General features: G+C 55.0%; 2 protein-coding genes and 1 long non-coding RNA gene across 3 annotated transcripts; 1 reads left to right on the top strand and 2 right to left on the bottom strand.

The window, feature by feature from the left end:
• Positions 1-8,285: 8,285 nt before the first annotated feature.
• LOC132321172 (maestro heat-like repeat-containing protein family member 2B) lies at positions 8,286-28,031 on the bottom strand. The gene is made up of 35 exons (XM_059834753.1): positions 28,025-28,031; positions 26,081-26,154; positions 25,432-25,571; positions 24,611-24,733; positions 23,917-24,082; positions 23,416-23,514; positions 22,774-22,925; positions 22,241-22,384; positions 21,379-21,448; positions 21,154-21,267; positions 20,601-20,674; positions 20,140-20,259; positions 19,206-19,313; positions 18,851-19,010; positions 18,425-18,465; positions 18,017-18,158; positions 17,380-17,432; positions 16,833-16,940; positions 16,507-16,626; positions 16,199-16,321; positions 15,210-15,371; positions 14,861-14,983; positions 14,477-14,544; positions 13,979-14,114; positions 13,778-13,873; positions 13,205-13,309; positions 12,856-12,979; positions 11,803-11,903; positions 11,220-11,372; positions 10,519-10,664; positions 10,109-10,271; positions 9,616-9,812; positions 8,863-9,000; positions 8,560-8,671; positions 8,286-8,404 (listed from the first exon to the last, which is right to left on the bottom strand). Exons 2-35 carry the CDS (start codon positions 26,094-26,096, stop codon positions 8,366-8,368), a joined length of 3,936 nt encoding a protein of 1,311 aa, XP_059690736.1. The 5' UTR covers positions 26,097-26,154; positions 28,025-28,031; the 3' UTR covers positions 8,286-8,365.
• Positions 28,032-30,580: 2,549 nt separating this feature from the next.
• LOC132321173 (uncharacterized) lies at positions 30,581-43,528 on the bottom strand. Its single transcript, XR_009484695.1, has 4 exons — positions 43,443-43,528; positions 41,174-41,283; positions 38,109-38,279; positions 30,581-30,626 (listed from the first exon to the last, which is right to left on the bottom strand). It is a non-coding gene; the product is annotated as an uncharacterized LOC132321173 (long non-coding RNA).
• A 5,522-nt stretch (positions 43,529-49,050) lies between these two features.
• LOC132321174 (maestro heat-like repeat-containing protein family member 2B) lies at positions 49,051-67,100 on the top strand. Its single transcript, XM_059834755.1, has 34 exons — positions 49,051-49,142; positions 49,653-49,792; positions 50,491-50,613; positions 51,142-51,307; positions 51,710-51,808; positions 52,299-52,450; positions 52,840-52,983; positions 53,799-53,868; positions 53,980-54,093; positions 54,573-54,646; positions 54,988-55,107; positions 55,934-56,041; positions 56,237-56,396; positions 56,782-56,822; positions 57,089-57,230; positions 57,954-58,006; positions 58,446-58,553; positions 58,760-58,879; positions 59,065-59,187; positions 60,015-60,176; positions 60,403-60,525; positions 60,842-60,909; positions 61,272-61,407; positions 61,513-61,608; positions 62,077-62,181; positions 62,407-62,530; positions 63,483-63,583; positions 64,014-64,166; positions 64,722-64,867; positions 65,115-65,277; positions 65,574-65,770; positions 66,386-66,523; positions 66,715-66,826; positions 66,982-67,100. The coding sequence occupies exons 1-34, from the start codon at positions 49,127-49,129 to the stop codon at positions 67,018-67,020; spliced, it is 3,936 nt and encodes a 1,311-aa protein (XP_059690738.1). The 5' UTR covers positions 49,051-49,126; the 3' UTR covers positions 67,021-67,100.
• The last annotated feature ends 1,048 nt before the right edge of the window (positions 67,101-68,148 follow it).

Raw genomic sequence — 68,148 nt, 5'->3', positions numbered from 1 at the left:
TCTCTGCAAGCTTGTACCGCCTGATGTGCTGCCAGCCTGCCGGTTGTCACCTCACTGCTGGGTGACCGCTCCTGGGTGCTTCTCTGGGGTCCCCTGTGCACCCAGGCTTTTAAGGCAGCCTTGCTGCTGCCCCTTCCCGGTACCCAACCCCTGACCCAGCCCTCCTGCCCCAGTGACACACATCCCTGGGCATCCTCGGCGAGTCCCCGGTTCCTTCCTTGCAGCGGCTCCTCCGTGCTTCTCCTGCGCCGTCCTTCTGCCCAAGGGCAGCTCCTGGGGCTGCTCCTCGTCCTAAGGAGACAACGGGGACTGTCACAGGCTGCTCTGTGCTGTGCACTTCTCACAGCTGCATCTTCTTAAATGTTGAAAAAATGCCTGTGTGAAAATAAAATTAATAATCAGAGTAATTGATAAGGAATTACTAACCAAGAATTAATTGAGATTTAAACAAAATAGTTCTTCTTCAGAACACTTCTGTAGTTCAACTTGCTTATCTTTTCTTCACCTCGCCTTCAAGGTCCTGCTCAGTTCTGCTTTGTCCTGCATCTCTGTTTCTCGTACCGATCTCATGTAGCCAGGCAGACCGATTTCCTCCTCCTTTTCCCCCCTTTTCGCCCTCTGAATCTGTTCTGTCATCGCCTGGTCTTTGTGGAAAGACGTTTAAAAACTGTGGTTGCATGCTCCGGCCTTCCAGGAGGTGCCTGTAGCTGCAGGGATGCCATGTGAAGCAGGTGGGACAGGCCGGGTGTCTGCTCCGGGTCGGTGTTTCCTCCCCTCTGGTGCTGCTGAAGGCAGGGTGCTGTGGACACGCAGCTGCAGCTCGGGTTCAGAGCAGAACGGGTCTGCGGAGGGAAGAGCTGCCGGGTCCCGCTGGGTGAGCCGCCGTGCCGGGCTGGAGCAGCACCGCAGTGCCGGCAGAGCTCTGGTCCCTGGCTGCCTCCTGCCCCGCAGCCCGGTCCCCCAGCAGCGTCCTCTCCCCTCTGCCAGCCTGCTTGCCCTGGGGTTGAGCTTGGGCTCAACCTTTTGTTCCTCATTAGTGCGTCAGGGGTTTACCGGGGGTTTTGTTTGTTTGCTTGCTTTTTATCTGCCATGCTGTGTTAAAAAAAAAACCAAAACCCCAAACCCAAACCCTTACTGTAGCTCTTTGGATTTCTGGCATTAAATTAGGTGGTGTTTTATGGGCTGAACTAAAGGAAGTCTGTAGGATTTCTGCCCAGGAGTGAAGTGACCAGAAAGGACTGTCCTGGTACGCTGCTGCCAGCCTTCAGTCTAGTGAAATGGCTGGTCGTGGTGTATGTTTGTTGCAAATACTCTGATTTTTAAATAATCAAGATTTGATCATATAGAAAGGTTAAGTTTGATTAATAAATAAAAGAATAAAATACACAGGTATAAGTTAGGATTGTTAAGTTTGAAACAATAACCATAGGAACCTCACCAGGGAGTCGCTGTTCCGTATTAAGGACCTACTTGTAGCAAGATGTTACTAATCGTAATGAGAGGGAACGATGAAGAATCGAATAGAGCAGTTTTGTCTGGGTCCCGTAACAATGTGACCTGGCCAGTGATGCTGCTTGGAAAGTTCCTTACCTTTCCCACCTTGATTCGAATATCAAGAATGCCAATCAATAAATATTAATAGAAACAACCATTGATTATTTTAAGTATGGCTATTGATAGAACAGTATAATCCAGAGAGCGATTAATAAAAATTAAATTACATATATTCTGTATGAAGGTAACTAGGTATGATTTATCTGTGATTTAATCATAAACTAACTGCTGAACAATGTAGCATTGTGAATAGGTAGGATTTGCTTGTCAAGAGAATGACAAATTGTAGGCCTTGTTGGTAAACCGAGGAAAACTTAGGAAGATTCCAAGAATGGAATTTTGCAACCAACCTGAGCCTGCGCAAAGATGGGGTTCGACTAAAGGACAGGATGAGGAAGACTATGGCCGACCACCAGAGGACCTTAGACAACCACCTGTGTCCCTGGAGGAGCATGCGTCACGAGCATTTACATGTATTAATGAGTTCTTGGAAATGGTATGAGTATGTTAATTGTTGCTTGGAAATGTGATGAATATGTATACTTTGATCGTATATAACTTTTGTAGCAGAGAAACTAAGCACGCACACGAGGTGGAGCGATCCCCTGTGCGTCCAGCGCTGCAATAAAGAAGTGTCTGCTCACCCTCGTACAGTGTGTAGGTGAGGTTTTCTATTACAGATTTGTAACATGTTTAACAGTCACGTAACCCAAATGCATGTTAAATAGACAAGTTTTGCCCTTGTTGCTGATCTGTCTGGGAGATAATTCTCAGGAGGTCATAAATGGTATGTTCTGCTGTGCTTTAAAATAACCTGTCGCCAGAAATGTCTTCCTTAGTGCCTGCGCAGAGCAAGAACATCCAGTAGCGAGGGCATGCTGACCCTCGGGCAGCTTCAAAGCAACGAATACTTGTAAATAGGTTAAAAATCCAGTCCCCTGGTAGCAGCACGTCTAAGTCCACCTCACTCTCCACATTACTCAGCACTCAGTCAAAAGTTTTTGTGGGTAGGGGTGGATGAAGTCGGTATACTCTAGAGGGAGGTGCTAAAACTGGCCAGGCACTTTATCTAAATAAATCAAAATTTACCTTTGAATGGAGTGGCATGCCTTTAGATGTGGGGGTGGGGTGTGTATTGCTTTTTCCTTCCTTGGTCTGAGCACAGTGTTTCTGAGAGGTGTTTCCACCTGGGGGAGGGAAACTCATCCAACAGCCATCATCAGCCTCAGGGCTTGTGGTCCTTGATGGAGGCCTAAGTGCTTGGGATAGCTTTAGTTGTGTGGTGCTTCTCATTCTGCTCCCAGCTTTTCCCATTAATGTTTGCTCTTTGGTTAATTTGTCTGTACAGTGTTTAGTAAACATTCTCCATTCAGAGCTCTGAGTCCCTTTTTTTTTTTTTTTTTTTTTTAAAGGCAGGTAAACTACATGTGCCTTTCTTTGAAACCCCATGAATAGCTCTGGAGTTTACCTTGGGGGCAGGGAAAATAGGGACCCTTTAGAGTAGAGAAGAGAATTTAATAGGGGAAGCACTTCAGTGATATGCTGCTTGTGAGGAGGAAAGTACCTGCTTCAACTTCTTTTGGTAGCTTCTGCACTGTTTAGCAATGACTACTTAAAAGACTGATTACTTCTGCAAAAGAAGAAGAAATCACTTCTGATTTCTGTGTCTGACTGAAAGAACTAACCTGAACATACAGAAAACTGATGTGAAGAGCCATTTTTGGTCATTACTGGGTCATCAGTGGTGGCCTTTGTATAAATCGGATGATGAGGAGAAATGGCCCTTCAATGGAACCTTGAATTAGAATACCTTGGTGCAATTGATGTTGGTTTTGAGGGGGAGCCGGTACCGCGTTTCCCGGATGGGGGGAAGCAGGGAAACGTCCCCGCGGCCTCCCCCGGCTGGGGATGGAGCTGGAGCCCAAAAAAACCGCTGTGACGAGGCCCGAGCGCGGTGCTGCGTGGTGTGTGCCCCAACCAGCGCCCAAGGGGGCCCCTCCCGCCTCAGCGGTGCTTCTCAGAGGCAGCAGCCCCGCTGCTCAGAATGACAGAGAAAGGGCAGACCCCGTCCTTGATTTTATTTTCTCAAGATGAAACCTATCAACCAAGCTTTAACACCTACGGATGATGGTTTTGTAACGGTAAGAGGAGCTACTGGCCAAAGTGAAAAGGGGTATTTTTTAAAAACCTCCTTAATTTAGATTGAGAAAACAACTGGGAATACACAAATTCTTATCTGTGCCTAACTCACCAAAACCTCTGTTGGGGTGAGACTTATTGGAACAACTAAAAGTGGAGACAAAATTTGACAAAGGAAAAGTAGAACTTCGAGTGGGGATGACCAGCTAATTGAACTTCTGAGTCTGGCCCTCAGAGATACTCCTGTTAGCTCAGAAGTACCTGAGGAAATCCAGAACCAAGTATATCCAGGGGTATGGGCCTCAGAAATACCAGGAAAAGCGAAAAATGCCTCCCCAGTAATGGTCAGGCTCAAATCAGGGGCGCGGCCTGCAAGAATTAAGCAATATCCCCTCAGAACTGAAAGTAGGGAAGGAATCCGACCAGTAATCAACCGATTATCAAATAGAGTAAGAACAGAGGAGGGGATAGAGGGTCTTCAGTGGCTGCAGTTTTGATCAGTTTTCTTCCCAGGGGCGCTGGTGCTTTGTGGGCAGAAAACTCTCCCTGGAAGTCCTCCTCCTGAAAGGTCTGTTATGCACTGTACCTCCCACCTAATTTTTGATCTTTCTTTAATAAACCTTTTTTGTTGTTGTTGTTTGGGGTGTTTCCCCCCTCTCCAGGATGTGATATGCCTCTGTTTTGGAGAAAAGCAAGTAAAAGAGCAGAAGCTGGGACAGGACTAGGTAAGTCGGAGGAGTGGTAGAATATCATGGGCAAAAGCGCATTTGGATTTTGGTCTGCTCCGAAATTTTCGTACTGGCCTTCCAACTCGCTTGTTACTAATGTGGAGGTGATTGTGAATGAAGAGAGGAGGGGAGAGACAAAGGAGTGGAGGGAGCGAGGAAGGGCTCAGGGGATTTGCAACACCTCGTGCTGCATTAATCCATTCAGCAGGAGATCCTCCCCACTGCTCCCGGAGCTGTAATGTGCCGCTCCTCTAGTGTCAGAAGGGGTGACTTGCCAGTGACACTGGAGCTATCACTCCTCGCCCCTGACTTCGTAATTCCCTTGGAAGCCAGGGCTACAGCCTCTCTCTTAAGAACGTGTGTTAGAGGTGCGAGTGCACAGGGACAGCAATGTGAATGGCGGGCAGTGCGAACAGGCAACGTCTCAGTCCATGGACAGGGAACTTGTTATTCCTGTCTTCTGGTGACGGGATGTCGTGGGCTTTAGCATCTTGCAGAAGGTTGTTCTTGAGAGGATGAGAAACAGGGAAGTGCTCGTCCGTCTTCCTAAGGTGCGGCATTGGGGAGGCACAGTTGGGCTCCCAGCGTGTGGGAGAATCTGCTTTCATACTAATTAGTTAGTATGTATTAAAATGAATTTGTCCTATCCTGCCCATGTAAAACCAATGTGGGGCTGGTCCCCGTGTGGAGCTGCTCCAGGCAATGCTGAGGCAGCCTAGTGACTTCATCCCCAAGGCTTTTCCTTATTTACCTTTTTGGTTCAGACTTCCCACCTTGTTTCCTGAAGTTTAAGACCCATCCCGAAGACCGTGTTGCCGTAACTGTGGTTTGAAGAATACCCAGTGTTCTTGCAAGTGGTTGCAGAAATTGCTGAAGTGATGTCCAGCTTCCTCATTCAGGGCTGTTCTGGATGGAGTAGAAGGGGTGGAAAATTATGATTCCTGTCCTGGAGTTTTCCTGGGGAAGGTTTCCCAAACCCCACATGTTAAGGTTGAAAATTTTCACGGTGGAAATTCATTTACAAATAATCTGGTTCTCCTGAAATCAGAGCGCTCTGTGTTATGCCTCAGTTTTGATGTTTTTCAACGTTGGTGAGTCACTACAACGTTAAAGACATATTTTGGTTTGTGGCACACTTGCTTCCCTCTCAGGCTTTCCCCTCCTGACCCCAGGCTGTACTTTCCTCCCTGTTACCACCTGCGTGAGGGTCCCTGCGGCAGTGTCCGAGGGAAAGGCTGTGCAGGTTTGTGTGTTGCAAGTCCTGCGGCTGGCCTGGCCCACAGCGGTGGGTCTGAGCCAAAAGTCTATTTTTCATAAGGCGATGGAGGTGATTTGGGAAAAAAACTCCACTTTTTCATGAGACTTGATATGAAATTTTTCAAGGTGTTTCAGGAAAGGAAGTAATTTGAGTTGGAGCTACTGTGTCAAGTATTTCTGATTGGTGAAAGTCTAATGATTTTCTCGCAAATACAAAACTTTCCCACAAAAAGCTTAAGCTTTGCAGAATATAAAATCTCTGTCAGGAAGATCTTACCAGTTGGTAATCTGCTCCTGCGCTGTGCGTATACACCCTCGTAGCACAGATCAGTCTGCATCTGCTCGTTGAGCGTTACAATCTCTGTCCAAGAGTAATTGAGCGTGCATTTGCAAGATAAGCGTAAGTGACAGTATCACATTTGTGACAGCAAATAACCCTGTCTTGGCCCTATTGCTGGGAGATGGGCCTGTTTGCAGGGAGATGTAATTTGAGATGGCAGACACCCTGCTTCAGAACAGGAGTGGTGCATGGTGGAAATGGAGGCAAGCTTTGTTTACTTCTTCATTTCTAAGCCCTGCAGCTGAGTTCCTACCTTAGAGATGGCAATTCCGGTCGCAGCAACAATGCGGCACAAGGTTCTTGTTCTGGAGGTGCAGCGAGGTCAGTAAGGGACCCAGCCGAGGAGCCTGTCCGGCCGTCTGGGCCATCTTTCCCCAGCTGACGGCAGGGTCGTGGCCTTTGACAGATGTGGAGTTGTTGTCGTTGGCAATCAATACCTCCCCTGCTCAAAGTGTGAGCAGCAGCCAGCCTGCCTCTGTTACGATCTCAGGTGGAGCGGGTCTTTGCAGCTGAGCGGCCGTGCTGTAAATGCAGCTCTACCTCCTGCCCGGTCTGTCTGGCCATGTTCTGGTCTGGGGCAGGAGCCTCAGTTCACATCTGGGGGGTTTGGGCAGCTGGGTGCAGGCTTTCTGTCCTGGCTTTGGGTGAGACGTGCTGTGCCGTCGGTTTCAGCCACTCTGTTTTAGTGTCTTGGAGGCTGCACCCCCACGAGCCAGCCCCGTTCAAGAGCAAACGTGTGCAGGTCCATGCATCTGGACTCTGCTCTCCTCGCCTGTCCTCTTGCAGTGTGGAGGAAGGTTACTTTAATAAAGTGAGAAGCCTCTTCCATGGCTTAGTCTGCTCCTCTCTGGTTACACCCAGGGATGATCTCCAGGGACTCCACTCTGCAGGGACCTCTCTCCCCATGTCTCTGGCTTCTTGGTCCTTTGCTTTCTTTCAGGAGATGCAGCTGAACCAAGGCGTCTGGTCCGTGCAAGCGGCAAGTCAGGGGGAAATAGGAGTTACCGGCAGGGCTGAGAAGCTCTGTGGGGTTGGGAGGAGGCTCAGACCGTTTGAGGGCAGCGCAAAGCCCGATGTGCAGGGAGCCAGGGCTCACACGTGCCTCAGACTGACCTGCAGCAGTGGGGCAGGACATGGGTCCCTCTGAGCCCCCCTCATACAAATGCCTGCTGCTGGAGAAGGTCCAGCTCAGTCGCTTGCCCCGTGCCTGGCACACTCACCTCCCAGGACTACCAGAGCCCTCAGCACAGCTGGTGCCCAGGGAAACCCCCAGCACCTCGGCCCTTGCTGGTGCCCCCTCCACAGCAGGACCCTCCCCAGGCCTGGTGTTCCACCCAGTCAGGGGCTTGACTCCCTCTTCCAGCTCCAGCCCCACCTCTGTCAAGGAACGTGACTGTGCAAGGCAGGAGCACGTGTTTGAGCAATCTTTGCAGGGTCTTCAGTTAGGAACACAGGGATGGTGGGACCCCCGGGACAGGGGACCAGAGGCTTACATAGGCTCACAGCGGGGCCAGGGTGCCCAGCAGCCTGAGGGATGAAACTGCATCTCTGCTGGTGGGCTCCCTGTGTGGAGCTGCCCCTGCCCCACACAGATGTGCCCAGGCCCGCCGGGGCTGGGGACCAGCACCAGTGGGGCCTGTGTTGGTGGGCAGGGGTCCGATGGGCCAGCCAGAGCCCTCTGCTACACTCTGTCCCTCTGCTCAGCCCCTGAGCCATAGCTGACCCTTTAAGATCCCCCGACATTCCCTACTTGTCCCCCAGTGCCACCCTTCTGCCCCCTGACCACACCCCTCTAAACTGCTGTGCCTCCCTTGGTTCTCCCCACCCATCCTCCAGTGCCCCCTACTCCCCCCAGTGCCCCCCTTTTCCCCTGATACCCCCCCACTGTGTCCCTGGGCAAGTGCTGTGGGGGGGCCCAGCATGGCAGGACACCGGGGAGGGCAAAGCCTGCTGTGGTGGTATGGTCAGGGCTCTCCTGGGCTGTTCCCTGCGCCAGCCCTTGCTGGTGCCAGAGGTGGTCGTGCCGTGGTGGGAGGGGTGGCAAGGGGATCCCCATGGGCAGTGGGAGGGCACGGCAAGGCCCCAGGACCCCATGGGGAGACCCCTGCTCTGGGGTCTGTCCCGGCATGACTGCGTTGTGCCCAGCCCACGAAGATCCGGGAGGGGCCATGCAGCTGGCAGCCCCCAGCCTCGGTGTCACCCACATGTGGTCCCGCCAAGCACAAGGGTGCCATCGGGGGAAAAAAGATACACTGCCCTTTAGGCATCTTGTGCTGAGCTTTATTTAATTAACTCCTTGGTGCTGGCTGGGGACAGGTATCGTGCAGAGACTCCTCTAGTGCCTGCTTCACTCGCGGGTCCTTGTTGTGCTGCAGTCCCAAGAGAGCTGGAAGGACACAGGCAGTGCTGTGGGGACCTGGTCCTGGCCAGGCGCTCCCCTGTCTGCTCCGCTCCAGGGATCTTCCCACAAAAACAGACGTCCCAAGGAGCCGGATCTCACTAAAACCCTCTGAACCCTTCCTTCCCCACCCCCTGCCTTACCTCAGCAAAGAAGGCTGTAGCTGTCACCCGCAGCTTAACTGAGCAGGAATCCAGCCATGGGAAGAGGGTCTGCTTCAGACAGGGTGATAGAAGCCCAGCATGGACCAGGACGCTGCGCAAGGGAGCACAAGCGAGGGACACACAGTTACCCAGGAAGGCCAGGTTGCCAAAATTCATGTACACCAATGCAGATACTATTCTTCAGCTCAGGACGGCTTCCCAGGCATGCTGGAAGGGTCCTGCAGGCATTTCCCTGGGCACAGCCCCGCAGGAGGCAGCCATGTGCATCCCTGCGACTCTTACCTGGTCAGGAGACGCACCCCATCAGAATGGGTCAGGGGGTCTTCAAGGAGAGCCCACGCTGCCCGATTCATGAGCAGCCGCATCCACTTCTCTGCCATGCATTTGCCTAGCACCAACTCTAAAGCCATAAGGAAAACCCTGGCAAAAGAAACAAAACACAAACCCAGTCAAAACACAGTCAAACAAAACAAGAAAAAAATCAAAACAGCAGCAGCACCACAAAACCAAAGAAAGATCAAATCACTGCAGTTTAGGGGAAGATTTCTCTTTAGCAGAGCTAAATACCCCGGGAATGATGCTTCGTAGACTGCAGCTAACGACACTGGCATTTTCATCATGCCCCAAACCCACTGAAGCAGAAGAAACTCCACGCCCCTGGACTGACTCCATGCTAGAGAACCAAGGCAACACCTAATACCTCTTCCCACCAGCATTTTGTGAAGAATGATGCCATTGCCCGCAAGAGTCACGCTCCCCCCCGGTGGGGGTCCGCTGAGGGAGTGCAAAGCTATCGTGCATGCAAGGGTATGCAGAAGGCAAGATGACAGCCGTCCACAGCACGAGCTGCCTCAGACCTTCCTGCCTGGGAGCTGGAGTTTCCCCATGAAGGAGCAGAAGTAAACCCAACCACGACGAGCAGTTTGCTCATCTAGGAAGCGGGGCAGGCAAAGCCCTCCCTCAACCCCACAAAGGCACGTGCCTTGGCGAGGGGAACCGAAGCCAGCCCCTCCATCTGCCCCTTCGGCTCCTTACCTGCACGGCTTCTCCTCAAGCACCTGGCCCTTGAGGAACAGTTGTCTTCCGCCTTCTCCCAGGGGGGAAAGCAGCCGCTCCTCGCCCAGGGTTTCGCTGGCCCACCTCAGGAGGCTGGGAAGGAGGTGGGGAAGCAGCTGCCTGAGCTCCTCCGTGCTCCTCAGGGCAAGCACCACTTCGGAGATGGCACGGGTGATCTGCAGAGAACCGTGACCAAGAAGCCCCTCTTCAGGCAAGGCCTTTTCCCACCAGCCTGGTTCCCCTGCCTGCCTGGGGCAGGGGGGTTACTGTCCGCAATTGTCACTTCTGCGACAGCCTTGTGGCTCAGGAGCACAACACTGTCCCAGCTCCCCACACTGCTTGAGGCCGGCCCAGCACAGCGCCCTGGGAGTCTCCAGGGGCATCTGCAAAGGGCACCTGACTCCCCCTTTTCCGAAGCAGGAGTTACAAAGCAGATGCAAAGCTACAGAAACGTGTCTGCCATTGAACGTACCATCAAAGTCTCCAGAGCAGTCTCATGGTTGTGCCACTCACAAGCGGAGGAGTTGGTCCCCAGGCAGTTGTTTCGTGCTCTGTTTAGTTTCTCCACTAAGCACCTCAGGACCTGAATCCCAATGGTGCTTCTCCCCAGGCTCCTCCACAGCTCCACCGTGTCACTGCAAGGGAACAGATGTTCACCCCTGAGCCCGTATCTTCGCAGTCCTGCAGTGCCCTCAAACCTTCTCCTCCTCTGCAATGGGGCTTACAACGCCCCAGTCACGGCAGAGACACAAGCACGCAGTCTTGCAACACTCAAGACAGCTCCGGCAGAAAAAAGACCTGCTTCTTAACTGGGCCACCCCAGTGCACGCAAGCTGTGGGGTCTCTGTTTGACTACAGTGGGGAAGTGGCTGGTGCACGTACCTGTCCATGGGCAGACCTTTCCGGAGGAGACTGCTGATGACGGGCTCCTGGTGAAAGTGGGCGAGGAGAAACACGGCCCAGAGCAGGAAGGGCCTGTGGGTGCTCTGCCGCATGTAGGTGCAAAGGGTCTTCAGGATTTTTGGCACCTGAATGGAAATGGAGGAGAAAGAAGGGCTCGGTGCATCCTTTACCCCCTCCTGCGGGGCCCAGACACAGTCATTCAGCACAGGACCAGTGCCTGCTCCCGTGACACAGGGTCCAGACCTAGCTTGAAACCTCACCCCTTCCACCCTGCCTGGCCCTGGCTCACGTCTGGAGCTGGGTGTGCTCTTGGCAACTGCGCACACGTACGCACACATGCACGCGCTCACACGCACAGACTCAGTCACTGCATGTGCCTGGGCCCAACCGTACGAGCAGCTGCGTGCCCTTGTGCACACAGAGGACACGGGCACGTTTCACACCCAACGCTTGAAGAACTCTCCCCGCATGTGTGTAGCGATGCAAGAGCAAAACCAAACACGCTCTTTGAGACCCTGAAGTCGCCTTGCAGGGCCTCTGCAAGGGCACCTGACTCCTTCAGCAGCCCCTTGGCTCGACACACAGGTGGCATTTCTTGAGCCTGTGCCAACTGCACAGGGTGTCGTTAAACAGCCAACAGGAGCAAAGACAAAGTCAAATGGGAAAAAGGTCGCCTTTACCTCCTGGACTATTTCCTTCCTGCATTCCACCAGGAAGATGAACACCCACTTCCATAGTGGCTTCACACACGTGGGTGTGACGTGCAGCAAGCTGGGCAGGACCGCAGTCAGAAAGTCCGTAGCCTGCGCTGGAGGGATGCACTTGCAAACAGCCTGGAGAGAAGTCAGGAACAAGAGAGACCACGTCACAGCTCTGCTCCAGCAATTCAGAATGGAAAGGAAACTTGACAGAACCGTTAGTTCGGCAGTCGTGCAGGGGGCAATCACTTTTTCCTCCTGCTATGCATACAGTGCTGTTTACATCTGATGCAGCTACCCGATTGGGAAGTGTCGCCCCCCATGTTGTTTGCTTATTATGTACCAAATTTGTATTCTGACAAGAGCAATCACACACGCACACATATACGGTATCTGCTCCAGCATGCCTGAAGGACAGTCTTGTCTCAAAGCCTCCTGCTACTTGCTAACAACAGCCATCCTGGACAGCTTGCTCTGGACACAGCGAGGGACGCTGGAGGGGAGCAGGGAGATGTGCAGGAGCCCAGGAGCTGGGCCCCCACCCCGCTCTTTTGGGGCCAGTTACCTTTGCTATTTTGGCGCAGGTCTGCACGGTGTCTGGGCTGTTCAGCTCCTCACCAAGGCACCTGATCTCATCTGCCTGAGGCACCACCTCCATGGTCCTGGCTGGAACAAACACCAGAAGAAAAGGGGAGTCACGCCCACAGAAAGGCAACCTCTGGCCCTAGATACTGCTAAAGGAGAACCCAGGGGGTGGCAGTGAAAGCCACAGGGAAACCCAGGGCCCTCCTGAACTCGGTGCAGCAGGATTTCCTGAGCCCGATAAATGGCTGACAAATCCCGGGCTGGAAAGAGCCCTCTTCCTCCTCGAACCATTTGTTGGGGCTTCAGGGTTTCAGCAGCTACTGGCCTCTGATCCCAGCAGCTGTGTCCCCTGTTCCCACACAGGCCACCATCGTCTCTGGGAGGCAGGAAACCTCCCCGTGACTGCCTCAGCACAGGCAGACCCTGCTGCCTGAAGAGGAAACGGTTCAAACACAACCCTTTGCGGCACGCCCCGGGCCTGCAGTTCAGATCCCTCTTCCCTGCCCAGTTTGCTCTGGGCAGCAAATTGGTTTCCTCTCTTGTGCTCAGCAGGAGAGTTCTTCCCTGGCGGCGATGAGTTTGGATAGTTTGCCTGGGGAGCTGCCTGTCTCTCCAGGCTCAAGGCAGGGAGCAAGGGGGAAGGCACCCTCTGGAATGTCAGGGGCCTCATCCGAGCGAGTTGTCTGACCACCCTCTGTCTCTCCTGGAACATGGAGGGGGGCAGACATGGAGGGGGACAGTCCCCAGCATTGGTGGCAATGTCCTGCTCTCAGACAGCAGTGGGGGATGGCCCTGACCAACTGCACACATGCGCTGCGGAGGTGGGACTCAGCGACCCTCTCCCAGGGATCCTTCCTGACATGTCCAGGGAGGCAGAGGGCTAACAGGGTGGGGGCACAAAACCAGCCAAGCACGTTGCCTCCCGCTTCCCTCCTGGGGACAGGGCCTGGCCCTGCAGGATCCCAGTGGTGCCAGGCCGGGAAGGGAGGGAGGATCAGGCTGAGCAAGGCTGGGAAGCGCCCACTCTCCTTACCTTGCATTTGGAGAAGGTAGCCAAGGCAGACCCATGCCCTCTGGCGGGACGTGGCCAGGCAGTCGCTGGTCAGAGTTGCCAGCAATCCCACCAGGGAGCCGAACCGCTTGCAAGGACGTCCTCTCTGCAGGGGAGAGCAGCAAGAAAAGGGTCGCAGGCAGCCCCAGCACCCGCTCGCTTCTATCGCCCATCCTGCTCCCTGAGCAGCGACCGGGCAGAGGGGCAGGCAGAAGGGCTGCCCCGTAATCCCTGGAGCCCCAAAACCCAGCACCCAGTTGGGCAGGGCTCCCTTCTGGGGCCATGAATGGTGGGAAAAGGGCGCCAGGGCACGCGAGGGGGCTCTACTCACCATGAGCTCGAATCGCTCCTTGCAAGCTCCCAGCACATGGGCACAAACCTGCAGGGCTCTCTCCCGCTCCCATTCGTTGGCTGAGGTGAGCCAGCCCTTCAGGACCTGAGGCAGGGTGCATCTCTCTCACAACAGGCATCTTTCTCTCCCGGAGATCCCTCTCCAACTCCCTCCTTCTCTGGCCCCTTCCCAGTGCCAACCCCAGCCCCACCGAGCACTGGCACTGCTGCCTCCACTGCCTCGCTCCCTCCAGCTGCCTCTGCCCTGAGGCTGCTGTTGCTACACTGCCAGCGTCTCCCCACTCCAGCCTTCCTCCAGGCTGCTCTCAGCCAGCTCAGGGCTGGCTCTGGGCTTTCCCTCCAACAGGGCCCACTGCTCTGCCTGGCCAGAGGCTGCAGTGGCCGGGCGCTCCCGTCCCCCAGCTCAGCCCCTGGCCCCGGCCAGACGCACAGCCTCAGAGCAAGGAGCCAAAGCCCCACATTCCCGCAGGAAAGGTATCCACCTCCTAACACCCTCTAAGGCCTCCACTCTCTGCCCCTGAAACACTTTCCCTCTTGCTCCACGGCTACTCACATGGACCATGTCATCAAAGCAGGCAGAGGTCACCTCTGCCTCCAGAAAGGTTTCTAGGAGATGGCCCAGATCTTCCAAGCATCTCCTGTGCAGAAGCTGAAAGCAGGAAAGCAGAGCTGAGGTTCTGCATCATGGGGGCTGCCGGGGCGCACTGAGGTGGGATCCTGACCCAGGGGTGGGCAGGCACTGGCCAGCGGGTACCTGCATGTTCACAGCTGCCCTCACTGTCTTCCTGCCCTTTTTCATCTGCTCCTTGGAAGGACAGGACAAGACAGTCTGGCAGCACACTGCCAGCAGCTTGTGATTTTCCTCCCGCCTCAGAGGTGGCCTCAGCTTGCTGGCCAGAGGAAAAAGGAAGAGAAAACACAAAGGAGATTTACTGTCTCCAGAGTGGCTCAAACCACACCTGGGTTCCTCCTAATCGAGGGCCCCAAATCCAACACACCCCCGCCCATGCCAGCGAGCACTGCCTTCAGCGCCAGCAATTCCTGCCTCCTCCCAGGCAGCAGGCAAACCCCTGCCCCCAGGTTAAGGAACCTCGGGGGCTCCCTTCCTGTGGGAGACACCCGACATGGGGAACACCCTCCCACTCCACAGCCCCAGCAGCTCCCGGCCCCATGCTCAAGGCCACTGGGGCTGCCCCAGCCAGCTGGGATGGGGCACACTGGGAGTCCCCACAGCCCGGGGAACAGACCTCACCTCAACTCCTCCAGGGCCTGGAACACTCCATACACCAGGGAGTCCCAGGGCTCCCCCTTGATCCAGTCCTGCAAGTCCCAGAGAGAGAAGCACAGAGTTGGCAGGGGCACGAGACAGCCCTCCCGCCTCCCCTGGGGACACGTTCTGCTGCCAGGCCTGGGCAGACACTGCCCCGTCACCCCCACGCATCCCCAAAGGCACTGCAGGAGGGCCCCTGCTCCCCAACCACAGCCACCCAGCACCAGCACTCAAGAGCCCCACCAGCTCCGGACACAGCTCCAGGAGCTCACGTGAAGCCCAGAGACCATCGTGCCTCTGGGGTAACGAGTCCGATGGCACAGCCCAAAACTCCCCCGTGCGACCGCCCCGGCTACAGGCACTCACCAGCAAGGTCCACGTTGCCTCCTGCTTTAAGGACAGCTCAAAGCTGCCGCAGTCGCCCACAGCCTGGATGGCACAGCTGACCTCGGTGATGCTCTGCACCAGGGCGAGCTTGAGCTGCAAGTCCTGAGGCCAAAGAGAGCAAAGCACCCCTTCAACTCTTTGAAGGGCTGAGAGGTGGAAGAAGAGCATGGGCAGGGGAAACCCATGGGGGGCTGGATCTGGACGTTGAGGACAAACCCTTCCTTGGGAGATCTTTAGAAAGGGACCGTCCACCTCGGTGCACCCCAGCCCCAAGGGGCTGAAGCTGGGACACCCAGGCATCCCTGCCCTGTGTGCCCCATGCTCCTACCCTCTGTTTAGCTCTGGAGAGCCGCAGGATGTTGCCCACGATTTCTTTATCCACGCGGGTGAGCAGCTGCTCCTTGGGGGCACGCAGTGCAATGCCGCTGTAGGTGCACATCAGAGCAGCACGAATGGCCTGGGCGCTCTCCATCTTCTGCTGCTGCTGGACCTGTGTCAACAGAGATGCCCTGAGAGGTCAGCCCCGGGACTTTGGCAGGCTCCTGCGGCAGGCCCTGCCCTGCACCCTCACCAGCTCCTTGTTTCCCTGGGCACCTCCCAGCAGCTCCCCAGGCCACTCCTCGAGCTGCGAGTTCCAAGGCCAGAAGTTGTTCCCATCCCACAGCTTGGGATCTCGCATGGGGATGGGGATGAGGTGCAGCCAGCATCGCACACACTGCTGGCTCTTTTACCACTGATTTGAGAGGTCGGGGAGCTGCCTGGAACCTTTCTGTGGAAAGGTATCTGACAGAGCCTGTCACGGTCCTGCTCAGACACGCAGCCCGTGCTCGTCAGGGGTGCAGATGAGCCCACTCTGCTCACCTCCCCAGGCCAGGCTGCACCGCTCTCTCTGTAGGGCCCTGCCCTGCCCTGAAAGGCTTCCCCACAGCCCCCAGGTGGGGAGCAGAGCCAGTGAGACTTCACCAGGCTCCTGCTCTTGGCTCTCAGCTTTGGGGAAGGGTCAGAGTGTCACACCGTGCCCACCCCCTTGTCGCCAGCTCCTGCTGAAGTTAAGTCAGGGGCAAGGTGGCTGCAAGCAAGCAACCGCTGCAGCTGCCCCAGCTGGGTGGCTCTGATCCACCCGGTGTCAAACCCCCTCCTCTCCAAAGACACCTCAGGGGCCCCAATGTCAGGACGTCCCCTCTGAAACAGAGGTCTCGGCTAGCTCTTACACGAATGCTTATCTCAAGGCAGCTGCCACAACTTGGCTGCTGCAGGTGTAGAAGTGAAAGAAGGCCAAAAAAGGAAAGCCAAACAGGGAAACCCTGGCTCCTTTACCTTCCAGCCCATGGAAGTCTGATAAAACCAGCCTCTGGTGAAAGCAGTGGAGAACATGTTCACTGTGTCCAAGACCAGATGGAAGTGGCTCTCAGCCGTGTGGGACACAACAGAAATCATTCCCTGCAACCACAGAGAAACAGGGAGTTGGCTCCAGCCCAGGCACTCGGCCATGGCCAGCAACAACGGCCAGGCAGGACATTGCGGCAAGGGGGAAATGGCAGCAAGGGGGAAATCGAGGTCTGGAGCAGCCCTGCCTCTCCCCCAGGAACAGGCAGGGGATGCGCAGGACATGAACATCACCTCACCTGGGCTTCAGACAGCTGCACAGGGTTTGTCTCCTGCAGGAACCTCAGCACCTGCCCTTGGACGTGTCTGAGATCCTGACAAGCTGCCAGCACTGTCCCAAGGGCCTTGTACAGGAAAAGCTGCAAGAGAAGAGGCCACGTCCGAGATGTGGTCATGGACCGACCTGTCAGGAAAGGTCTGGCCCCAGACAGACCCGACCACCCCTGGTGGTAGCCAGCCACTGGAGTAGCCCAGGGAGGCGCATTTTGGGGGCAAGAGAAGGGGAAGCAATGAAAACCGCCTGCGTGGGCAGAGCCCCAGCCCTGGCGCGGGGCAGGAGACACACCTTCTCCCAGGAGCCAGGGGCAGAGCTGCCCAGCTGCTGGCTCAGCTCCTGGCTCAGGCCCATGGTCCAGGCCCTGTCCTCGATGGGCTCCAGCGACGCTCGCAGGAACTGTGGGGAACAGAGAGGAAGCGAGTGTTCCCCTGCCCTTGGCCAGGATGCTTTCTACGCTCGCATGTCCCGGGACACTGCTGGGGGGAGCTACTGGGAACGGCAGACTCTTCCCCTGCCCCACCCAGCCCTCTTTTCACCAGCCTCCCTCTTCTCCTAACACCTCAGGCGAGACCCCCCCGGCATGCCAGACATAGAGGAGGAGGCAGTGCTAAGGCGTGTGCCACAGCGATAGAGTGCATTAGCCATCAGCCATGGCACGGGTGCAGACAGCAGCTCCTCTGAGCGGGCAGGCACCTACTGCGGGGGGAGGCACAGGGCACTCAGGAGGTGCCCCCAACTCCTGCTGCCTACACAGGCAGCCCCGAGCTTCCTCCCACAACTTTGTCTGTTCCCTCTTCTCCCCCTCTATTTGTGACACCCCCCAAGGATGCTGTACCTTGAGCACACGATGCTCCCACTCTGCAGAGTCCAGGGACCTCTTGGTTTTCTCTAGAAAGCAAGAGGAAGCAAAAGCCGTCGCTGCTATTTAAGCTCACACCAAAGACGAGCCCTGTGGTCTCCTCTGCGGTCAGACCTCCCAACATTCCCAGGCCATCAGGCTAGAAAGGGCCTACAAGCACCTACACCAAAGCCCTTGTGAGGCCAAAGACACAGGAGGGATCCCAGGAACATTTGTCAGGGCCACTGATTTGCAGCTCTTCTCCCAGGCTATTGCCAAGGACAGCTGCTGCAAACCTGGCCTGGCCTGGCAACTTGGTTCTCCAAAGCCAGGGGCTGCACCCCCTCCAGGAGCACCAGTCCTGTCCCTCCCCCAAACACCATCCCGGCCAGGACATGGGGGTGCCACCAAGACCTGCCCTCCAAAAGGACATCAACAGCCCCATCCATCCCCTGGGCCAAATCGACACTGGGGGACGGCTGCCCCCAGCCTCAGCTTTGGCTCCCTGGAAGGGGAAAGGCTGCAGAGCAAGTGCTGGGGAACTGGGGACAATTCTCCTCCGTCACGCTGGGAAGCTGCATTTTCCTGACCCCCTTCCCTCCCCCCAGCCTCTCCCTCCCCACCCGCACTTTACCTTCCAAGTACTGCAGCAGGAGGGGGATCTCGGTAGTCCACACCACCCCCAAGGCTCGGTGTATCCTGCCATGCAGGGCCTGCAGCAGCTGCAAGGCAGCGACTGCACGTTCGCCGCTCTTGTGAGGAGCTGCTGCCACCACCTAGGCGAGGGCAGGAGAGAAGGGTCACTCCTGCCACCAGAGCTGCAGTTTTTCCCGGGAGGGAGGGAGGGAGCTCGATGCCGCTCCTGCACCCGGGGTGCTGCTAGCCCCAAGAAAGGAGTGGGATACCGGACAGGCCCAGGCAGTCTCAGGCACACTGCCTCCTCCTTGGGGGATCCCAGCACGGGCCTCAACAGCATCTCTGCCCTGGGCTCCCCCACCACCCCTGGCCAGAAAAGCTCTTTCCCCCGGGCCCCACTACTCACCAGCAGTCGAGCCAGCAGGGCCTGGGGAGCCGGCAGCCGGGCTGTGGGGAGGAAGAAAGGCTGGGTGAGCCAACAAGCCCCCTCCGTGCCCTGCCCATCGCGCCTCCGATGCCCCGCACAGGGCTGAGGGCTGAGAGCAGCTGTGCTGCCACGGCGCTGACCCGGGAGAAATCCCCAGGGCTGCCCAGCACGGGACGAAGGCAGCTCCAGCATGGCCAGGAACAAGCCCCGGCTCGCCAGGAGAGTGCTGCGAGCAGGAGAGGCAGGCCTCTGCGCTGGGCAAGGGGCAATGCAGGGCAGAGCCCCTCATGCCCAGCAGCAGAGCCTGGCTCCGCCCTTTGGTTCTCCCAGGCTTCTGCTGAGGGCTGGCAGGGTGCATGTAGACACAGACTGGCCAAGCCCCTGGCTGAACCCATTAGCTTCTACCTCGCTCCTGGGAGTCCACGGCGTCAGGCTCCTCCTCGTCTTCTTCACACCCTGCGCTCTCCCGTCTCTCAACTAGGGCTCGGAGACAGCGGGAGAGTGGGATCAGCATGCCGCTGTACTGGGCTGGCACTACGTACTGCAGCAACCTCGGCCACAGGAGCTGCAGAGAAGAACCGGGCAATTCACCACATCAGCATTTCTATTCAGCTCAAAGACAAAAGTGACAGTCTGCGGTTCCCTGAGCCTTGTGTGCTTCAGCACATGTGAGGGGAGAGGTTCACAGCATGGGGAAGCATGAAGAAAAATGTCCTGAAGGCAAGAAGTGGCCACAGCAGCAGGGCACAGGGTGACTTACTTTGGTCATCCCTCTCAGAGAGACGTCCAGCGAGCCCAGGATGTCCACACACAGGGCTCGAAGAGCTCCTTCCTCCGGTGTTACCCAGGCAAAAAGGCCTCCTGCCACCTGTAAGACAGAGTTGGCAAAACCCCTGTTACTCTCAGCTCCCGACCGACAAGGCTCAGGCATGGCCTCACCAGTGCTCCTGCGCCAACCTCCCAGGAGCACTGACCTCCAGAAGGAGGACAAGAACGGCCAGACCCAGCTCGGGAACCACTTCCCAGACCCTGGGAAGGACTAGAAAGCCCTGGAGCAAAGCAACACGCACAGATCCCCCGGTTGGAGGGAGGCTCTAGCCAGAGGGAAGGTCCTCAGCAAGTCAGCAAAAGGCTCAGCCATGCCCATCCTTCATCTCCTGGGCACCCAGATGGAAACACTCACCAAAGGGACTGCCAGACGGCCTGTCCCCTTGCCAGAAGTGATGCGGGTCCCCAGACTGCTATTGGATGGGCAGGGCATGCTTTGGAGGGCCAGAGTATGAGAACACCACAGAAAGATCCTCTAGCCAGGCCCATGTGGCTGCAGTGGCTGTGTTTTGCTGATTGTCTGTGAGCACTTAAGGATGGAGGATGTCCTGTCCCTAGAAGACCCCTCCCTTTGCAAGGCAGCTTTGCTGAAGGTGTCTGTGGGCACAGCTCAGCCTGTGGGGTGCGCAGGCAGCCCCACAGTCCCAGGTGGCACGCCCGGGTGCAAACCCTCATCATTCACTGACGTCTCCACCAACATCAGCACACACACACACGAGGAACAGCCATTTGCAGGTCATTCCAATGGCAGCGCCGGCACTGATGGCCCTGCAGCGTGGAGCTCTCCATGCTCAAGGATGCCTGCAGAAGCTCTCAGCACAGGCCAGGCACTGCTGGAAGCCCCAGGTGTCTCGCTCTGCCCTTACCAGTCTGCCTGAGGTCCGGCTGAACTCGCTGAAGATGTGCCCCACCACATCCCATGCCCAGCAGCTCTGGGAGCCAGAGCTGAGCAGCTCCCGGATGAACTCCAGAACTGCCCTCCGCACCTGCCAGGGGAGAGCGTGGTTACGGTCCTCCTGTTCAAAATCCAAAGGGAAGCCGCCTTTGCTTGGGGGCAGCCTTTGTGGCTCGCGGAGAGATGACAAGCGCACGGCAGAAGCTTTCGCTCCTGGCATCAGAGCTGGGCTTTAGCACCAGGCTGGACGGGCATTTGCTCCACAGAGCACAGCGACCTCCCTGCTCCACTATGCCAGCTCTCCCCAGGGAGAAGCCATCACCCACTGCCTGGGCAATGCGCCGGCACTTCCCCAGGCACCCCAGCTCTGCCCTGAGGGAAAGGCTTCCTCTGCCTCCCCTGGTGGCACTGTCCCTTCCCAAACCAGCTCACCTGGGCACTGGGGTGGTTGCACACTGACTCCACGGCCTCCATCACCTGGGGCAGCTTCTCTCTCACTGCAGGTGCTGGAAGAGATATGGAGAGGTGTGCATTGAGGCAGAGCCCCAATGGCAGAAGCTTCCAAGTTTTTCGCACACCAACGGGACAGAAAAGCGGGGCCTGACTCTGACTTCACAGGAGGCAGCAGTGTAGCCAGAGCGACTCCATTTCTAGAGGCACAGCTGTTTTATAGGGACTGAAAGCTATGGTAATATGGTAACACAGAGCACGTGAGAAATGACTTGGGTACAAGCAGCTCCTGTGCACCAGCCCACCCGCCCACCCACCAGCCTGCCCGTGTTACTGAGCTTGGAGCATCATCCCTGGTGTGCACCATTTCTAACTGCTGGAGGAGAGCTCGAGCCCTGTCACAGGGCGTCAGCTCGGCTGGGGGACCCGCTCTTTGCAGCTCCTTTTGGGTGCAGGTGCACTGCTTTCAGCCCGTTCCTGCTCTCAGCCCAGCAGCCCCAACCCCTGCCTTCTGTCCCTGGCCCATGGCACTGACCGTCAGAGTGGGCCAGCGCTCCCAGCAGGCCCAGGGCTGCCACGCGACCGGCCTTGCTCCCACCGCTCTCCGGGGAGTGCAGAAACATGCCCGTCTCCTCAGGGCATATTCGTGCTGCAGGGAAGAAATCGCATTCTGCACTAGCAGGCAGCTGCCTCTGACTGCCGAGGACAGGGAGAGAGCCGCCACAGCACGACGGGGGATCGCCCAGTCTCCTCTCCTTACCCTGCAGCGCGATGCAGCAGGGAAGTTCTGCCTTAGGGGCCAGGCCAGGCTCTTTGGTCACGTCAGGGAGCTGTGGGAACAAGGTCTGTTTTAAAGAAATCTGCATCAGCATTGAGGGGGACTGAAAAGAAAGGGTGCTCTCTGCCCTCCTCTCCCAGAGTCCTGCTGCGACTTGGCTGAGAGGGAAATCACTGTGGGAACAGGGCTGCCCCTCAGGCCCATTCCGAACAGCCAGGATCAGGCCTCCTGCAGCCTTAAGGAACCTACGTGGCACCTGTCTCACAAATCCTGCCATGTTCCTGGCCTGCAGGAAGGTCTGTGAGACAACGGGGGAGGAAGAGGAGGCTAAAGCTACCTAAAGGCACATCTGGGAGAAGGGGAGTCCCTAACAGCAGCTCCCAGGGAAAACCACAAACCCTCCTGGATGGGGCTTCTTGTTTGCCCTCCCCTCAGAGCAGCATCGGCAGGGTCTCTTTCCTCTGAACAGAGCCCGCTGTTGACAACTCCGTTTCCCGGCACTTCCCACTCATCAGACCTCAGCCCTCACTGGACGGGACTGGACACGGCCCTGGGCATTAGGGCAAAGCTCTTCCCATGCACAGAGCCCTACAGAGATGGCAATGCCTCCCTTCCTGAGAAGACAAGCCCGGGGGACTCTTGCCTCCCTTCTGGCCCCTCCCCGCATTTCTCTTTTCTTGCCCAAAGAGTGAGGGGAAGTCTCAGGCCTCCTCTGCTCTCCCCCTCCCTGTTCCTTCTCTAAGGCCTTCCCAGCTCCTCCTGGCACCCCACAGCTCCCCAGTGCCTCGTGGCACTCGCGCAGACCCACCCCAGCAGCCACGCCGGGCCCTGCGCAACACCTCACCTTGTTGACCCGGGAGGTGTCTCGGACCTCCTGAGATTGGTGCAGCAGCCAGAGGAGCTGCTCCCAGGCATGCTCGCGGTGCTGCTCCTCACGCAGCAGGACCTCCATCATGGCAGCCACCGCCCTGAGCACAGCCTGCTTGTCCTGAAGAGGGAAGGGAGAGGCTCTGCTTGGAGGGCTGAAGGTCTGCCTAGCACTCAGCATCGCCTGCACACCAGTCTGCCCTTCCCACTGGGAGGGGTTTCCCTTTCCCTTCTGCCCTGCAGCAGAAGGGCTCACTCCAGAGGAGAGAGAGCAGTTCCCCACGCTCGCACCCCAGCCCTCCCTGCAGAAAGGCCCCAGGACTCAGCTGCTTCCTGCCAGAGAGCCTCCAGCCCCAGGCACAGTGACAGCAGGCTCCCGGCCTGGGATGCTTTCTCATTCAGACCGCTCCCTCCCCTCACCCCTCTGCTCGCACCCCACCAGCCACAGACAGACCCACCAACGTGGACATCCCTGCTGTGGCCCCAGGCGTGGAAAGCAGCACTTCTTACCTCTTCTTCCTCGCAGCCCAGCCAATTTACCAGCGCGTAACGGAAGACTGGGTAAATGTCTTCACAGAGCTGCGCTTCCACATTGCGAGGGAAGGGGCATTGCTCCTGGCTGCCGAAGTATGTATTGACCCCTTTTGACCATTGCTCCAGAACTGCACCAGGAGAAAGGGAAGGGCAGCACGTGAGAGTCTGCAGCAGGGACAGTACCTTGCACCCTCACCCAAGCCTGCTCTAAGGATGGTCCCAGGCTCGGCAGGGCTCAGCCCAGGACCAGATCTGCATCTGAGGCCAAGCTGTGCCCTTGAGGTGTCTGGTTTCAAACAGCCCACTGTTTCTCTCCTCCTCCCCATCCTTTTCCTCCTCAATGGCCTGTTCCCCTCCAGTATTTCCCAGGGGAAACAGGGGAACAGAAGCCATGGGAAGGGACCCAGGAGTTCCCCTGTGCAGCACCGTCACGTCCTACCCACAGAAACCTCCGGGGCTTCTCCCGCTCCTTCTGCACACTCACAGCGGTTTGGGATCGCCAAGGCCTGACCTCACTGTGGGCTGACACCTGCCATGTTCCCTCTGAGATCACATGGAGGCATCAATGGCCACCCCAGCCCCTGACCCTGGGACCCCAGCTAAGGAGGGGACACTCACCACTGCAGACGGCGCGCAGGATCCGGCCACTCCCCACCCGGCTCAGCATGGCACGCAGGGCAAGCAGCGTCATTCCCACGAAGGGGATGCACCGCAGGGCTGCAGAGAAGGCAGGGACAGAGGGACCGAGAGGGTCAGTGAGAGACACGGGAGACTGGGGTCGATCCCTGGCAAGGCTGGGGCTGCTGGGCCATGTGGGACATGCCAGAGGGTGTGGGGAGGGCTGCCTTCCCCAAGGGGGACACAGGAAAGCCCTTTAGGGAAATGGGGAGGACAGTGCGGGGCAGAGACCCTGCGGGTTTGTCTCCAGTGGGTTCCCACCCTCCAGGAACCAGGACTGGGCTAGTAAGGCAGAGCTGCCGGCCAGCCCTGGCACAGAGCAAGGAGGCATGGCGACTTCATAGCCCCCCAGTTCTACACAGAGCCTTCAGGAAGGGGGAGGGTGCTTTCTCCCCGTTATCACAGACCCCTACCCAAACCAAGAGGCCCAGGGTGCCGTACCGTAGCTGCGGGCCATTTTGCCCAAGGTGAGGAGCACGATCTCATCAGGGACCTTCCCCATGGCCTTCAGGTGGCTCTGGAGCTCAGACATGACAAAGTGGAAGCGGGAGCGGGCCAGAGCCACCAGGACGTCGCTAGCAGCCATCTTCACATCATCTGTCACACCCTGAAAAAGTGCCACAAGTTAAACACTCCCGAGAAAAAGGCTGAGGCACTCGGACAGGCTGAACGCCCCTGCCTCACCTGCAAGACCCCACGGGGCAGTTTGCTCAGGCCGGGCGCCTGCTGCCTCTTGTACCCTGGGGTAGGCGAGCAGCTCCCCGGTGAGACGAGGGAGGCTTTTCCCTAGCACAGCCCTGTGCTGCTGCCTTCTCTCCCTCTCTGCAGAGATGCCAGGAACAAACTGTCACAGACTCAAGGACCCCCTGGGGCCTCTCCACGGGGCTGCTGGGCTCCCAGGGCTGTTCCTCAAGTGAGCTTGAACCCAGCTCTCACTCAGTTAGAAACAGCCCCGCGTCCACCTCTCTGCACTACTCTCTGCATCTCCTCTTCAAATTCCCTATTAGGAGGAGTCCCCTTCGGACCTCCACTGGGTCTGAATAGTTGAGGAACATCTCTGTGCTGCTCTGGATTTCCCCAAAAACCAGGGCCAGAGGCAGGCTGCTTTGGCGGCCTTGAAAGAGAACAAGCTCACCTGGGCTGCTCGCATGTCACTGGACACCTCTGCTATCAGGCGGTTCACGACACCGCTCTGCAAACTGCCATCGTCTCCTTGCAAGAAGCTCTCCAGCTCCCGGTATGTCTCCACTCGGTCACCCTGGGGACAGACCACACATAGGAGTGATGGGACTTGCTTTGCCCTCGTTGCCAGGGACCCACGAGAGAGACCTACTGCCCCCCAAATCATCTCTCTGCCATGGGCACGAGGTACGAGCTGCAGGCATCGGTCAGGACAGCCATGGGGAACGGCAAGATCTTCCACAGCACCTCTGACACTACCAGAGAGCCAGACAGGGAGGTTGATTCCACCAGGGTAAAGGGCCATGCGGGAGCCTAGGAAGTCGTTCCTGAGGATGGGGGATGGTGGAGGTCAGATGGACAGTGCCAGGCGAGGAAGGGGAAGATGTGGGAATGAGACCAGTCCCTGAGGAGGGGGAGCCATGAACTCCCTGCACCTTGGGGCACAGTGTCGCTCCCCTCGCACAGGCAGGAGCCCAGGCGCTGGGACAGTTCTGGAACCAAAGCTAAGGTGGGGCCTTGAACACTTGGGCAAAGGTGCTGGAGAGATGCTGGGATTTATGCCAGAGGCTTTGCCTTGTCCAGGAGAGCACTGCAAGCTCCCAGGGAAAGGAGGGAGGGAGCAGTGGCATTAGTCCAGCTGGAGCAGCAGGATCGGCGCTTGGGGACGAAGCGCCTGCAGGAGGGCAGAGGTGCCATCACGCGAGATCCCCCTCTGCCACGGCACCTGGGGAAGTCAAGGGCTTGGAGGGGAGCCCTCGAGCCCCCTTGTCTCACCTCATGGTCTTGCAGCCGCTTTAGCAGAGAAGCCCCACTAGCCACAAAGGTAGTGACGGCTTCAGGGACAGCCTTCTTTGCCCTGCCTCCATCCTCAGGATGTGCAGGTCTGGACTGAGAACCAAAGCACGGGCAGAGAGCTGGAAGAAAAGAAAGAAATCATTTTGCTGGCTGCAGGGCTTTGCACCAGGGAGGGGGGAGGATCTTCCCAGCCCCTCCCAGCACTAACAGCCCGTGCTGGGCTGTACTGGCAAGAGGGCAGTCACTGGGACAAGGGAAGGGAGTCTTCCCCTCACTGCGGCACTGGGAAGACCGCACTGGGAATACCGCACTGGGGGACTGGATCCATTCTGGGCTCCCAGTGACAGAATGGCAGCAATGTGCTAGAGCGAGTCCAGCACGGGGGCCCCGAGCTGGGCGGGACATGGACATGGGACCCTGCAAGGAGGCGCTGGGAGGGCTGGGGCTGGGCAGCCCCGACAAGAGTTGGCCGGGCCAGGTCGTCTTTGAGCAGTCCCCAGCTGCCCCACGGAGGGCAGGGAGAGGATGGAGCCAGAGCCCTCTCGGAGGTGCCTGGCAGCAGGATGAGAGGTGACGGGGACGCAGCCCCCAGCAGGCAGCAGCCCCCAGCCCCCCACCACCGCCTCACCTCTGAGTGCTCTCATCCTCCTCAGGGCAGCAGGATCCCCCAGATGGACGCACTGCTCTCTCTGGGTCCTCCTCCTGCGAACGCCATGAGAAACTGGGGCAGCACCAGCCCCTTGGGAAGATATAGAGCCTGGCCATTGTGACACCCGTGCGGGGCGCGGCGCCTCACAGAGGGCTGCTGTGACACAGGGACACGTGCTGGGGACACGCTGCGGGGCAGGGACCAGACACGCAGCACCCTGCGGATCCCCACAGGCCCCGAAATGCAGGATTTCCCCATTCTCCATCACTTGAACTCACTCATGGTCCTCGAACAGTTCTAGCAAGGACCTTCTCCCGAGAGCCCTTCCCAGCCCCGTCCCCGATCCACGTCCCCCTCCAGGGACCCGAGGCCACCGGAGCAGTTTGTGCCACCGCTCACAGCCGCACGGCGTTACTCAGCCATCTGGAAAGCCTCGCTGGCACCCAGGGCCTGAGAGCATCAGGCCACAAGCCTCCAGTAAACACGCACGGCAAAGTTTTTCCCCATTTTCCCATTTTCAGCCCAGAACATCAGCACTGATGGGGGGCCCCAGCCCAGCCTGTCTGGGCCCTCGGGGCACAGCTGCTCCTGGCCCATCCCGCCCTGCGGGCCGTGCTGGGCCTTCTCAGGGGAAGGCGCGGGCCCTCGCCCTGAGGCCTCGCAGCACGAACAGGCGGAAGGTGCCCAGCCCAGCCCCGGTCGGGCGCCCTCCTGCTCCCTCCCTCAGTGCCAGTGTCACCGAAATCGGGAATGAAACCCCTTCACACTGGTCTATTAAAGAGCAGGCATTACTTCATTCGGCACCGGGTGCGTGGGGGATCTCTCCAGCCAGCATGCACCCCGGGCTGAAATCATGACAGGGATTTAAAACAGGTGACAATGTTAGTTACGCCTACTGCTCCTACCCCTTAACTAACTATTGGTTAGTACCTTTCTTACTTCATCTTACAGATACAGTTCCAATTCCCTACGCATGCCCAGAGGGGAGGGGGCTTATTTGGGTTGGGGGCGTTTTCTAGCTAGGAGGTGTGGGTTTCACACGACAATGAGGCAGGTCAGCCTTAAAACAGTTTTCGCACTCCATTCTATTTTCCTAGACTTCGTCCTTGTGGTAATCCTTACTGTTAGTTAGTGGAGACAGTTTTTAACTGTAATTTTATGTCTACATACCAGGTGCACGCATTACTAAGTATCTTCTTCACATTATTTCCATTCCTTTTACACTACTTTGACCCTGCGTTTCAGGATGTTCTGTAACACCAGCACCAGGCCGAGCCACTGACTGCGGGGGCCTGGGGTTGCGGCCGTCAGCTCCTGCTGAGGCGTAGGAGCCCCCAGGTGCGGGGGGGCCTGGCTCTCAGCCTGCGGAGAAGTGGCCTCACCCTCAGCCTGCGGAGAAGTGGCCTGTGGAGAGGGTCCAGGTCGGGCCGGTGCCCTCCCCTGCCCCATCCCTACTTTCAGGGGCGCAGTGTGATGCTGTGTGGTTACGCACGGGTGGGCCGGGAGCGGCGAGGGGCTTCTGCAAGTAGGTTCCCAAGAGCTCAGTTACTGTGTTGCTCCTCTTCCATACTGCCCCTTCTGCCTTCCGTGCAGCGGATCAGCCTGGGGCTGAGTCAGGTGGGGCGAGACCTTGGCTGTCCCAAACAGGTATTCCCCCCTCGGGGCAAGGCGTCTTGGTGCCAGGCCTCTGCAAAGGGAGGACAGACTCTGGGTTGGAAAGGGCAGAGCCAGCCATCAGAGGGATCCCTCTCTCTCCAGCCAGGTCCCCCGCAAGCCCCTCTCCGGCATCAGGGAACTCCAGTCCAACGCCAGGCTCCAAAACCTGCTTCTGTCTCACGAGGAGTGTCAGAGAAGTCCCCTCTTCCCCGCCCCGGGCTGGCCCTGCAGCCGGGGGAAGCACCTTCCCTGTTTGGAGGTACTTACCAGGGCGGCTGCCGCTGCAGCTCTTGCTGCTGCCTGTTGGTCTCAGTGACGTGCTTGAATATGTCCCAGCCTGCTTGATGCAGCTCCAGCCTTTCCAGGACCCGGACCGCTCCTGGAGAAAGGTGGCTGCAACAGCAGGGAAAAGTCATCCCTCAGCTTCTGCTGGAGACCCCTTCTGCCTCCACGCCCGTCCGGCCTCTGCACCCACCCACTCCTCCGTCCACCCACACTTTCGCCCCGTGGTGAGTTTTAGGCCTTGGCTGTGGGGGGCAACCCTGGTCATGCCCATGTTAGGAGGAATTAGGTACACTTGCTTACTCTTTTATTACAGGAGCAACAAATCACACACACACACAGAATCACAGAATCACCAAGGCTGGAAAAGACCTGTAAGATCATCAAGTCCAACCATCAACAAAAAGAAAAACAAACAAACAAAAAAACCCAACACACATCACACACCGCCATGCCCATTAAGCCATGTCCCGCAATGCCACCTCCACACGTTCCTTGAACACCTCCAGTGAGGGTGACTCCACCACTTCCCTGGGCAGTTTATTCCAGTGTGTCACCATTCTCACAGTAAAGACATTTTTCCTAATGTAGATGAACAGCAGAAAAGCTTTGGAGAAAAGCACTTCTTCAAATCTGTTATAAAGCTGTTATCTTCAAAAGCTACATACTTATTGGGAAGAGTTGAAGAGATGATTTAAAGGGAATATGTGAGGGAGAAAAAATAGTCTGTCAAGACTTATACCTCCTGTGCTTTCTGCTGATTGTTGTATAGTGTGCAGCACTACATCAGTGATGACACCATGACACTGTGGTGCACTGTGCTGCAACTGGGGAAGAGCAGTCCCTGGGCACTGCAGACGGTTTTCCTATGCAGGATTATTACTGTGTTTGGATATGGTGTGGTTATGTGAGTAGGGAAAGAAATACCGGTTCAGTGTGGTACAGCCAGGGATGGAGGGAAAAGGAACGAGGATCAGGGCAGGTCGCTCATGTGGGGATGAGGCAGTGGTTTGTTTGGGGGCTTAAAGATCTCTTCTGAGATGGAGATGGGGCTGTGTGTGCTTGAGACTGAGCTGAGGGATTCCTGTGAGGTGGGGGGGGGGCAACTGATCGCAGTGTGAATCTTGGCTGCATTGGAATTGAGTCTGGTGGTTTCCTGCATCAACAACCTTTTCTGCTGTCTTCTGGAGGTAAGAGCCAATTGAGGTGGAATCTCACTGTGACTGTTGGTGCTGAAGTTCTCATCATAGCCTAGTCGGAGAGCTCTGGAGGAGACAGGAGAGGTGTCTTCTTCCAAAAGTTTGGCAGCTTACTGATTTGCTTCCTCACAGTTTATATGGTACACAGGGCAGGCAGGAGACCATCTGATGCCTCAAGGCTTTTATGCACGACCAGGTGAAAGCCTTGTCCAGTGTCCGGAGACAACTTCACACAGCCACAGCTCCGGCCGCGTGACGTGTGCCCAGATATCTCGGGACAGTTGCTGGAATGGGGAGGGAAAATGGTGGTGGAAGTTTCCTGCTCTCTAGTAAATCCTTGTTATCGTCACATTGCTTGTTTTGCTTTTTCCCCTACTGTACATTTCCTGGTACCACCACCATCATACACTTTTTCTGGGACTTACAAAGTACTTTCCTTCTGTTTGTCCATGCCTGTGAGACTTCAGCTGCTCTGCCCTGTTGCACGGCTTATTTTGCTTCTCTCTGATCGTGCCTCTTAACTTATCTCTGAGGGCTTGATGCGCTTCCGTATTTTTTCCTCTTTGTCTTTCTCTGCATCTGTGGGTTTTTTTTATTTTTATTATTTTACACTCCTGTGCAGTGGACACCTTTCTTCCCTTCCCTCTGAATGAGCTGGGGCACTTCCTTGTCCCTGTCTGTGCCATTCCCCGCTCTCCTTGGGTAAACGGAGTCTCTGTGGCCTCCCAAGTCCTCACGTTCCTTTGGTGGCTCTTGGGGCCTTAAGTTTCACCGAAAGCCTTTCTCTTGCTGGCAGCGTGTGGTTTCAGATGCATCTTTCCCTTTCTTGTCACTCCTCTGCCCCATCAGAAAGAAGGGTCACATAGATGTTTGGACAAGGTTCTGGAGCAAGTGTTTTCTCATGGTTATTCCTCAGAGCGCCCTCAGTCACGAGGCATTCCCATCACCCTCTTCTTCAGAGCTGGCCTGGTCTCAGACATTGATTGCAACTTTCTTTGCTCCTTAGTTTGGGTGCAAAACACCGCTGGGTACAAAAGAGAGGATGCTGCTCCTGGCAAGAGCTGTTGGTATCAAAACTCCCTTGCATGATGATAGATGCTGTGAAGGGTCTGTGTACTCCCTGTGTCCTGCCTCAACCCGTGTACACGGTGGTAGAAGTCCTGCCTTTTGCTGCTCTTGAGCTTTTGACTGTTAGTGGCCTCTCAGTGGAGTCTTTCTTCTGAGTCCCACTCTTTGTTTTACAACGGGTCTGCACTTGCACACTCCTGTCCTGGCTTGTGGGGTAGCTGCTGATCCTCTCTCATTGCAGCTGTGAGCAGGTGCTGGAGCCTTTGACTGGAAGAGCAGAAATGGATGGAGTGGAGCGATTCAAGACCGTCTTGGGTGGCCTGGAGAGTGGAAAAAAAATTGATTTGGCAATAAAAACTGGCAATCTAACTTGGTTTTTTAGCTGCATGCAGTTTGACTGTCTGCAGGGGTAAATTCACCCCCACGCACATTTAAGCAGTCATGCTTACAAGAAAAGCCAAGAAAGAAATCACCTTTATCAGGGGGAAGCATTCCTGCCTTTCTGTGAAATTTTATCCTTCAGACAGGTAAAAAAAAGGCCCCTTCCTTATACATTGTAAGGTCTTTATTGCACTTGATTTTAACCACACACATTTATTTCAACTCAGACTAACGTCTTCATTTGCCAAATTATAAAGACTGGGGATTTCGGTGCCACAAAAATCTTACTTAGCATCTGTATGGAAGCTCAGGCTGAACTAGCAAGTTACTCTCAAAACTCAGGGAAGGTTGTTTGCTTTTAGTTTGCATAGTAGATACCTGTATAAAAAGTCTTCTATGGGTAGGTATTTCCCGCAGCAAAAAATAGAAATTAAAAAGGAAAAAGAAAAACAACCTAAAAAAATCTAAAAAATACCCAGAACATTTGATGAACTTTATTCTTTGACTAATAGCTGTTGCTATAACTAAGATCGCGAGATGTTGTTTCCAAAACTTTCAGACATTTTTCAGTACAGTTAGCTAAGTTTCATTAATCTGAGATTTGTTTATTTGTTTTGCAGCAGGTTTTATACTAATGTGTGTCTTTAAGAAAATTTCCAGGTTTTCTGTTTGGAAGGAATTGGGATTTGTACAGTCGCATAGGAAGGAACTGCAATGAAATTACTTCAGAAAGAATTGGTAAGTGGTTGTCATCCTCAGGCCTGGAGGTACTGAAAAACCAGCGCATCCTCTGCAATGTTAATTAGCTATCAATAATAAGCATAAAACTCATTTGTACAGAGGTGATTAAACCTGGCTGCGTACAGAAGCGGGCTGCGTTCCCAACAGCGGCCCCGCCACTGACTTCAGTCCTCCACCAAACTCCTTTTTTCTTCTCCACCGCAATAAAACTAGCCTTTCCTGTACTGCTGTAACCTTAGTTCCCCCTTACGGCACATCCATTTCTCCCACCCAGAGAATAACCCGTTTCCCTCCATACGCCGTGGTCTCCCTACTGCAATAGGTGCTGGGGCCCAGAAGGTACCATAAAGGGGCAGTTCCCAATTCCCCAAACAATAAATGCAAATAACTGCTGGACAGCAATACACCACGGAAGGTGGTATGAAAGTTATTTTACTGCAGCCGCTACAGTACGTCACCGTACGATGCTGAGCTAGAACACTGCAAGGGAATGGGAAATGGCTTGGAGAAAAACTCTTGTGATTGCCCCTAGAGCTTCAGCAAGAAATGCAAAGATGAAAGCTGAGTTTTAAAAAGCACCTGCCATTTTTGACATAACTATCAGTCTGATGCAAAACACAATTTTTCACTGCCAACTGGAAACTCTTCAAGTGATTCTGGATTCCAAGTAAGATGTACCTTCCGTCAAGATATACTGAGGATTTGATGAGTTTACTGTATAGCCACAATTCTTCAGATTATGATGGTTTATATTGCTTTGTGTATGTGAAAGTCAATGAACTTTTTTGTCCCTTGCATGAAGTAGTCAAAACCTTTCTCCTTGTAAAAAAAATAAAATAAAATAAAAAAGGTTGTTGAAGTGATCAGAAAAGACTCTACTCAGTTTTAAATATAGAATATACAATGGTCTAAACTCTGCAATAAAAAAATACTGTAACTCTTGATTTCCGTGACAGTAGAGCCAAACCGTTCACTTCACCTTACCATCAAAAGTCAGCAGTTTCCACAGTTTCAAAACTATGTGTTGCAGGACGCACGCAGTGCTCTTCAGGGAGGACTCGCTCCCTGACTGATCGAGCAAGGCTTTTAACCAGCAGGATTACAATTCCACCTCTTAAAAGTTCAGTTTTCTTCCCCTGAATCCAAACTCATCTAACTAAAGAGGTCCTTCTTGCTAACAACAGCTTGAGGGCTTCTGAGGGCGCTTCCTGCTCCTCAATGTCTTTTTTTACCCCCCTCGACCACACTGTTCTTAGCAGAAGTTTTTTATTTTTCTTTTTCAGCCTTTTGTCTACCCATCTCCTTGAGTCTCTGCTCAACAGGGCAGCTGAGCCCACAGACTTTGTCAGGTCCCTGCTGACACAACTCCTAAGGATACTGAGGATAATTAGTACAAAAATAAATGCTTTTCATGTAAAAAGATACTTCAGTGGTGCATTAATAAGCGATGTCTCACAATGCAGCTACGTGTTTAAAGTGTTGAATCTTGAATTGGTACAAAGAAAGCCTCTGAGGTGTCATGGAGTATATTAGTGTTCATGTGGACTGATAATTACCCCATGGAACCTGATAATGAATCTGTTCGTTGCAAAACTAGTCCAGCAACTGATTAAATAAACCTAATCTACATTTTACTGCTAATTGGCTTTTCTTCTTTGCATGATGATGGAAAAAAATCAGTATAGAAATGGACAAAACCTTCACAAAGTGAGCATGCCAGGAACAGACCGAAGGGGAAAGAGGGAGGAGAAATTTCCTTTCCAATGTTATGAGACATTCACGAGGATGTCTTTTTTTAACTCCATTTGATGACTTGCACATCCTGATAATAAATGCTAATTTATTGAAGGCTTCCTGAGACAATGGGGAAAAAAAAAATTACTTACCAGATTTGATCAGACACAGAAACACTAAAGTAAATATAAAACTATGTAACAACAGCAAAAGAAGAACCCAAACAACAAACACCACAGGTTTTCTTGGAAACCGGAATTTATCTAACAACAGTAAATTCATTCCCAGAGAGAAAGTAAGATGGCGACAACTAGGGAATGCACACAGAAGCATACGGAGCAATTAGCAGACACAGGAGTTCATACATGCATCCTTTCATCTAGCAAAGACATGGGACATGGTTTTTCCTGTTGTTATAAGGCAATATATTTGGTTTGTGACACTTGAATTTTTGAAAGGTTTATGCTAGCTCATTGGAAGACAATACTGAAGCTGTGCTTTGCATTCCCCTAACGGAAATGAAGTGAAAGGATTTGCACATGTATTATGAGATAGAACTTTGAACAATGACTTTGAACGCTGTCTTATCGTGGGCTTTGGTGACTTTTTTGCAAGATAATAATTTTTGCAATGATTATTAGAGGACTCAAAACTCAGTAGATTTATTTCTTTTCCCTCCTGGTCTGGGAACTTGTAAAGCAGTTTACTCCACCACTGTCACGGGCACTGAATCGGACTCAACAGGTAGCACTTCACAAGCAAATTTCTGCCCAGGGAAGCAATACCTAATCTAAGGTGCAGATCACAGGCTGTTAACTTAGCTCTGTGTCCGCGCTTCAGCAGCGGTGAGGCAGTTTAGCCCACACTTACCACTCACCTACTGCAGGATTAAGCATTCAGAATAGCTCACGTGCTGCAAAAACATCCAAAGTTTGTTTACTCTGAACTACGAGTTTCTGCCTCCTCTACAAAGCTGCAGAAGCACCTCACAAGCATTTGATACCAGAGGCACTGATGTTTATATGACCTTAGCTGTGATCCTAGACCTAATAAGGCCATGATAGCAATCAATTACAGTAGCTCATTGGTGGCACTGCAAAAGTGACACTCACAAAACCAGGCAACCACCAATGAAGATCGTCGCACCTTGTGGCAAAGCTCGGTCGGTTACAGGCAGCACCCAGCTGACCGAGAAGGGACTCTCACAACATTTCACCCTATATGCACACCCAGAGAGGACCATGAGATGACCTTTGGCTCTGCTGGGAAGACCTGCAGCTTCGAGGGAATTTACACTGTCTGTGCAAATGGCAGAACTGCAAAACAGGTTTTTACAAGTGTATAAACTGTAATTATACAGCACTGTGCCCAGCCTGGAGCAGATTTAATAATATTATTAATACTGCCATGAGTCAGACCAACTCTCAGAGGGCATAGTGTAAACCTTGATATTGTTCTTCAGGAAAATAAATTGCTTCTCTGGTAACAAAGAGATCCATTAATTTTGCCGGCCTTTTCCATCTCTGCACACCAAAGACCATAAACAAAGCTCACACTGTACGGATTCTTCATTGCCAATCTATCCAACTGTTTTAGAGCGTCGAAGGGAAAGAAGCTTGGAAAGGAAATATGATTCTGACCTCAGTAAATTCATGGATAGATGCCAGCTAAAGGTAAGTAATTGCGCAAGACTGAACAAAAATATTATTCTTACCAGTTACATGAAATGCTTTACTTTAGGGGTCAGCTGAGTAGACGTCTTGCCCTGTAAAGCAGGACTTCTTTTTCAAGCTACTGCTTCTGAATAATTCATACTTCAACTTTGTTCTAGAGTCATTAATATTCCTTCTCATGTTCATTGAAAAATTAAAAAGCAAATTAAAAAAAAAAAAGATGGTATTGGACTAAAAATAGTCCTTTGGCCTATGTAGTGGCTACCATCAAAAAACCCTCAGCAATCAGCATTCTGTTCCTTTTGCTACACACACTGGAGGTTCAACACCTACAGTGCAGTAAATTTTGATCTTTAAAAAAACCAAAACAACTGGTGCGAGTCACTTCAGACAAATCATTCTGAGGAGCGTATTGGCTACTATCAGCTTCTATATAACCTGACATCATAGTTAAAGTCTTACAGCATCACGGACTCAGATGGGTCTCGTCTATGTGGTGCAATGCAGCCGTTTCACATCACGCAGAAGGCTCCAACCTATCTCTGAACGAGGTCCTCTGCCCAGGCTGCTTTGTCAGATCAGAGCATCACAGGAGTCCACTGCCAGCCCCTGGCTAGTCCAGATGCTCAGGCTTCTCTGCACTTTATCACACTGCTTTTTGCAGCACAAATGTACTACATTTATTTACTAGCTGAATCTTTTTAGGTACCATCCATATCTTCTAAAGGAATTATCATTTACAAGTCAGGTAAAGATTTGAGGTACCAAGGTAAAACTTTGAGTTCAAACATCCTTCTTCCACTTCAGTTTATCAAAATTGCTACAGCACTCCAAATAGATAAACAGCAAAGAGCCGGTAGTTTATCAACAGAACCGGTTTCTCATTTCATAGATCAGATTTCTCAAAGTGCAGTTTGACACAAAAAAGCCAAAAAGCAAACACAAAAAGCCGACACCTGAACAGATTGTAGCTTATGAAGTTAAACGAATACATTTGGCAACTCAGCACCTAAATCACTAGTCAGATTTTTCCTAGCCTAGACACGCTCCTTGGCAGACACTGCTTTGTCTCCCAGCACAGCGTATGTGCCTGACGAAGGGCAGGAATGGATACAGAGCTGGATTCCTTTCATCTGTGAGAGCTGTATCAGGAAAATTCTATGATCTGCATTATACCTTAAGATAACCAGACAAAAACCAAGGTAACGACCAAACAGCGGTTATTAATAATTTCTGCCTCACTGCCTCTGTACTGGGCACTCCATCAGATCTGTGCAGATACAATGGGGTCATACTCTTGTCACCCTGCATAGTTTGGGTGCCCTAGTAACCCTGATGAGGCCACATACTCAGCTGGACAGTAACTTGTGGTTGCCCAGTTTCCTTAAAATGACACTAAGCCCAAGCCAAATTAATGCAAAATTTAAAGAAAAGCATTTATTCACAAAGTCAAAAACAAACAACACAGTTACAAAGGGTTATCAAATGCCAACATGTAGAAGTGCAAAAAAAGAAGTGTAAGTCAATATAACAAGGTTAAATATGGAACATCTCTCCCCTTCCCTTTCACAGCTGATTTGCTGCTGTTACAAGCTGAATATCAAGGCTCCAGTCTTGCTACACCTTAGAAATCAGGCTGCAGCTGTTAGGAAGTGATTCTCCAGTAGAGAGAAATCACCTCTGTTGGAGGTGCACGTGCCCTGCAAGACCCAGTCTTCTCCCAGAAGTTTCCCAAAGGGTCCAGACAGACTTATACCACCTCCCCGAAGCTTGTTCCAGCCCTCCCTTATCCAGAAGGCACACTAATCACACACCTTGATTACAATAAGCCCTGTCTTACTTCCTTGAGATTGCACTGGTTATTAAACCAGAGCCTGTACTGTTAACCTGTGCAGAAGCAATTGATCAACTGCTGTATATTAGACACAATTTCAGCTGGTCCTAAAATGAATAAAACAACTGTGGGAGATTCTGAAACTCGCTAAGAGTATCATCTGAATCAACCAAGCACAGTGGCAGCAGTGCTTGGTGACCCTGCTCAAGCATATTTGCAGCGGGACCCTGAGGCCAGACAAAGCAGGAAACCGTAACGTGCAGGTTGGCAAAAGACTACGAGGCACAGGACGGCAAGGATGAGTAAGGCAGAGAGGATGAGTAAGGCAGAGAGGATGAGTAAGGCAGAGAGGATGAGTAAGGCAGAGGATAGCAAGAACCTCCACACTTAGAGCCTAAACCTCCCCTGTCTCCTGGTTGGAGGAAGCAGAACAGAGAGCGTGTCCTGCAATGAACAAGGGAAGTCATGATCTTAATGTCAATACTCAATGTTCTCTTAATGTCAATGTCAATCCGGAGGGGTAATACCTAGTGATTCAATTGGTTCTCCCTTTTCTTATTCTGAAATACATGAATCAAAGGTCATATATCAATATCAGTCAGGAAATTAATTCTTCTGCTTCACCCACCACAGAGACACACATCTCCATTATACCAAGCAGCAGTTCTCCTGTAAGGAAGGGGAGTTGGCACCATCTTTCATCAAGAAATTATAAAGCTCTCAGCTGCCCCTTTTTGTGATTCACTCTGCATGTTCCAGTGTGAAATGAGCCTCACGCTGACCTTTATCCCTACCCTAACTGACGCATTAACCGATCTACTTAGTGCAAGCATTTACATGAGAAAAAACATTGCTCTTTAGTGCCTCTTGATTGAAACCAGACCGTAGCAACACACAATCTTTTCAGGGACTAGTGACTAATGCTTCCTCTTCCAAAAATCTTTCTCCTAAGGTCTGTAACAAGCCTGAATGGAATAATGTGTCAAGTCCCTTCTCAAAGGTGCTTCTTCAGGGTATTTCAAGAGCAAAACACGGACACATCAGGAAAAGCAATTCCACAATTTACCAAATTTCAGAGAGACTCAGCCCTTGTAGGAAACAAGCAGTTTGCCACTGTATCAAAGCTAGAACTGCACCATCTAGTCCTACATACCTCTTACCACGGTTTTCTTTTGTTTAGCACATAAAATGTGGCATAAAGCGTACGTGACCTTTCTAGTTACAGTTCTCAACTGTGTCCACAGAAAAAGACGACAGTCGCTTGCAAAATAAACGTATAAAAATAAAATGTATTTTATAACTATATATATGCATTTTACAATATATACAATATAATAATGGATTTTATATACATTTTTATATCTATTAAAAATATATATATAATAAAAATAACATAAAAAATAAACATATAAAACTCGCAAAAAATCAAGAGGACTTACAGGATCAGTCAGTTCTGGCAAGCTCGCTTGGTAGGTGAGAGGTCTACAGTCACAAGTATTATTCACCAAGACACAGGGAAGAAACATTGGTCCCACATCGTCCCCATCGAGCACATCTACTGTCAGGCTGGTTGTACTTGTCCTTCGCTCATTAAGATTCTGTCCTCAGTCCTGTGGAGCAAACGAGTTACATCTGGTGAGACTTTCTGAACTCAGAATCTACAAAAAAGTCTGAAGTTAAAGCGAAGGGCAAAACATATAAGCACCATAATTATCCAGGTTCTAGGAAATAGCTAATTACAGAAACTTCCGCCTCCGAGCTACAGCCTTTAATTTCATAAAGGCTCAGAAATACAATTAAGAGGTAAAAATTTACCTCTTGAATTAAGAAATAGTGTGAGACATCTATTACTCAGAAATAATACAGTTTTGAGAAATTAATTCTCAGGAAATGTGTGAGATGAAGATACATGTCTTGTTAAATATATATAAAAATGGAGCGTATTTGTAGGAGATAGAGAGTCCCTCGTGCCTTACTTAAAATCTGAAATGTACTCTTATGCTGCCTTGTGTAGCTCTACCGGATCCTATCTGTAAGTAAAAGGACTTTCACTTACAGAAACAGAAAGCATAAGCAGTAACAGCTACTTTTCTAATTGGCAGTGGGAAGGCCATGGACTGTAATGCTCAATCCACCTCTGCATGCCACATTTTAGGAAAGATTTAGCACCTCCTTCCCCACCTCCCACCCCCCCCAAAAATAACCAGCCAGAGGACAGCAATGAGATTGATCTAAGATCTCCAAACTGTACTCCATGTGGAAAGCTGATTTGTCTAGAGAATGAGTTATACTGCTCATGGTTTAAAGGTTGAAGAACGCTTCTGTCCACAATAAAGCAGCTACAATGCTGCATCCCAAAAAAGTCTCCATGCTGCGTGACAGGTTCTTTTCAATCTATCATGGTTTCACTTTGTTTGTTTGTTTGTTTGTTTTGGGTTTTTTTAACTCTTTGGGTACACAAGACACCATTGACTACTGCAACTTCTTTATTGTCTCTTTTTTCTCTTTCCAGATGGTACAGAATAAAACTATACTTTCCTGAATTGTGGGAACCACCCGGATTATTTTTACACGCTGAACAATGTACACGCTAGCAACAGTTCACCGTTCCTTTCTTTCTTCTTTTGTTATCATAGCAAAAAACCAGCATGACTCTCCAATACTTTTTTTTTAAATAGTCAAAAATATTTCCATTTTCATGAAGCAACTGTTGTGATAGCTTTTCTTTACAAAAAGAAAATCTTGCGGAGGGAGTATGGGCCATTAGCTAAGTCTTGCCCTCCTATCCGAGGATAACACTGACAGAAAAAAGCAATTTTTTTTAAGTATTTATGCTGTTTAATATCGTCATCTGCGTAAGACGAATAGGTCATTGCTCTGAATCAGACTGGGTACTTATATTTTTTTTCCTATTTTGGAGTCCACTCAGTTCTTGGAACCCCTTTACCTTTACAGTTACTAAATACGTGAATTTCTGAATTCAGTTTTCTTCACGGTCAATGATGAAAAACAGTAACAGCTACAAGGAGCAGCCTTCATCATCAACCAATCTTTTCTACATTCCCCCAATATGTGCTCTTGAGTAATACTGGGTCAAAGCACAGATACAGAGTTATTGATTTCATAAGAAAACACATGGCCTTGCAAGACATTTCCATCATGCAAGCTGCCCTATGATAAAAAAACACGATACAGAGGCTATCAGCACAGCTCTAGTCCCAAACCCAGTACCACAAAGGTGACAATTTACTGTCTAAGGACATATATTCAAAGGAACGAACAAATTAAGATGAGATTGCTTTGTTGTACTGCCACCATGGATCCCAAGCTGTGCCTTCACCAGTTACTCCCCCAGCGTGACAGGCTTCCCTCCTCACGCGAGGTGTTCGCACTGCTGCATGCCATGCCCGTCTCTTGAAAACCACAACCTGCTCAACTACCCCAGTTACTTTTCTAGGAGTGCTGTGTCTCATGAAACTCACAGCTCTGACATCAAAGGAAAAGAGCAGAATAAATGCAGAATAAATTATTGGTAAAACAACAAGGCAAATCAGTTCTGAGCCTTCACGTATTCCTTTTCAAGAGATCAGCAAGTTACGTTACCCGGGTAAAACGACTTGTTCCAACAGCTGTAACTGTGTGGGCCAGGAGCATCTTTAAATATATCTGAGTGCGAGAAGCACCGAGACATCCTCGGAGCCTGTCTTCTATTGGGGGAATGCTGAACATGCCACAAAATATGTAGGGAAGTGGATTGTAAAATGTATTTACAATTCTGTATCAGAAGGATGACAGTAATATAAATGCGTGAATTCAGGAGCAAGCTATCTAAAGTTGCTTCAGAGCATTCTCATTTTCCCACAAACAAAGTAGTGTCACAACAGAGGTAAACAACAGAGGAGAAGTTTTCGTTTCAGCTATTGTCGGAAGGACAAAAAGGGAAAAAAGCTTTCACAGCCTTCAAGGGCACCAAAAAACTTCCCTGATGACAGATACATAAGATACAGTTTAAACATCACTCTTCTCCGTATGCATTATCCACTGCCAGCCACTCTATCAAAACCTCCACATACGCTTGCAAGACAACTTGAAAGAAAAATCATACCTTCATAGAAAAATGCATTTCAAACCTGAAGGATACAACCAAATTATAGCCATTAAACTCGTTTGAGATCAAATTAGCATCGCTAGATTTGTTAGAAAATGAACACTTAGTGACACCAGAAGGCACTTTTATGCATGGGCTGTACTATGAATTTGCAACTTGCTCCTTGTGCCAAAAAGGTTGTCTTGTTACACACACTGAGCAAGCTTTTTTAACCAGTAATAATATGTCTAAGCTTTCAGCAACCCAGATAAATCTTAAATAAGATCTTCAGGAGAAGAGTATTATCAGACCTGGTAGTTCAGCGAGACTTTTCCTTTCCTTTGAAAAATCTCAATCTCCAAACTAAACCCCCCCCAAATCAGTGGCACAAATGGTCGTTAAGAGAGCTATACTTACATTTGCTTGAACAATGACAAAATAATGTGTCTTTTCTTCGTAATTTAGTCTTTCCCGTAGAATACTGCTCCAGACAAAGTGAGAGGAATATCAAAGGTGCTGCTGGAAGTCTGAAAAAGTTAAAACAGTACGATAAAATTGAACATGCTTCGAAGTTAAAACATGTTTCAGATAGGACACAACGAGATGATCGATTGGATGGCACACCAAAATTGCATATGCTTTCCACATTAGAGATTTTAAAGTCTTCTATGTTTTCTCCCCGCCCAATTTACTCTTTAAGAACCCCACAATAAATAATCTGTACGTAACAGAATTCTGATTCTTTGCATATACATTATTACTTCCAACCACAAACTGAAGTCTAACTATCCTGCTTCTTGCAGATTTGCCATGCTGAATTAGCAGCGGTGTGTTCAGAAAAGCTTTCTCTGTTTGTCAGCTGAGAGTTCAGGTCTTCCGTTTCTACGGTTTGGCGTGCCTTCATCTATTTTTTCCCACTATTGTAGAAAGTATCAAGTATTAGAGATTAAGAAATCCACGTCACTGTACTTATCTTCTCTTTACTCTGGCTTTCAAGAGGGCAAGGAAGTAGTAAACATGTGGAGAACAGTAAAGCTACACGCATAGGTGCCAGTTCACAGTGGCAGTTATGCACTTGTTCATAAGGTAGTAAATTCAGATTTCACAGTGCCCCGCCAGCGAGTAGGCTGGGGGTGCACAAGAAGCTGGGGGGGTACACACGGTTGGGACAGCTGACCCCAACTGACCAAAGGGATTTTCCATACCATAGGATGTCATGCTCAGCAATAAAACTGGGGGGGAGGGTGGCAGGGGGGCCACTGCTCTGGGTCCGGCTGAGCATCGGTCAGTTGGTGGTGAGCAATTCTTTTCATTTGCATCGCTTGTTTTTCTTGGGTTTTATTTTCCTCTCTCTGTTGTTTGGGGGTTTTTTCCTTTTTTTTTTTTTAATTTCTTTTTATTTATTAAACTTTTTATCTCAACTCACAAGTTTCTTTCTCACTTTTACCCTTCTGATTCTCAACCCCATCCCACCAGATTTTGTTATTACCATCCTGCTAATGACACAATAGATCCTGCCAAACCTACAACCTGCAAAATGTGAACACCAACTTAGGCAAGACACGTTCCAGAAATTACAGTCAGCACAGGGAACCAGATGTATCTATCTTGTTCTGTCCTTGCCAGAACTGCTGGGTGACCTGTCATCAGCCCCAGTGACTAACAGCAAGCAACAATCTCTAATCTGCCTTAGCTGAGATGCAGCTCCTAGGAAAACAGCTCTTTCAGAAAGTCACGCCTTGTGATTTTGGGAAAGTGTTTCAAGGAAATGTTTTTAACACTCTAGAATGGTAAGACTAAGCATGGGAATCTCACTCCAAGTTCTAGCTCTGTCACAAATTACCTTTTTCTTTTTTTCTTTTCACCAGAAGCATGGCACTTCTTTCTGAATGCAAGATGAGTTACATGGGCTACACAGACAGCCCAATGAAAACTGAGAAATGAGTCATTCCCATCCCCCTTCCTTGGCACTCCAACACTCCTTTCACACTCCCTTCCCTGCCCGCAGGCAGGCCTTACGCAGTCTGCGCAACACGTACAAGAGGATGACTCCACCAGATATTGCCCAAATCATCTCCTATTTGAGTTTGATCAGCTCAGCTGCTGCCACAGCCTTTTCTGGCCTTACATGCAGTCTTGCCCCATTCTGGCCCTCTCAGAAAGCTCCTACAGGGAGTATCTCACTCGCTGCCTTAATCACAACTGACAGACTCCTTAAAACCCTCAAGTTGTTTCCGTCACTTCGCACATACAGTTAATACGGCCTCTCCTGGCTCCAGTAAAACCATCCACCCTCTGTACCCCCATTTCCCAAAAGCCGGCAGCACAGCATCGGTGGGGGGAAAGGCACATATCAGAACCTGGGGCTGAGAGAGAGGCACCAACATCTGCCAAAGGGAGCTGCCTCCAACCAGGGCCGCTCCCCACCGAGTTCTCTGACAGCAAAGCCCCGGTGCATGGTCTCACCAGGAGCGAGAAACAGCTTCCACGTCTGGAAAGCCCCCTTTATGAAAGGCTGTCAACAGCGATGGGGTTGTCCATGAGCATGAGACCCGCTTCAAGGCCTGGGGACAGCAAAGGCACCCGGTCTGTCCCCACCAGAGCACGCCTGCTCCACAGCTTGGAGCCGCCCCTCGGCGAGGAGGCAACTCTGCCCTCCCCTGGCCTGCCGACAGGCAACACTCACCTCCAGCTGTCCGGGCTCCAGCTGGGGACCCCCGGGGCAGCAGCAGGAACCGCTCTGACCCTGGCTGTGGGGCTGAGCACTCGGGCCCAGGGCTGGCGAGGGCCCCGCCCTCCCCTCCTCCTCCTCAGCCTGCTCAGCCTCTGCCCCCTCCGGCCCCGCCTCAGGCTGCCTGGGGCTGACAGGCTGCCGCCAGCTCCGCTGATTGGCTCAGCCACGGCCAATGGCGTGGCTGTTGTTGGGTGGGCACAGGCAGCCCGGGCTCCTCGCCGAGCTGCCCCGTGCCTGCTGCCCCGCTGTGCTGCAGCGCAGTGCTCAGCCGGCCGGGACGCCGGGCCTGGGGGAGAGGGCCTTCGAGCAGGGCCCTTCGAGCAGGGCCCTTCGAGCAGGGCCCTTGCACCGGGGGCTGTTCGCTCCGCAGCACGAGGCGCGTGCACAGCTCTGCCCTCCCTGTCCCTGAGTGCTCTCAGGGCTCTGGGCCTGCTCGGGGAGGGGAGAGGGAGCGGGGCAGGAGGGGCGCTCCCTTGGATCTGCTCTGGCGTGGTCAGTCTCTCCAGAAAAGCAGGTGTGCCTGTGCTGCCAGCCACAGCCCTGGGCAGGAGGAGCTGCGTGATGGGAGCCTCTCGCATCGGCCAGGCCGGCACCTGGCAGGAGGCAGGGCTCTGCGCTGAGCCCAGGGCCTTCCTCAGGCCTCGCCTTCCTCTGGGCAATGAGGAGGAGAGACACCCCGTCCTGGCGCGGCCCAGGACATCCTCCTGTGGCCAGAGGGAAGGACAGAGCCCCCGTCGCTCTCCCCGCGGGGACTGGCCGCTGTCCTTCGCTTCTGTTCCCGAAGCTCCCCCGTGCTGGCAGGCCCCACAGAACTTCAGGGCCAAGCAAATGCCGGAGCGCTGGGGGCTCCTGGGGCTCAGGGCAGGTTTGGGCATCTCCGAAGCCAAGGTGCGGCTGCCCCTTTGCTTCTGCAGATGCAGTTACTTGCTGCCCCCTTAGTGGTCAAAACTGCTTCTCTTCATGGCACACGGACTGGACAGAAGCCACTTCCCTGTTAGTCTGAGAGGACTTCAGGGAAACGAGGAAGTCAAAGCATGCACGCATGTATGAGGACAATGAAAAGGAGCTGTGTCAAGGTTTTTCTGCTGTTCCAGATCTGAACTCAGACATTTGTGTGCATCCCAGCACCAAGTCAGGTTTTCTTCCTCCAAGCTGCACAGCTTTTTGCCAGCGAAAGTGAGTTGGGCTGAGATGGTCTTTGGGATAACTCGGCTCCTTTCTTTTTTAATTGGGTGCCTACACTTCCCTTTTTTTCAGCAATTTCTTTCTCTCTCCCCCCCTTCCCCCCCTTCAGTTCCACCCTCTTTCGAAGGTAATTATGATTTGACTTTCTGGACAGATCATCGCATAGGCAGACACAAGATATAAGTATAGGCTGGTCTATACCTTCAGAGCTGTAGGCTGAGCTATTCTACTCTACCTTTGAAGGCTAGATAGGTATGGGCTATGGGTAGAGTTACTCTTTGCCAGTTATTATTTCTTTTGGGGTCCTGTGACAGGGATGGTAAGGTCATCAGCCTGCAGCTCACTGAAAGAATTTTGATGGCGAATGCTGTTCTGTGTGTTTCATTTTCAATAATCATTGCATTGAGCTAGAATTATTTCTATGCCATTAGGTGATGGGAATCTTCTTGCACTCGTCTTCTGTTTCTGGATCGCGTCCTGACAGCCATTGTCATTCAAAGCTTTCCTGTCTGTTCCCGAGAGGAGTGATGGCCACGACATGGAACAACTCCTGTGAGTAATGGCTTCACCAGTAGGCTTGGATTTAGTGAATCCCCATGGACAAAGGGATGTAGCAGGTGCTCCATCCAAGAATTTTGATGTGCTGACACTCTAGTGTGAATGTGGAGGTGTTTCTTCCTCCTCCTCCTCTTCCTTTTCCTCCTCCTCCGCTGGTTCTTCGTCATCATCATCGTCCTCCTCCTCCCATTCCTCTTACTCCTGTTCTTCCTCCTCCTCCTCCTTCCTCCTCCTCCATCCTTCTCCCTGCTTCTATTACCTTCTGTTTTTCTTCCTCCTCTTCCTGTTATGCAGTTATGCTGTTAACACTCCTCTTCCTTACCCTCATCCTCCTGTTCCTTCTGTTCTTTTTCTTCTTTTTCTTCCTCTTATTCCTCCTCCTCTCTTCCTCTTTCTCTTCCCCCTCATCCTCCTATCCCCCCTCCTACTTTTTCTTCCTTCGCCTTCTCCTCCTCTTCTTACTGCTGTTCCTTTTCCTATTTCTTCTCCTCCTGTTCCTCCTCCACCACCTCGTCTTCCTCCGCTTGCTCATTTCTCATTTTTCTCCTCCTCTGCCACGTTCTGTTCCTTTTCATCCTCATCCTATTTTTTCCTCCTCCTTATCCTCATCTTCCTTCTTGTGTTCCTCCTTCTCTTTCTCCTTCAACTTTTCTTGCATTTTCTCCTCATCCATTTCCTTTTCTTTCTCCTCATCCTTTCCTTGCATTTTCTCCTGGCCAATTGTATGAGGTTCCACAAGGCCAAGTGCCGGGTCCTGCACTCAGGTCGTAACAACCCCATGCAACGCTCCAGGCTTGGGGAAGAGTGGCTGGAAAGCTGCCCAGCAGAAAAGGACCTGGGGGTGTTGGTTGACAGCCGGCTGAATATGAGCCGGCAGTGTGCCCAGGTGGCCACGAAGACCAGTGGCATCCTGGCCTGTATCAGAAATAGTGTGGCCAGCAGGAGTAGGGAGGGGATCGTGCCCCTGTACACAGCGCTGGTGAGGCCGCCCCTCAAATGCTGTGTTCAGTTTTGGGCCCCTCACTCCAAGAAGGACATTGAGGTGCTGGAGCGTGTCCAGAGAAGGGCGACGAAGCTGGTGAGGGGTCTGGAGCACAAGTCTTGTGAGGAGCGGCTGAGGGAACTGGGGTTGTTTCGCCTGGAGAAGAGGAGGCTGAGGGGAGACCACATGGCTCTCTACAACTACCTGAAAGGGGGTTATGGTGAGGTGGGTCTTGGTCTCTTCTCCCATGTAACTAGCGATAGAATGAGAGGAAATGGCCTCAAGCTGCGCCAGGGGAGGTTTAGAATGGAAAGCACAGGAGGTGTAAGTCTTTACAGACTATTTTTTCTCCTTCACATATTCCCTTTAAATCATCTCTTCAACTCTTCCCAATAAGTATGTAGCTTTCGAAGATAACAGCTTTATAACAGATTTGAAGAAGTGCTTTTCTCCAAAGCTTTTCTGCTGTTCATCTACATTAGGAAAAATGTCTTTACTGAGAGAGTGGTGACACACTGGAATAAACTGCCCAGGGAAGTGGTGGAGTCACCCTCACTGGAGGTGTTCAAGGAACGTGTGGAGGTGGCATTGCGGGACATGGCTTAATGGGCATGGCGGTGTGTGATGTGTGTTGGGTTTTTTTGTTTGGTTCGTTTGGGGTTTTTTTTGTTGATGGTTGGACTTGATGATCTTACAGGTCTTTTCCAGCCTTGGTGATTCTGTGATTCTGTGTCTCTGTGATTCATTGCTCCTGTAATAAAAGAGTAAGCAAGTGTACCTAATTCCTCCTAACATGGGCATGACCAGGGTTCCCCCCACAGCCAAGGCCTAAAACTCACCACGGGGCGAAAGTGCGGGTGGACGGAGGAGTGGGTGGGTGCAGAGGCCGGACGGGCGTGGAGGCAGAAGGGGTCTCCAGCAGAAGCTGAGGGATGACTTTTCCCTGCTGTTGCAGCCACCTTTCTCCAGGAGCGGTCCGGGTCCTGGAAAGGCTGGAGCCGCATCAGGCAGGCTGGGACATATTCAAGCACGTCACTGAGACCAACAGGCAGCAGCAAGAGCTGCAGCGGCAGCTGCCCTGGTAAGTACCTCCCTGACGCCGGAGAGGGGCTTGCTGGGCACCTGAATTGGCTTTTTGTGGGGGACCTGGCTGGAGAGAGAGGGACCCCTCTGATGGCTGGCTCTGCCCTTTCCAACCCAGAGTCTGTCCTCCCTTTGCAGAGGCCTGGCACCAAGACGTCTTGCCCCGAGGGGGGAATACCTGTTTGGGACAGCCAAGGTCTCGCCCCACCTGACTCAGCCCCAGGCTGATCCGCTGCACGGAAGGCAGAAGGGGCAGTATGGAAGAGGAGCAACACAGTAACCGAGCTCTTGGGAACCTACTTGCAGAAGCCCCTCGCCGCTCCCGGCCCACCCGTGCGTAACCACACAGCATCACGCTGCGCCCCTGAAAGTAAGGCTGGGGCAGGGGAGGGCACCGGCCCGACCTGGACCCTCTCCACAGGCCACTTCTCCGCAGGCTGAGGGTGAGGCCACTTCTCCGCAGGCTGAGAGCCAGGCCCCCCCGCACCTGGGGGCTCCTACGCCTCAGCAGGAGCTGACGGCCGCAACCCCAGGCCCCCGCAGTCAGTGGCTCGGCCTGGTGCTGGTGTTACAGAACATCCTGAAACGCAGGGTCAAAGTAGTGTAAAAGGAATGGAAATAATGTGAAGAAGATACTTTGTAATGCGTGCACCTGGTATGTAGACATAAAATTACAGTTAAAAACTGTCTCCACTAACTAACGGTGAGGATTACCACAAGGTCAAAGTCTAGGAAAACAGAAGAGTGCGAAAACTGTTTTAAGGCTGACCTGCCTCATTGTCATGTGAAACCCACACCTCCTAGCTAGAAAACGCCCCCAACCCAAATAAGCCCCCTCCCCTCTGGGCATGCGTAGGGAATTGGAACTGTATCTGTAAGATGAAGTAAGAAAGGTACTAACCAATAGTTAGTTAAGGGGTAGGAGCAGTAGGCGTAACTAACATTGTCACCTGTTTTAAATCCCTGTCATGATTTCAGCCCGGGGTGCATGCTGGCTGGAGAGATCCCCCACGCACCCGGTGCCGAATGAAGTAATGCCTGCTCTTTAATAGACCAGTGTGAAGGGGTTTCATTCCCGATTTCGGTGACACTGGCACTGAGGGAGGGAGCAGGAGGGCGCCCGACCGGGGCTGGGCTGGGCACCTTCCGCCTGTTCGTGCTGCGAGGCCTCAGGGCGAGGGCCCGCGCCTTCCCCTGAGAAGGCCCAGCACGGCCCGCAGGGCGGGATGGGCCAGGAGCAGCTGTGCCCCGAGGGCCCAGACAGGCTGGGCTGGGGCCCCCCATCAGTGCTGATGTTCTGGGCTGAAAATGGGAAAATGGGGAGAAACTTTGCCGTGTGTGTTTACTGGAGGCTTGTGGCCTGATGCTCTCAGGCCCTGGGTGCCAGCGAGGCTTTCCAGATGGCTGAGTAACGCCGTGCGGCTGTGAGCGGTGGCACAAACTGCTCCGGTGGCCTCGGGTCCCTGGAGGGGGACGTGGATCGGGGACGGGGCTGGGAAGGGCTCTCGGGAGAAGGTCCTTGCTAGAACTGTTCGAGGACCATGAGTGAGTTCAAGTGATGGAGAATGGGGAAATCCTGCATTTCGGGGCCTGTGGGGATCCGCAGGGTGCTGCGTGTCTGGTCCCTGCCCTGCAGCGTGTCCCCAGCACGTGTCCCTGTGTCATAGCAGCCCTCTGTGAGGCGCCGCGCCCTGCAGTGGTGTCACAATGGCCAGGCTCTATATCTTCCCAAGGGGCTGGTTCTGCCCCAGTTTCTCATGGCGTTCGCAGGAGGAGGACCCAGAGAGAGCAGTGCGTCCATCTGGGGGATCCTGCTGCCCTGAGGAGGATGAGAGCACTCAGAGGTGAGGCGGTGGTGGGGGGCTGGGGGCTGCTGCCTGCTGGGGGCTGCGTCGCCGTCACCTCTCATCCTGCTGCCAGGCACCTCCGAGGGGGCTCTGGCTCCATCCTCTCCCTGCCCTCCGTGGGGCAGCTGGGGACTGCTCAAAGACGACCTGGCCCAGCCGACTCTTGTCGGGGCTGCCCAGCCCCAGCCCTCCCAGCACCTCCTTGCAGGGCCCCATGTCCATGTCCTGCCCAGCTCGGGGCCCCCGTGCTGGACTTGCTCTAACGCATTGCTGCCATTCTGTCACTGGGGAGCCCAGAATGGATCCAGTCCCCCAGTGTGATATTCCCAGTGCGGTCTTCCCAGTGCCGCAGTGAGGGGAAGACTCCCTTCCCTCGTCCCAGTGACTGCCCTCTTGCCAGTACAGCCCAGCACGGGCTGTTAGTGCTGGGAGAGGCTGGGAAGATCCTCTCCCCTCCCTGGTGCAAAGCCCTGCAGCCAGCAAAACCATTTCTTTCTTTTCTTCCAGCTCTCTGCCCGTGCTTTGGTTCTCAGTCCAGACCTGCACATCCTGAGGATGGAGGCAGGGCAAAGAAGGCTGTCCCTAAAGCCGTCACTACCTTTGTGGCTAGTGGGGCTTCTCTGCTAAAGCGGCTGCAAGACCATGAGGTGAGACAAGGGGGCTCGAGGGCTCCCCTCCAAGCCCTTGACTTCCCCAGGTGCCGTGGCAGAGGGGGATCTCGCGTGATGGCACCTCTGCCCTCCTGCAGGCGCTTCGTCCCCAAGCGCCGATCCTGCCGCTCCAGCTGGACTAATGCCACTGCTCCCTCCCTCCTTTCCCTGGGAGCTTGCAGTGCTCTCCTGGACAAGGCAAAGCCTCTGGCATAAATCCCAGCATCTCTCCAGCACCTTTGCCCAAGCGCTCAAGGCCCCACCTTAGCTTTGGTTCCAGAACTGTCCCAGCGCCTGGGCTCCTGCCTGTGCGAGGGGAGCGACACTGTGCCCCAAGGTGCAGGGAGTTCATGGCTCCCCCTCCTCAGGGACTGGTCTCATTCCCACATCTTCCTCTTCCTCGCCTGGCACTGTCCGTCTGACCTCCACCATCCCCCATCCTCAGGACCGACTTCCTAGGCTCCCGCATGGCCTTTTACCCTGGTGGAATCAACCTCCCTGTCTGGCTCTCTGGTAGTGTCAGAGGTGCTGTGGAAGATCTTGCCGTTCCCCATGGCTGTCCTGACCGATGCCTGCAGCTCGTACCTCGTGCCCATGGCAGAGAGATGATTTGGGGGGCAGTAGGTCTCTCTCGTGGGTCCCTGGCAACGAGGGCAAAGCAAGTCCCATCACTCCTATGTGTGGTCTGTCCCCAGGGTGACCGAGTGGAGACATACCGGGAGCTGGAGAGCTTCTTGCAAGGAGACGATGGCAGTTTGCAGAGCGGTGTCGTGAACCGCCTGATAGCAGAGGTGTCCAGTGACATGCGAGCAGCCCAGGTGAGCTTGTTCTCTTTCAAGGCCGCCAAAGCAGCCTGCCTCTGGCCCTGGTTTTTGGGGAAATCCAGAGCAGCACAGAGATGTTCCTCAACTATTCAGACCCAGTGGAGGTCCGAAGGGGACTCCTCCTTATAGGGAATTTGAAGAGGAGATGCAGAGAGTAGTGCAGAGAGGTGGACGCGGGGCTGTTTCTAACTGAGCGAGAGCTGGGTTCAAGCTCACTTGAGGAACAGCCCTGGGAACCCAGCAGCCCCGTGGAGAGGCCCCAGGGGGTCCTTGAGTCTGTGACAGTTTGTTCCTGGCATCTCTGCAGAGAGGGAGAGAAGGCAGCAGCACAGGGCTGTGCTAGGGAAAAGCCTCCCGCGTCTCACCGGGGAGCTGCTCGCCTACCCCAGGGTACAAGAGGCAGCAGGCGCCCGGTCTGAGCAAACTGCCCCGAGGGGTCTTGCAGGGGAGACAGGGGCGTTCAGCCTGTCCGAGTGCCTCAGCCTTTTTCTCGGGAGTGTTTAACTTGTGGCACTTTTTCAGGGTGTGACAGATGATGTGAAGATGGCTGCTAGCGACGTCCTGGTGGCTCTGGCCCGCTCCCGCTTCCACTTTGTCATGTCTGAGCTCCAGAGCCACCTGAAGGCCATGGGGAAGGTCCCTGATGAGATCGTGCTCCTCACCTTGGGCAAAATGGCCCGCAGCTACGGTACGGCACCCTGGGCCTCTTGGTTTGGGTAGGGGTCTGTGATAACGGGGAGAAAGCACCCTCCCCCTTCCTGAAGGCTCTGTGTTGAACTGGGGGGCTATGAAGTCGCCATGCCTCCTTGCTCTGTGCCAGGGCCAGCTGGCAGCTCTGCCTTACTAGCCCAGTCCTGGTTCCTGGAGGGTGGGAACCCACTGGAGACAAACCCGCAGGGTCTCTGCCCCGCACTGTCCTCCCCATTTCCCTAAAGGGCTTTCCTGTGTCCCCCTTGGGGAAGGCAGCCCTCCCCACACCCTCTGGCATGTCCCACATGGCCCAGCAGCCCCAGCCTTGCCAGGGATCGACCCCGGTCTCCCGTGTCTCTCACTGACCCTCTCGGTCCCTTTGTCCCTGCCTTCTCTGCAGCCCTGCGGTGCATCCCCTTCGTGGGAATGACGCTGCTTGCCCTGCGTGCCATGCTGAGCCGGGTGGGGAGTGGCCGGATCCTGCGCGCCGTCTGCAGTGGTGAGTGTCCCCTCCTTAGCTGGGGTCCCAGGGTCAGGGGCTGGGGTGGCCGTTGATGCCTCCATGTGATCTCAGAGGGAACATGGCAGGTGTCAGCCCACAGCGAGGTCAGGCCTTGGTGATCCCAAACCTCTGTGAGTGTGCAGAAGGAGCGGGAGAAGCCCCGGAGGTTTCTGTGGGTAGGACGCGACGGTGCTGCACAGGGGAACTCCTGGGTCCCTTCCCATGGCTTCTGTTCCCCTGTTTCCCCTGGGAAATACTGGAGGGGAACAGGCCATTGAGGAGGAAAAGGATGGGGAGGAGGAGAGAAACAGTGGGCTGTTTGAAACCAGACACCTCAAGGGCACAGCTTGGCCTCAGATGCAGATCTGGTCCTGGGCTGAGCCCTGCCGAGCCTGGGACCGTCCTTAGAGCAGGCTTGGGTGAGGGTGCAAGGTACCGTCCCTGCTGCAGACTCTCACGTGCTGCCCTTCCCTTTCTCCTGGTGCAGTTCTGGAGCAATGGTCAAAAGGGGTCAATACATACTTCGGCAGCCGGGAGCAATGCCCCTTCCCTCGCAATGTGGAAGCGCAGCTCTGTGAAGACATTTACCCAGTCTTCCGTTACGCGCTGGTAAATTGGCTGGGCTGCGAGGAAGAAGAGGTAAGAAGTGCTGCTTTCCACGCCTGGGGCCACAGCAGGGATGTCCACGTTGGTGGGTCTGTCTGTGGCTGGTGGGGTGTGAGCAGAGGGGTGAGGGGAGGGAGCGGTCTGAATGAGAAAGCATCCCAGGCCGGGAGCCTGCTGTCACTGTGCCTGGGGCTGGAGGCTCTCTGGCAGGAAGCAGCTGAGTCCTGGGGCCTTTCTGCAGGGAGGGCTGGGGTGCGAGCGTGGGGAACTGCTCTCTCTCCTCTGGAGTGAGCCCTTCTGCTGCAGGGCAGAAGGGAAAGGGAAACCCCTCCCAGTGGGAAGGGCAGACTGGTGTGCAGGCGATGCTGAGTGCTAGGCAGACCTTCAGCCCTCCAAGCAGAGCCTCTCCCTTCCCTCTTCAGGACAAGCAGGCTGTGCTCAGGGCGGTGGCTGCCATGATGGAGGTCCTGCTGCGTGAGGAGCAGCACCGCGAGCATGCCTGGGAGCAGCTCCTCTGGCTGCTGCACCAATCTCAGGAGGTCCGAGACACCTCCCGGGTCAACAAGGTGAGGTGTTGCGCAGGGCCCGACGTGGCTGCTGGGGTGGGTCTGCGCGAGTGCCACGAGGCACTGGGGAGCTGTGGGGTGCCAGGAGGAGCTGGGAAGGCCTTAGAGAAGGAACAGGGAGGGGGAGAGCAGAGGAGGCCTGAGACTTCCCTGCACTCTTTGGGCAAGAAAAGAGAAATGCGGGGAGGGGCCAGAAGGGAGGCAAGAGTCCCCCGGGCTTGTCTTCTCAGGAAGGGAGGCATTGCCATCTCTGTAGCGCTCTGTGTGTGGGAAGAGCTTTGCCCTAATGCCCAGCGCTATGTCCAGTCCTGTCCAGTGAGGGCTGAGGTCTGATGAGTGGGAAGTGCCGGGAAACGGAGTTGTCGACAGCGGGCTCTGTTCAGAGGAAAGAGACCCTGCCGATGCTGCTCTGAGGGGAGGGCAAACAAGAAGCCCCATCCAGGAGGGTTTGTGGTTTTCCCTGGGAGCTGCTGTTAGGGACTCCCCTTCTCCCAGATGTGCTGGATTTCTCCCTTCCCAAGTGCCTTTAAGTAGCTTTAGCCTCCTCTTCCTCCCCCGTTGTCTCACAGACCTTCCTGCAGGCCAGGAACACGCCAGGATTTGTGAGACAGGTGCCACGTAGGTTCCTTAAGGCTGCAGGAGGCCTGATCCTGGCTGTTCGGAATGGGCCTGAGGGGCAGCCCTGTTCCCACAGTGATTTCCCTCTCAGCCAAGTCGCAGCAGGACTCTGGGAGAGGAGGGCAGAGAGCACCCTTTCTTTTCAGTCCCCCTCAATGCTGATGCAGATTTCTTTAAAACAGACCTTGTTCCCACAGCTCCCTGACGTGACCAAAGAGCCTGGCCTGGCCCCTAAGGCAGAACTTCCCCGCTGCATCGCGCTGCAGGGTAAGGAGAGGAGACTGGGCGATCCCCCATCGTGCTGTGGCGGCTCTCTCCCTGTCCTCGGCAGTCAGAGGCAGCTGCCTGCTAGTGCAGAATGCGATTTCTTCCCTGCAGCACGAATATGCCCTGAGGAGACGGGCATGTTTCTGCACTCCCCGGAGAGCGGTGGGAGCAAGGCCGGTCGCGTGGCAGCCCTGGGCCTGCTGGGAGCGCTGGCCCACTCTGACGGTCAGTGCCATGGGCCAGGGACAGAAGGCAGGGGTTGGGGCTGCTGGGCTGAGAGCAGGAACGGGCTGAAAGCAGTGCACCTGCACCCAAAAGGAGCTGCAAAGAGCGGGTCCCCCAGTCGAGCTGACGCCCTGTGACAGGGCTCGAGCTCTCCTCCAGCAGTTAGAAATGGTGCACACCAGGGATGATGCTCCAAGCTCAGTAACACGGGCAGGCTGGTGGGTGGGCGGGTGGGCTGGTGCACAGGAGCTGCTTGTACCCAAGTCATTTCTCACGTGCTCTGTGTTACCATATTACCATAGCTTTCAGTCCCTATAAAACAGCTGTGCCTCTAGAAATGGAGTCGCTCTGGCTACACTGCTGCCTCCTGTGAAGTCAGAGTCAGGCCCCGCTTTTCTGTCCCGTTGGTGTGCGAAAAACTTGGAAGCTTCTGCCATTGGGGCTCTGCCTCAATGCACACCTCTCCATATCTCTTCCAGCACCTGCAGTGAGAGAGAAGCTGCCCCAGGTGATGGAGGCCATGGGGTCAGTGTGCAACGACCCCAGTGCCCAGGTGAGCTGGTTTGGGAAGGGACAGTGCCACCAGGGGAGGCAGAGGAAGCCTTTCCCTCAGGGCAGAGCTGGGGTGCCTGGGGAGGTGCCGGCGCATTGCCCAGGCAGTGGGTGATGGCTCCTCCCCGGGGAGAGCTGGCAGAGTGGAGCAGGGAGGTCGCTGTGCTCTGTGGAGCAAATGCCCGTCCAGCCTGGTGCTAAAGCCCAGCCCTGATGGCCGGAGCGAAAGCTTCTGCCATGCGCTTGTCATCTCTCCGCGAGCCACAAAGGCTGCCCCCAAGCAAAGGCGGCTTCCCTTTGGATTTTGAACAGGAGGACCGTAACCACGCTCTCCCCTGGCAGGTGCGGAGGGCAGTTCTGGAGTTCATCCGGGAGCTGCTCAGCTCTGGCTCCCAGAGCTGCTGGGCATGGGATGTGGTGGGGCACATCTTCAGCGAGTTCAGCCGGACCTCAGGCAGACTGGTAAGGGCAGAGCGAGACACCTGGGGCTTCCAGCAGTGCCTGGCCTGTGCTGAGAGCTTCTGCAGGCATCCTTGAGCATGGAGAGCTCCACGCTGCAGGGCCATCAGCGCCGGCGCTGCCATTGGAATGACCTGCAAATGGCTGTTCCTCGTGTGTGTGTGTGCTGATGTTGGTGGAGACGTCAGTGAATGATGAGGGTTTGCACCCGGGCGTGCCACCTGGGACTGTGGGGCTGCCTGCGCACCCCACAGGCTGAGCTGTGCCCACAGACACCTTCAGCAAAGCTGCCTTGCAAAGGGAGGGGTCTTCTAGGGACAGGACATCCTCCATCCTTAAGTGCTCACAGACAATCAGCAAAACACAGCCACTGCAGCCACATGGGCCTGGCTAGAGGATCTTTCTGTGGTGTTCTCATACTCTGGCCCTCCAAAGCATGCCCTGCCCATCCAATAGCAGTCTGGGGACCCGCATCACTTCTGGCAAGGGGACAGGCCGTCTGGCAGTCCCTTTGGTGAGTGTTTCCATCTGGGTGCCCAGGAGATGAAGGATGGGCATGGCTGAGCCTTTTGCTGACTTGCTGAGGACCTTCCCTCTGGCTAGAGCCTCCCTCCAACCGGGGGATCTGTGCGTGTTGCTTTGCTCCAGGGCTTTCTAGTCCTTCCCAGGGTCTGGGAAGTGGTTCCCGAGCTGGGTCTGGCCGTTTTTGTCCTCCTTCTGGAGGTCAGTGCTCCTGGGAGGTTGGCGCAGGAGCACTGGTGAGGCCATGCCTGAGCCTTGTCGGTCGGGAGCTGAGAGTAACAGGGGTTTTGCCAACTCTGTCTTACAGGTGGCAGGAGGCCTTTTTGCCTGGGTAACACCGGAGGAAGGAGCTCTTCGAGCCCTGTGTGTGGACATCCTGGGCTCGCTGGACGTCTCTCTGAGAGGGATGACCAAAGTAAGTCACCCTGTGCCCTGCTGCTGTGGCCACTTCTTGCCTTCAGGACATTTTTCTTCGTGCTTCCCCATGCTGTGAACCTCTCCCCTCACATGTGCTGAAGCACACAAGGCTCAGGGAACCGCAGACTGTCACTTTTGTCTTCGAGCTGAATAGAAATGCTGATGTGGTGAATTGCCTGGTTCTTCTCTGCAGCTCCTGTGGCCGAGGCTGCTGCAGTACGTAGTGCCAGCCCAGTACAGCGGCATGCTGATCCCGCTCTCCCGCTGTCTCCGAGCCCTAGTTGAGAGACGGGAGAGCGCAGGGTGTGAAGAAGACGAGGAGGAGCCTGACGCCGTGGACTCCCAGGAGCGAGGTAGAAGCTAATGGGTTCAGCCAGGGGCTTGGCCAGTCTGTGTCTACATGCACCCTGCCAGCCCTCAGCAGAAGCCTGGGAGAACCAAAGGGCGGAGCCAGGCTCTGCTGCTGGGCCCGAGGGGCTCTGCCCTGCATTGCCCCTTGCCCAGTGCAGAGGCCTGCCTCTCATGCTCGCAGCACTCTCCTGGCGAGCCGGGGCTTGTTCCTGGCCATGCTGGAGCTGCCTTCGTCCCGTGCTGGGCAGCCCTAGGGATTTCTCCCGGGTCAGCACCGTGGCAGCACAGCTGCTCTCAGCCCTCAGCCCTGTGTGGGGCATCGGAGGCGCGATGGGCACGGCATGGCAGGGGCTCGTTGGCTCACCTAGCCTTTCTTCCTCCCCACAGCCCGGCTGCCGGCTCCCCAGGCCCTGCTGGCTCGACTGCTGGTGAGTAGTGGGGCCTGGGGGAAAGAGCTTTTCTGGCCAGGGGTGGTGGGGGAGCCCAGGGCAGAGATGCTGTTGAGGCCCGTGCCGGGATCCCCCAAGGAGGAGGCAGTGTGCCTGAGACTGCCTGGGCCTGTCCGGTATCCCACTCCTTTCTTGGGGCTAGCAGCACCCTGGGTGCAGGAGCGGCATCAAGCTCCCTCCCTCCCTCCCGGGAAAAACTGCAGCTCTGGTGGCAGGAGTGACCCTTCTCTCCTGCCCTCGCCTAGGTGGTGGCAGCAGCTCCTCACAAGAGCGGCGAACGTGCAGTCGCTGCCTTGCAGCTGCTGCAGGCCCTGCATGGCAGGATACACCGAGCCTTGGGGGTGGTGTGGACTACCGAGATCCCCCTCCTGCTGCAGTACTTGGAAGGTAAAGTGCGGGTGGGGAGGGAGAGGCTGGGGGGAGGGAAGGGGGTCAGGAAAATGCAGCTTCCCAGCGTGACGGAGGAGAATTGTCCCCAGTTCCCCAGCACTTGCTCTGCAGCCTTTCCCCTTCCAGGGAGCCAAAGCTGAGGCTGGGGGCAGCCGTCCCCCAGTGTCGATTTGGCCCAGGGGATGGATGGGGCTGTTGATGTCCTTTTGGAGGGCAGGTCTTGGTGGCACCCCCATGTCCTGGCCGGGATGGTGTTTGGGGGAGGGACAGGACTGGTGCTCCTGGAGGGGGTGCAGCCCCTGGCTTTGGAGAACCAAGTTGCCAGGCCAGGCCAGGTTTGCAGCAGCTGTCCTTGGCAATAGCCTGGGAGAAGAGCTGCAAATGGGCAGAAAGTGGTGGGTCATTAAGGAGAAAATGTGTGTTGCCAATGCACGCTGGCACGCAGTGGTCGGAGTTGTTCTGGGAGCTGCAGTCAAGCAGTGGGGATCTGTTGTGGACAGCACGTCCTTGCCCAGCTTGAATCAGTGGCCCTGACAAATGTTCCTGGGATCCCTCCTGTGTCTTTGGCCTCACAAGGGCTTTGGTGTAGGTGCTTGTAGGCCCTTTCTAGCCTGATGGCCTGGGAATGTTGGGAGGTCTGACCGCAGAGGAGACCACAGGGCTCGTCTTTGGTGTGAGCTTAAATAGCAGCGACGGCTTTTGCTTCCTCTTGCTTTCTAGGGAAAACCAAGAGGTCCCTGGACTCTGCAGAGTGGGAGCATCGTGTGCTCAAGGTACAGCATCCTTGGGGGGTGTCACAAATAGAGGGGGAGAAGAGGGAACAGACAAAGTTGTGGGAGGAAGCTCGGGGCTGCCTGTGTAGGCAGCAGGAGTTGGGGGCACCTCCTGAGTGCCCTGTGCCTCCCCCCGCAGTAGGTGCCTGCCCGCTCAGAGGAGCTGCTGTCTGCGCACGTGCCACGGCTGATGGCTAATGCCCTCTATCGCTGTGGCACACGCCTTAGCACTGCCTCCTCCTCTATGTCTGGCATGCCGGGGAGGTCTCGCCTGAGGTGTTAGGAGAAGAGGGAGGCTGGTGAAAAGAGGGCTGGGTGGGGCAGGGGAAGAGTCTGCCGTTCCCAGTAGCTCCCCTCAGCAGTGTCCCGGGACATGCGAGCGTAGAAAGCATCCTGGCCAAGGGCAGGGGAACACTCGCTTCCTCTCTGTTCCCCACAGTTCCTGCGAGCGTCGCTGGAGCCCATCGAGGACAGGGCCTGGACCATGGGCCTGAGCCAGGAGCTGAGCCAGCAGCTGGGCAGCTCTGCCCCCGGCTCCTGGGAGAAGGTGTGTCTCCTGCCCCGCGCCAGGGCTGGGGCTCTGCCCACGCAGGCGGTTTTCATTGCTTCCCCTTCTCTTGCCCCCAAAATGCGCCTCCCTGGGCTACTCCAGTGGCTGGCTACCACCAGGGGTGGTCGGGTCTGTCTGGGGCCAGACCTTTCCTGACAGGTCGGTCCATGACCACATCTCGGACGTGGCCTCTTCTCTTGCAGCTTTTCCTGTACAAGGCCCTTGGGACAGTGCTGGCAGCTTGTCAGGATCTCAGACACGTCCAAGGGCAGGTGCTGAGGTTCCTGCAGGAGACAAACCCTGTGCAGCTGTCTGAAGCCCAGGTGAGGTGATGTTCATGTCCTGCGCATCCCCTGCCTGTTCCTGGGGGAGAGGCAGGGCTGCTCCAGACCTCGATTTCCCCCTTGCTGCCATTTCCCCCTTGCCGCAATGTCCTGCCTGGCCGTTGTTGCTGGCCATGGCCGAGTGCCTGGGCTGGAGCCAACTCCCTGTTTCTCTGTGGTTGCAGGGAATGATTTCTGTTGTGTCCCACACGGCTGAGAGCCACTTCCATCTGGTCTTGGACACAGTGAACATGTTCTCCACTGCTTTCACCAGAGGCTGGTTTTATCAGACTTCCATGGGCTGGAAGGTAAAGGAGCCAGGGTTTCCCTGTTTGGCTTTCCTTTTTTGGCCTTCTTTCACTTCTACACCTGCAGCAGCCAAGTTGTGGCAGCTGCCTTGAGATAAGCATTCGTGTAAGAGCTAGCCGAGACCTCTGTTTCAGAGGGGACGTCCTGACATTGGGGCCCCTGAGGTGTCTTTGGAGAGGAGGGGGTTTGACACCGGGTGGATCAGAGCCACCCAGCTGGGGCAGCTGCAGCGGTTGCTTGCTTGCAGCCACCTTGCCCCTGACTTAACTTCAGCAGGAGCTGGCGACAAGGGGGTGGGCACGGTGTGACACTCTGACCCTTCCCCAAAGCTGAGGGCCAAGAGCAGGAGCCTGGTGAAGTCTCACTGGCTCTGCTCCCCACCTGGGGGCTGTGGGGAAGCCTTTCAGGGCAGGGCAGGGCCCTACAGAGAGAGCGGTGCAGCCTGGCCTGGGGAGGTGAGCAGAGTGGGCTCATCTGCACCCCTGACGAGCACGGGCTGCGTGTCTGAGCAGGACCGTGACAGGCTCTGTCAGATACCTTTCCACAGAAAGGTTCCAGGCAGCTCCCCGACCTCTCAAATCAGTGGTAAAAGAGCCAGCAGTGTGTGCGATGCTGGCTGCACCTCATCCCCATCCCCATGCGAGATCCCAAGCTGTGGGATGGGAACAACTTCTGGCCTTGGAACTCGCAGCTCGAGGAGTGGCCTGGGGAGCTGCTGGGAGGTGCCCAGGGAAACAAGGAGCTGGTGAGGGTGCAGGGCAGGGCCTGCCGCAGGAGCCTGCCAAAGTCCCGGGGCTGACCTCTCAGGGCATCTCTGTTGACACAGGTCCAGCAGCAGCAGAAGATGGAGAGCGCCCAGGCCATTCGTGCTGCTCTGATGTGCACCTACAGCGGCATTGCACTGCGTGCCCCCAAGGAGCAGCTGCTCACCCGCGTGGATAAAGAAATCGTGGGCAACATCCTGCGGCTCTCCAGAGCTAAACAGAGGGTAGGAGCATGGGGCACACAGGGCAGGGATGCCTGGGTGTCCCAGCTTCAGCCCCTTGGGGCTGGGGTGCACCGAGGTGGACGGTCCCTTTCTAAAGATCTCCCAAGGAAGGGTTTGTCCTCAACGTCCAGATCCAGCCCCCCATGGGTTTCCCCTGCCCATGCTCTTCTTCCACCTCTCAGCCCTTCAAAGAGTTGAAGGGGTGCTTTGCTCTCTTTGGCCTCAGGACTTGCAGCTCAAGCTCGCCCTGGTGCAGAGCATCACCGAGGTCAGCTGTGCCATCCAGGCTGTGGGCGACTGCGGCAGCTTTGAGCTGTCCTTAAAGCAGGAGGCAACGTGGACCTTGCTGGTGAGTGCCTGTAGCCGGGGCGGTCGCACGGGGGAGTTTTGGGCTGTGCCATCGGACTCGTTACCCCAGAGGCACGATGGTCTCTGGGCTTCACGTGAGCTCCTGGAGCTGTGTCCGGAGCTGGTGGGGCTCTTGAGTGCTGGTGCTGGGTGGCTGTGGTTGGGGAGCAGGGGCCCTCCTGCAGTGCCTTTGGGGATGCGTGGGGGTGACGGGGCAGTGTCTGCCCAGGCCTGGCAGCAGAACGTGTCCCCAGGGGAGGCGGGAGGGCTGTCTCGTGCCCCTGCCAACTCTGTGCTTCTCTCTCTGGGACTTGCAGGACTGGATCAAGGGGGAGCCCTGGGACTCCCTGGTGTATGGAGTGTTCCAGGCCCTGGAGGAGTTGAGGTGAGGTCTGTTCCCCGGGCTGTGGGGACTCCCAGTGTGCCCCATCCCAGCTGGCTGGGGCAGCCCCAGTGGCCTTGAGCATGGGGCCGGGAGCTGCTGGGGCTGTGGAGTGGGAGGGTGTTCCCCATGTCGGGTGTCTCCCACAGGAAGGGAGCCCCCGAGGTTCCTTAACCTGGGGGCAGGGGTTTGCCTGCTGCCTGGGAGGAGGCAGGAATTGCTGGCGCTGAAGGCAGTGCTCGCTGGCGTGGGCGGGGGTGTGTTGGATTTGGGGCCCTCGATTAGGAGGAACCCAGGTGTGGTTTGAGCCACTCTGGAGACAGTAAATCTCCTTTGTGTTTTCTCTTCCTTTTTCCTCTGGCCAGCAAGCTGAGGCCACCTCTGAGGCGGGAGGAAAATCACAAGCTGCTGGCAGTGTGCTGCCAGACTGTCTTGTCCTGTCCTTCCAAGGAGCAGATGAAAAAGGGCAGGAAGACAGTGAGGGCAGCTGTGAACATGCAGGTACCCGCTGGCCAGTGCCTGCCCACCCCTGGGTCAGGATCCCACCTCAGTGCGCCCCGGCAGCCCCCATGATGCAGAACCTCAGCTCTGCTTTCCTGCTTTCAGCTTCTGCACAGGAGATGCTTGGAAGATCTGGGCCATCTCCTAGAAACCTTTCTGGAGGCAGAGGTGACCTCTGCCTGCTTTGATGACATGGTCCATGTGAGTAGCCGTGGAGCAAGAGGGAAAGTGTTTCAGGGGCAGAGAGTGGAGGCCTTAGAGGGTGTTAGGAGGTGGATACCTTTCCTGCGGGAATGTGGGGCTTTGGCTCCTCGCTCTGAGGCTGTGCGTCTGGCCGGGGCCAGGGGCTGAGCTGGGGGACGGGAGCGCCCGGCCACTGCAGCCTCTGGCCAGGCAGAGCAGTGGGCCCTGTTGGAGGGAAAGCCCAGAGCCAGCCCTGAGCTGGCTGAGAGCAGCCTGGAGGAAGGCTGGAGTGGGGAGACGCTGGCAGTGTAGCAACAGCAGCCTCAGGGCAGAGGCAGCTGGAGGGAGCGAGGCAGTGGAGGCAGCAGTGCCAGTGCTCGGTGGGGCTGGGGTTGGCACTGGGAAGGGGCCAGAGAAGGAGGGAGTTGGAGAGGGATCTCCGGGAGAGAAAGATGCCTGTTGTGAGAGAGATGCACCCTGCCTCAGGTCCTGAAGGGCTGGCTCACCTCAGCCAACGAATGGGAGCGGGAGAGAGCCCTGCAGGTTTGTGCCCATGTGCTGGGAGCTTGCAAGGAGCGATTCGAGCTCATGGTGAGTAGAGCCCCCTCGCGTGCCCTGGCGCCCTTTTCCCACCATTCATGGCCCCAGAAGGGAGCCCTGCCCAACTGGGTGCTGGGTTTTGGGGCTCCAGGGATTACGGGGCAGCCCTTCTGCCTGCCCCTCTGCCCGGTCGCTGCTCAGGGAGCAGGATGGGCGATAGAAGCGAGCGGGTGCTGGGGCTGCCTGCGACCCTTTTCTTGCTGCTCTCCCCTGCAGAGAGGACGTCCTTGCAAGCGGTTCGGCTCCCTGGTGGGATTGCTGGCAACTCTGACCAGCGACTGCCTGGCCACGTCCCGCCAGAGGGCATGGGTCTGCCTTGGCTACCTTCTCCAAATGCAAGGTAAGGAGAGTGGGCGCTTCCCAGCCTTGCTCAGCCTGATCCTCCCTCCCTTCCCGGCCTGGCACCACTGGGATCCTGCAGGGCCAGGCCCTGTCCCCAGGAGGGAAGCGGGAGGCAACGTGCTTGGCTGGTTTTGTGCCCCCACCCTGTTAGCCCTCTGCCTCCCTGGACATGTCAGGAAGGATCCCTGGGAGAGGGTCGCTGAGTCCCACCTCCGCAGCGCATGTGTGCAGTTGGTCAGGGCCATCCCCCACTGCTGTCTGAGAGCAGGACATTGCCACCAATGCTGGGGACTGTCCCCCTCCATGTCTGCCCCCCTCCATGTTCCAGGAGAGACAGAGGGTGGTCAGACAACTCGCTCGGATGAGGCCCCTGACATTCCAGAGGGTGCCTTCCCCCTTGCTCCCTGCCTTGAGCCTGGAGAGACAGGCAGCTCCCCAGGCAAACTATCCAAACTCATCGCCGCCAGGGAAGAACTCTCCTGCTGAGCACAAGAGAGGAAACCAATTTGCTGCCCAGAGCAAACTGGGCAGGGAAGAGGGATCTGAACTGCAGGCCCGGGGCGTGCCGCAAAGGGTTGTGTTTGAACCGTTTCCTCTTCAGGCAGCAGGGTCTGCCTGTGCTGAGGCAGTCACGGGGAGGTTTCCTGCCTCCCAGAGACGATGGTGGCCTGTGTGGGAACAGGGGACACAGCTGCTGGGATCAGAGGCCAGTAGCTGCTGAAACCCTGAAGCCCCAACAAATGGTTCGAGGAGGAAGAGGGCTCTTTCCAGCCCGGGATTTGTCAGCCATTTATCGGGCTCAGGAAATCCTGCTGCACCGAGTTCAGGAGGGCCCTGGGTTTCCCTGTGGCTTTCACTGCCACCCCCTGGGTTCTCCTTTAGCAGTATCTAGGGCCAGAGGTTGCCTTTCTGTGGGCGTGACTCCCCTTTTCTTCTGGTGTTTGTTCCAGCCAGGACCATGGAGGTGGTGCCTCAGGCAGATGAGATCAGGTGCCTTGGTGAGGAGCTGAACAGCCCAGACACCGTGCAGACCTGCGCCAAAATAGCAAAGGTAACTGGCCCCAAAAGAGCGGGGTGGGGGCCCAGCTCCTGGGCTCCTGCACATCTCCCTGCTCCCCTCCAGCGTCCCTCGCTGTGTCCAGAGCAAGCTGTCCAGGATGGCTGTTGTTAGCAAGTAGCAGGAGGCTTTGAGACAAGACTGTCCTTCAGGCATGCTGGAGCAGATACCGTATATGTGTGCGTGTGTGATTGCTCTTGTCAGAATACAAATTTGGTACATAATAAGCAAACAACATGGGGGGCGACACTTCCCAATCGGGTAGCTGCATCAGATGTAAACAGCACTGTATGCATAGCAGGAGGAAAAAGTGATTGCCCCCTGCACGACTGCCGAACTAACAGTTCTGTCAAGTTTCCTTTCCATTCTGAATTGCTGGAGCAGAGCTGTGACGTGGTCTCTCTTGTTCCTGACTTCTCTCCAGGCTGTTTGCAAGTGCATCCCTCCAGCGCAGGCTACGGACTTTCTGACTGCGGTCCTGCCCAGCTTGCTGCACGTCACACCCACGTGTGTGAAGCCACTATGGAAGTGGGTGTTCATCTTCCTGGTGGAATGCAGGAAGGAAATAGTCCAGGAGGTAAAGGCGACCTTTTTCCCATTTGACTTTGTCTTTGCTCCTGTTGGCTGTTTAACGACACCCTGTGCAGTTGGCACAGGCTCAAGAAATGCCACCTGTGTGTCGAGCCAAGGGGCTGCTGAAGGAGTCAGGTGCCCTTGCAGAGGCCCTGCAAGGCGACTTCAGGGTCTCAAAGAGCGTGTTTGGTTTTGCTCTTGCATCGCTACACACATGCGGGGAGAGTTCTTCAAGCGTTGGGTGTGAAACGTGCCCGTGTCCTCTGTGTGCACAAGGGCACGCAGCTGCTCGTACGGTTGGGCCCAGGCACATGCAGTGACTGAGTCTGTGCGTGTGAGCGCGTGCATGTGTGCGTACGTGTGCGCAGTTGCCAAGAGCACACCCAGCTCCAGACGTGAGCCAGGGCCAGGCAGGGTGGAAGGGGTGAGGTTTCAAGCTAGGTCTGGACCCTGTGTCATGGGAGCAGGCACTGGTCCTGTGCTGAATGACTGTGTCTGGGCCCCGCAGGAGGGGGTAAAGGATGCACCGAGCCCTTCTTTCTCCTCCATTTCCATTCAGGTGCCAAAAATCCTGAAGACCCTTTGCACCTACATGCGGCAGAGCACCCACAGGCCCTTCCTGCTCTGGGCCGTGTTTCTCCTCGCCCACTTTCACCAGGAGCCCGTCATCAGCAGTCTCCTCCGGAAAGGTCTGCCCATGGACAGGTACGTGCACCAGCCACTTCCCCACTGTAGTCAAACAGAGACCCCACAGCTTGCGTGCACTGGGGTGGCCCAGTTAAGAAGCAGGTCTTTTTTCTGCCGGAGCTGTCTTGAGTGTTGCAAGACTGCGTGCTTGTGTCTCTGCCGTGACTGGGGCGTTGTAAGCCCCATTGCAGAGGAGGAGAAGGTTTGAGGGCACTGCAGGACTGCGAAGATACGGGCTCAGGGGTGAACATCTGTTCCCTTGCAGTGACACGGTGGAGCTGTGGAGGAGCCTGGGGAGAAGCACCATTGGGATTCAGGTCCTGAGGTGCTTAGTGGAGAAACTAAACAGAGCACGAAACAACTGCCTGGGGACCAACTCCTCCGCTTGTGAGTGGCACAACCATGAGACTGCTCTGGAGACTTTGATGGTACGTTTAATGGCAGACACGTTTCTGTAGCTTTGCATCTGCTTTGTAACTCCTGCTTCGGAAAAGGGGGAGTCAGGTGCCCTTTGCAGATGCCCCTGGAGACTCCCAGGGCGCTGTGCTGGGCCGGCCTCAAGCAGTGTGGGGAGCTGGGACAGTGTTGTGCTCCTGAGCCACAAGGCTGTCGCAGAAGTGACAATTGCGGACAGTAACCCCCCTGCCCCAGGCAGGCAGGGGAACCAGGCTGGTGGGAAAAGGCCTTGCCTGAAGAGGGGCTTCTTGGTCACGGTTCTCTGCAGATCACCCGTGCCATCTCCGAAGTGGTGCTTGCCCTGAGGAGCACGGAGGAGCTCAGGCAGCTGCTTCCCCACCTCCTTCCCAGCCTCCTGAGGTGGGCCAGCGAAACCCTGGGCGAGGAGCGGCTGCTTTCCCCCCTGGGAGAAGGCGGAAGACAACTGTTCCTCAAGGGCCAGGTGCTTGAGGAGAAGCCGTGCAGGTAAGGAGCCGAAGGGGCAGATGGAGGGGCTGGCTTCGGTTCCCCTCGCCAAGGCACGTGCCTTTGTGGGGTTGAGGGAGGGCTTTGCCTGCCCCGCTTCCTAGATGAGCAAACTGCTCGTCGTGGTTGGGTTTACTTCTGCTCCTTCATGGGGAAACTCCAGCTCCCAGGCAGGAAGGTCTGAGGCAGCTCGTGCTGTGGACGGCTGTCATCTTGCCTTCTGCATACCCTTGCATGCACGATAGCTTTGCACTCCCTCAGCGGACCCCCACCGGGGGGGAGCGTGACTCTTGCGGGCAATGGCATCATTCTTCACAAAATGCTGGTGGGAAGAGGTATTAGGTGTTGCCTTGGTTCTCTAGCATGGAGTCAGTCCAGGGGCGTGGAGTTTCTTCTGCTTCAGTGGGTTTGGGGCATGATGAAAATGCCAGTGTCGTTAGCTGCAGTCTACGAAGCATCATTCCCGGGGTATTTAGCTCTGCTAAAGAGAAATCTTCCCCTAAACTGCAGTGATTTGATCTTTCTTTGGTTTTGTGGTGCTGCTGCTGTTTTGATTTTTTTCTTGTTTTGTTTGACTGTGTTTTGACTGGGTTTGTGTTTTGTTTCTTTTGCCAGGGTTTTCCTTATGGCTTTAGAGTTGGTGCTAGGCAAATGCATGGCAGAGAAGTGGATGCGGCTGCTCATGAATCGGGCAGCGTGGGCTCTCCTTGAAGACCCCCTGACCCATTCTGATGGGGTGCGTCTCCTGACCAGGTAAGAGTCGCAGGGATGCACATGGCTGCCTCCTGCGGGGCTGTGCCCAGGGAAATGCCTGCAGGACCCTTCCAGCATGCCTGGGAAGCCGTCCTGAGCTGAAGAATAGTATCTGCATTGGTGTACATGAATTTTGGCAACCTGGCCTTCCTGGGTAACTGTGTGTCCCTCGCTTGTGCTCCCTTGCGCAGCGTCCTGGTCCATGCTGGGCTTCTATCACCCTGTCTGAAGCAGACCCTCTTCCCATGGCTGGATTCCTGCTCAGTTAAGCTGCGGGTGACAGCTACAGCCTTCTTTGCTGAGGTAAGGCAGGGGGTGGGGAAGGAAGGGTTCAGAGGGTTTTAGTGAGATCCGGCTCCTTGGGACGTCTGTTTTTGTGGGAAGATCCCTGGAGCGGAGCAGACAGGGGAGCGCCTGGCCAGGACCAGGTCCCCACAGCACTGCCTGTGTCCTTCCAGCTCTCTTGGGACTGCAGCACAACAAGGACCCGCGAGTGAAGCAGGCACTAGAGGAGTCTCTCCACGATACCTGTCCCCAGCCAGCACCAAGGAGTTAATTAAATAAAGCTCAGCACAAGATGCCTAAAGGGCAGTGTATCTTTTTTCCCCCGATGGCACCCTTGTGCTTGGCGGGACCACATGTGGGTGACACCAAGGCTGGGGGCTGCCAGCTGCATGGCCCCTCCCGGATCTTCGTGGGCTGGGCACAACGCAGTCATGCCGGGACAGACCCCAGAGCAGGGGTCTCCCCATGGGGTCCTGGGGCCTTGCCGTGCCCTCCCACTGCCCATGGGGATCCCCTTGCCACCCCTCCCACCACGGCACGACCACCTCTGGCACCAGCAAGGGCTGGCGCAGGGAACAGCCCAGGAGAGCCCTGACCATACCACCACAGCAGGCTTTGCCCTCCCCGGTGTCCTGCCATGCTGGGCCCCCCCCCAGCACTTGCCCAGGGACACAGTGGGGGGGTATCAGGGGAAAAGGGGGGCACTGGGGGGAGTAGGGGGCACTGGAGGATGGGTGGGGAGAACCAAGGGAGGCACAGCAGTTTAGAGGGGTGTGGTCAGGGGGCAGAAGGGTGGCACTGGGGGACAAGTAGGGAATGTCGGGGGATCTTAAAGGGTCAGCTATGGCTCAGGGGCTGAGCAGAGGGACAGAGTGTAGCAGAGGGCTCTGGCTGGCCCATCGGACCCCTGCCCACCAACACAGGCCCCACTGGTGCTGGTCCCCAGCCCCGGCGGGCCTGGGCACATCTGTGTGGGGCAGGGGCAGCTCCACACAGGGAGCCCACCAGCAGAGATGCAGTTTCATCCCTCAGGCTGCTGGGCACCCTGGCCCCGCTGTGAGCCCATGTAAGCCTCTGGTCCCCTGTCCCGGGGGTCCCACCATCCCTGTGTTCCTAACTGAAGACCCTGCAAAGATTGCTCAAACACGTGCTCCTGCCTTGCACAGTCACGTTCCTTGACAGAGGTGGGGCTGGAGCTGGAAGAGGGAGTCAAGCCCCTGACTGGGTGGAACACCAGGCCTGGGGAGGGTCCTGCTGTGGAGGGGGCACCAGCAAGGGCCGAGGTGCTGGGGGTTTCCCTGGGCACCAGCTGTGCTGAGGGCTCTGGTAGTCCTGGGAGG

Source organism: Gavia stellata, unplaced genomic scaffold (genome assembly GCF_030936135.1).
Source record: "Gavia stellata isolate bGavSte3 unplaced genomic scaffold, bGavSte3.hap2 HAP2_SCAFFOLD_162, whole genome shotgun sequence".
NCBI classification, from domain to species: Eukaryota; Metazoa; Chordata; class Aves; order Gaviiformes; family Gaviidae; genus Gavia; species Gavia stellata.
Note: the sequence above shows the minus strand (reverse complement) of the source record. Positions and strands in the feature narration are given on the sequence as shown.

Coding starts and splice junctions, on each gene's coding strand:
- LOC132321174 (XM_059834755.1), top strand. Junction 61,609..62,076: donor GCTTTGATGACATGGTCCAT/GTGAGTAGCCGT, acceptor ACCCTGCCTCAG/GTCCTGAAGGGCTGGCTCAC. Junction 63,584..64,013: donor CCTGCGCCAAAATAGCAAAG/GTAACTGGCCCC, acceptor ACTTCTCTCCAG/GCTGTTTGCAAGTGCATCCC.
- LOC132321172 (XM_059834753.1), bottom strand. Junction 23,515..23,916: donor CAAAATGGCCCGCAGCTACG/GTACGGCACCCT, acceptor CCTTCTCTGCAG/CCCTGCGGTGCATCCCCTTC. Junction 22,385..22,773: donor TGGGCTGCGAGGAAGAAGAG/GTAAGAAGTGCT, acceptor TTCCCTCTTCAG/GACAAGCAGGCTGTGCTCAG.